This window comes from Antechinus flavipes, chromosome 3 (genome assembly GCF_016432865.1).
Source record: "Antechinus flavipes isolate AdamAnt ecotype Samford, QLD, Australia chromosome 3, AdamAnt_v2, whole genome shotgun sequence".
Lineage (NCBI taxonomy): Eukaryota > Metazoa > Chordata > Mammalia > Dasyuromorphia > Dasyuridae > Antechinus > Antechinus flavipes.
In genome coordinates this window covers 604,479,165-604,549,862 of record NC_067400.1, presented here as the reverse complement: position 1 = coordinate 604,549,862, position 70,698 = coordinate 604,479,165, and the positions used below count along the sequence as shown (strand labels likewise).

Here is a 70,698-nt window from a genome sequence, read left to right as displayed (position 1 = left end):
GCTACCTTCCCAGATTGAAGATAAAATCCATTGTTTTTGTTGTTTCACTTTTAAGCATTTAAATCTTTGACTTGGAATTTCTTCTTAAAGTCTGGGGATACGATTCTTCTCCTCCACCCCTTTAGGTTGTAAACTCCCTAAGGGCAGGATTTTAGTCCCAGTTGTGGCAGGATTAGGACTGTTTCTTTTTTCCATCATTGGATTTTAAAGCCCGTTTAAAGCAGAAACGATTTGTTTTCTTCTGTTCCTTTCTTCCTTCCCTTTCCTTTCTTCTTTCCTCCTTCCCTTTTCTTCGTCCTTCCCTTTTTCTTCCTCCTTCCCTTTTTCTTCCTCCTTCCCTTTTTTCCTTCCAGCCTACTTAGCTGACATTGTAGTTAGGAGGACACCACATGGATACAGATAAGCAAATGCAAAGAATATATCATGAAAACTCATGAAAACTGAAAAATCATTTGGAGGAGAGGGATGACTGGGAGGGGGCAACCAGACCGGGGAGAGACTTGAGTGTAGCCTCTAGAAGAGCCCGAGATTCTAGGAAACTGAGCTGAATCCCATCTGGCAGTGATCTCCCTTCTGTGAAGTCATCAACTGTTACCATGGAAGAAGAAAAAATTGGTTTTCTCACCCATTCCGTTTCCCATTGGAGAGCCATTGGGCATGGTGGGTGTGGCTCGACCCCCAAGTTGGCCATCCCAGTTAGGGAGACCATGGGCTCAGTCCCTGAAGAGGCTCATGAGCTGTTTATAATACCTCTGAGTCAAAGCTGAACTCCATGATATCTGGACTAGAAAGGATCATGAGAACCTGGGATAATATCCACATTTTGTTAAGGAGACAAAGGTCCCCCAGTTACTTAGTGTCAGAGCCCGGATTCTAATCCAGCTTCTAATTCTACTGTTAATGGATTTTAGCCTGCCTCACTAGCCTTAGTCTGATGGGTGTTGCTTGAGATTTGTTAAAATTCTTTAGCTTAATTTAGATTAAGATCTCCCACTGCATCCAGGGCTATCTTCTTTGGATCTGTATTTTGCCGCTGGACCCAGATGGCTCTGGAAGAGAAAGGGAGGCAGGTAACCTTGCATAGCCCTCCCTTAAATCCCATTCACTTGCATGTCAAGGCATCTCCTCCCTGTAGTCATGATTTTTGAAGGTCAAACAACAGCCTCCCAAAAAAGATAGATTTGCATAGAGAGGTTGGGAGACAGAATAATGATTGAGACCTAGGCCCCAGGCTGTATTTACCATGTATAGATTTATTAGTGTATAGATAGATGGGCTCTCCCATTAGAAGCTAACCGTCCAGAAAGGTCATTAAATTCAGAATAAGGGCATCTCATGTCAAATCCCACATCTTCCTCTTTCTACTTAATGATCTTTCTCTCTGGACCTGTTTCCTCCTGTGTAAAATGAGACTGAATTGGATGGCCTCTAAGGACCATCAGTGATCCTATCCATGGCCATTTCATTTTTGTCTTAATATCTCCCTCCCCTCACAGAATAATTGCCTGATTAAATGAAGCACATACATAATGTTTTCAGTGGCAACTTTTGTCCTTCAGTCATGTCCTACTCTTTGTGATCCCATTTGGGGTTTTCTTGGCAGAGATACTGGACTGGCTGGCCATTTCCTTCTAGAGCTCATTTTACAGGTGAGCAAACTGAGGCAAATCAGATTAAATGACTTGCCCAGAATCACAGGTGATTGAGACTGGCTCTAAATTCATTCTTCCCGACTTTAGTCCCAACACTAGATACTGCACCATCAAGCTACCCAACACTAGTCCAGGATTTATTTTTTAGCATATTGCAAAAGCCCTCAACTCTCATTGTCTATTCCCTTCATCCCCTCCACCTCCATCCCTCCAAATTCCAGTTTTTATAGAGTTTTTTTGAAGGAAGAAAGCCTATGGAAAAGAGAAAATCCCATCTCTGAAGTAAGACCCAAAAGGATTATGGGGATTACTTGAGAAATAGTCCCCCAGAATCAGGTGAGATTGGGGGTGGAGTAGGGGCAGGGATGTTTATTTCTACTGAAAAGTATTATCTTCTTACTCTTTATCTCCAAAGTCTTTTTAGTTATAGCTGAGATAAGGAAATGACCTTTGATTTCTGCCTGAAGAGGAAGCTCTTGCCTGGGTACTCAAGTGTGGTACCCTAGAAATCTCTGAGACTACCTTTGTCAGGATCAAATGAAATATTTATAAAGTGCGTAGCGCGGTGCCTGATGCACTTGGTTGTTCATTTATATCCAACTCTTCAGGACCTGTAAGGATGGTTTTTGGCAGAGATACTGGAGTGGTTTGCCATTTCCTTCTCCACTGGATTAAGGCAAACAGGTTGAGTAACTTACATAGGGTCACATAGCTAGAGAAGTGTCTGAGGATGAATTTAAATTCAGGTTTTACAGACTCCAGATCCAATGCACTATGGACCGAGGCATCTGGCTGCCTTTGTCCCCTGGCACATAGTAGGTGCTTTATAAATGCTAGTATTCTCTTCAGGGGGTTCATGAGAACAAAAGTATTTTTTAAAGTTTCTAAATATCAATATACTTAACTCACAAATGCTCCAAGGGAAGGAATTGTTTAGTTTTTTTCAAAGCATAAAGGAAAGTATTAAAACCAAAAAAAAATTTCCTGGAGGCCTGATAGATTAAGTGTATGTCAAAAGTAGGAATTCCCCAATAAATGTCTTCCTGCTTCAGGGGGCTCTCTCTACTATGTCAAGATTCATCTCTATAATAAAAAGGTTCTCTAAGTTTTACCAAGCAGTGAGTAGCAGTATCTTCCCTTATCCTGATTGTAGGTGCTGTTAGCCTAGTTAACGACTCTGCTGGATTAGTCCTGTTGTTATTATCTCTGTTTCACAAGATAAGGAAATGGGGCTTAGAGATCTAGTGAGATCTGCTTCAGGATTGGAACACTGGCTCTTGGGTTAAATTTATTTGATCCTCACAACTACTCTGGGAGGTAGGTGCTATTACTGACTCCATTTTGCAGATGAGGAAACTTGAGTCCAGAAGGGTTAGTAATGTAGCTGGTGAGTGATTGAGGCAGGATTGGAACTCAGTGTCTTGTTCTCCACAATACTGTGCTGCCTCTTTTGATAGATTTTCTCCTCTGTGCCCTGTGGGTCTGGGAAAAATAAATTTCAAGGTCTTATCCATAATCTCCTCCTGATATCAGTCAGTGATTTCCCAGGACACTTCACAGGACTGTAAGTATCTTTGCACTTCTGCCCCCAGAGATCTTCTCACTAATAATTCTTGTTCAACAATCAACATTTTCTTGACCGCTGGGTCCTAGACAAATTATTCCCCCAGGATCCTGGCTTGGACGCCAGCCCTTGGCATCCAAGTGGTTGTGGTGAAGGAGCCCATTGGGGATGAAAGTTGGGATTGCTTAATTCTGGTTCCTCCTCCGCGTTTGCTAACTGACCCCAGAAAGAACTCTGCTCAAGGCAGACCCTGAAACCAAGGCCATAGACAGAGATAAAGGCATGGCAGGTGTTTGGGAAGGAGATTAGAGCATTAGGCACGAGTATAAAGCATCAATTCTGTCTGTCTTTCTGTCTGGGAATCTGTCTCTCTCTGTCTGTCTCTCTGTTCTCTCTCTTTCTTCCTTCCCCCCTCCTTTTTCTCTTTCCTTTTTTTCTTCTTTTTTCTTCTTTCTTCCTTCCTTTCTCTTCTTTTATTCTTTTCTTTCTTCCTTTCTCTTCTTCCTTCCTTCCTTCCTTCCTTCCTTCCTTCCTTCCTTCCTGTCTCTGTTGTCTTCCTCTTCTCTCTCCATTTCCTTCCTTCCTTCTCTTCCCCCTCAGTCACTCATTCATTCCACAGCATTTTTGTCCACTGAGTATCTCACACTGAGGATTCAGGGGCACAGTGGCTAGAGTTCTGAACTTGGATTCAGAAGTAACCTGACCACTTCAGTCTCTAAACCTCAGTTTCCTCATTTGTGAAACAAAAATAATGGTGTCTCTTGTATCCATGTGATAGGATTATTTGGAGGCTTGTAAGGCAATAACTCTAGTAATGTTTCACTGACCTTACAAAATGTTCTACAAAAGTTATTTTGAGAAGGCAGCCTGGTGTTCTGAAACGACCAGTGGCCTTAAAGGGAAAGGAAGGGAATAAGAATTTGTATAGCACCTAATTCCGTGCCAGATACTGAAAGCTGAATAAGGCATTGTTTGATCCTTACAACAACCTTGTGAGATAGATGCTAGTATTCTCATTTTCAAGTCAAGTAAACTGAGGCAGAGGTTAATTGGCTTAGGCAGCCTAGTGGTCTGGACACTACATTACCTGCTGAGCTCTAGTCCAGAAAGCCGGATTTCCATTGCAGTGGCTGGGCGGGTGGCATGGATTTGCCCAGAGTCTCAGAGCCTGGCTCACAAGAGACCTGTACGCAGGTATTCCTGGATTCAAGGCTGACTTCTCCAGCAAGCTGCTTCTTCAAATTGCCTTGAGATGGAGAAAATGTCTTAAATCAAACAAGCAGCATTTATTAAGTACCTACTGTATCCTAGGTGCTAGGGTTTTAAATTACGACCAGGGGAGAAGACTGAAAAAGGTTGGAGCCAAATTGTGGATGGCCTTAATGGACAAAACCAGGATTTTATCCTTATCCCTAAAGCAATGGGAAGCCAGTGTTGGGCCAGGAGAAAATGGGCCATCTGGAATGGAGACTACCTGGGAGAGGGTACTGTTTGGGCTGTTAATGCCGAACACAGAAGGTGATAATGGATAGTGGAGAGAGCCAGGAGCTGGGACTGGAATCCCAGCCTTGTCCGTACTTGCCCTCTTGTCTCAGTTTCCCCCTCCGTTCAGTAGAACAAGATGATCTCTCCCAGCTAAGATATCCTAGGATTCTTTCAAACTCAAGACGTCTGATGTCACTTAAGCAGCCAAAGACAAATACTATATATAATGGCTGCCGAGGGCCCAGTTTGAGTTTTGCTGGAAGAACTTGCTAGAATCTAGGGTTAAATGGGCTGTCTAACCTTCTATGGGCTTTAAAATCTTCAAGTCGGGGTTGGACGATCATTTGCTGGCTAGGTGGGGGCCACAGAACAGTGCCCTCAGTTGTAGAGAGTCCGTGGTACCGTCAGCATCCCATTTTACCGGCGGAAACTTGCCCGAGGTGATACTGCTGTGATAGCCAGCATCAGAGGAAGGGAGTGCGAGTCCCTCTGGGTACCAGGTCCGGCACTCTTGCCCCACCCCCATGCCATGGAAGCTCTTTCTCCGACAGTTAGCTGACTAATTCTGATTTCTCCTGGCCCCGGTTTCCAATCTCGATTCCATCCCTTGGGACTCGGGAGAGTCATTTTCCCCGCCCAGTTCTCAGTGTCCTCATCTGTAAAGCCTCCTGCCCTTTTGTGGAGCTTTGACCTGAGGAGTCTCTGACCTTTTTTGCCTCCCCACACTAATGATCCGATCAGTCCTTCAAATCCCAATTCAAGGAAGCCTTGCAGATCCTCCAGGGAGCCTTCCTCAACTGCTGGGGCTCAGGGACCTCTGCCCCCTCTGAGCTCCGCCTGTGGGACCTCTATTGTTACTTAGGTCAGCCAGCCAAACAATGAGCATTTATTAAGCACCTACTATGTGCCAGGCACTGTGCTGAGCACCATTTCCCTACTCAGCCGCCTCCTAGAGGCAGGGGCTGTGTTGTGTCTTAGTATGGCCAGTGCCCGCACAGCCGTGTTTCATAACCTGATTCAGATCAGCAAATATCAGTTGAACACCCACTAGGAAAAGTGAGCCGTTAAGTATTGACCGATGGATTTTCTCTGCTGCCCTCGGGGATGTCATGGGGTGGGAAGAAGGGACTTTTGCCTTTAATGGGGGGGGGAGGGAATACTGTGGCTGAGCTCTGTCTGGGGTACCAGCCCGCGCTGGGCACCCCGTACCTTGGGTTATAATTCTGAGGGTGCTGGGCTCCGGCTTCCGTCTCTCCCAGGGGAGGCAGGCACAGGGGACTTATCGGGCAAGAATGTGCTTATCAGGGGTTGGCAGCAGCCTTGCCCCCTCCCGGGCCCTGGCAGCTCCCCCTGTGCGGGCTGACAATCTTCCACTTGTCAGAGATTAGCACCGGCTTCTCCTTGCCCTGATAAGTCAGCAGTGAACATGGGAATGCTCAAGGGGGGCCGGGGTGGGGAGAGGGGGGGAGAGCGTTGAGGGGAGAGCGTTCCCTCCAGAGGCCTTTGAGGTTTGCTCAAATACTCCCGAATAGCCTCCGTTTCATCCATGAACGCGTTCTTTCTATCCAGGCAGATCGCCACCCATCTAAGCTTGATCTTCCTGTGTGACTCCTGGCCCCAGCTTCAATACAAGGGGTCCGCATGCTGGGCGGCCATCTTTGGTTTCTTCATTGCATCCCTCATCTTTTTTACTTATACATTTCTTTTTTGAAGTCTTTATTTTTAATGTTTACTTTTAAATAAGGATGGGATGAATGGATGAAATCCATTCGTTGTGGAAGAAGAAAGGAAGGGAAAAGGAAAGGAAAAGGGAGGGAGCAAAGAAGGCCCTGACTGACCCTTAGAATCCACTTTAGATACAATTCCCTTGAAGACGAGGACTCAAATTTTGCTTTGGAATCCTCATGGCCGCCTTTCTGAGCTGGATTTTGATAAAGGCTTGATGAAAGCATCTATTAAGTTCTTAATATAGGACTTCACAGTGTTAGGAAGGAAATACATGTTACTTTCCAATTACTTTACAAACATTAATTCATTTGATCCCCGTAACAGTCCTGAGAGGTAGGTGCTATTTTTTATCCCTATTTAGGAGTTGAGGAAATATATAACTAGACGGAGCAGTGGACTGAGCAGCTGGAGCTCAAATGTGGCTTTCTACTAGATGTGGGATTCTGGGCAAGTCGCTTAACTGTCTCATCTGTAAAAATTGGACCGGGGGAGAAAATGGCAAATCACTCCTCCATTGGCCAAGAAAATTCCAAATGGGGTCACAGAGAGTCAGACATAAGTGAAGGGGCTCCCAGGGTCACACATCCAGGAAGTATCTGAGGCTGGATTGCAACTCGGTTCCTGACTCTAGGTCCCACTGCACTGTGATAGGTCTGGAAATACAAATGGAACAAAGGCGGTTTTAGCCTGGAAAGAACTTGCAGCCTAAGGACGGCAGAGAAAGGTTGGAAATAGCTGGGATGCGGCTCGGGCCTGGTCCTAGGCCCCAAGCCATTTGTAAGCTTGACTCTCAGTGGAGTGGCCTGAGGGTCAGGGTCCAAGTTGCCGTGAAAGGGGCTCAGGAGAGGGTGAGGATCATGGGCAAGAGGATACATTTATCTGGTCTAATGTCCTCTTGCTAGAAAGGAGTCACCGAGGCTTAGAAAAGTGAAGTAGCTTTTTCAAGGTCACACAGCTAGTAAGCAGCAAAGGCCGGCCTCGGCTCAGGGCATCCTCTTCTCTTTAATGAATTAGGAAAGGGCAGAGAACATTTGATAGTGAATCTGGCCAACAGTCCCAGAGTCTTGGTCCCTTTTAAGTCAATGCCCTGGCTCACTCACTAAATGGACACGGGATTTAGGTCTTCTGGTCGCGGCTAGAAAATAGGTGTGTAATAAATGAAGCACAAACAGCAACCTCCGTGAGTAGAACAGCTCTACTAGGGACCCAACGTGAACTGGTCAGTTGGGAAACCCTGCCTGCCTGCCTTTCCTCCTTCTTTCCTTCCCTCCCTAACTCTTTTTCACCCTCCCTCCCTCCCTCCCTTCCTTCCTTCTTTCTTCTTTCCTTCCCTCCCTTTCTCTTTCCTTCCCTCCCTTTCTCTTTCCTTCCTCCATCCTTTCTTCTCTTTCCTCCCCCTCCCTTACTTGTCCTTTTCTTCCTTTCTTCCCTCCTTCCTTCTCTCCTTCTCTCACTTCCTCCCTTTCTTTTTTCTCTTCCCTCCTTCCCTCACTTCCCTGCAGGTCCTCCTCTGTCCCCCCCCCCCCAATTTTTTTTTTGGATTGCTGAACCCTCCCAAGATATCTTGGGTTTTACTGGCCAGGTTCCTTGAGGAACATGCCTTGATTGGCCAACAATAGGTTATAGGTGCAGCCTCAGTTGGTCATTATTTGGTTACTCTCTTCCCCTCCTGGGTTTATTTATTTTTCTGTTTAGGTGAAAGGCCATTTCTTTGCCTCCCATGCTCCCCAGCCTTAATCACTGAGTGGGTGCAGCCTCAGTCACACGGAGAGCTGGTGAAGGCTTTGGCACTCCACTGTATCCAGGACCATCTCCAGTCGTCCTGATTTATAGCTGGCCATTGGACCCAAATAGTTCTGGAGGGGAAAGTGAGACAGGTGACCTTGGCCAGCCTATCCTCACTCAAATCTAATTCATCACCTCCCTGTGCTCAAAGTACTCTTCAAGAACAAAGGACAAATAACAATAATAGCATTTATGTAACTCCTACTGTGTGTGAGGCACCTGCTAATTGCTTTACAATTGTCTCATTTGTCCTCACAACTATCCTGGGAGGCAGATGCTATTATTATGGTTAGGAAACTGAGGGAGGCAGAGGTTAAATCACACTGTCATTAAGTGTCTGAGGCCAGATTTCTGACTTCCAATGTTACCTTGTCACCTGGATGCTTTATAATGAATGGAATAGGATCACTGATCATAAAATTTCAAAGGTGAAAGGATAAATTTAAGAGCAGAAAATGGCTTAATTAGTGATTCAGTGAGCATTTATGAAGAATCTTCTATGGGTCAGGTATTTTGTCGGGTGATAAGAATGAAACAAAATCTGTCCTTAAGGAAAATGTGATAAGAATGAAACAAAATCTGTCCTTAAGGAAAATAAATATGGATTAGCAGGAGGAGGTAAAAACAACAGAGAGCTCAGGAAAGGCTTCCTATAGGGTGTGATATTTGAACAAACTAATAAAAAGCTAGGATAGGACAAAGGATAGAACACAGGAGTTTACGTTTGGCCTTAGACACTAAGTTATATGACCTAATACTTGTCATGCAAGTTCTGTCTGCCCCAGTTTCCTCAATTGGGAGATATGGGGGTCATAATTCTACCCACCTCCCAGGTTTGTGTGAACATCAAATGAGATAAATCGTTGTAAAGTGTTCAGCACACAGTGCCTGGCACATAGTAGGTATTTTATAAATGGAAGCTATTATTGAATGAGATAATTAGAAAGTGCTTAGCAGGATGCTTGGCACATAGTAGGTATTATGTTTTTTAAAAAGCTTTTTGTTTTCAAAATAATGCAGATAGTTTTCAACATTCACCCTTGCAAAACCTTGTGTTCCAATTTTTTTTCTCCCTCCCTTGTAGATGGCAAGCAATCCAACATAGATTAAACGTGTGTAATTCTTGTGCAAACCAGATCAAAAAAACAAAAACAAAAACAAGAAAGAAAACAAAAAGCAAGCAAACAAATGAGATAAGCATAAAATGCTGGCGTAATATCTGGCACAAAAAGATGCTATATAAATGTTAGCTACTAAATGAGTTAATTGTAAAATACTGTGCAGAGTGTCTCGTACATAGTATATAGACACTATATGTTATCTATTAATAAGTGAGATAATGATAAAATGTTTGGCAGAATGCCTGGCACATAGTAGGTGCAGTATAAATATTAGCTTTTGTTAAATGAGATAATCATTGCCAAACGCTTAGCAGGGTATCTAGTACATAATATGTAGCCACCAAGTAAATGTTAGCTATTAATAGGTGGAATAATTGTAAAATGCTTAGCACCCAGAGCCTGTATACAGTAAGTGCCATATTAAAATGTTAGCTAATTAAGTAAAATAATTGTACAAGTGTTTAGCACACAGTGCTGGGTACATAGTAGGAGATTATTGCTGTTACTGTTTTTATTGTTAGTGTCTGAACATATTCCAAATTAGAGGGAAGAACTTGGGTGGGGGGGAGAGGGACACAGTAGGAATCCAGAAAGCTTGGCTGTGGGTCCCCCATTCTTTCATCCAGGTGCACGCCGGCTTCTTGGCCAGGGAGAGCAGTGTAGCCTCGTGGGGAGGGCTAAAGATCAGCTCTTCTGCTCAGTCAGGCCCCTGACCCCTCGCTGTCTGTTTGTCCATCTGGGAAATGGAGCCCCCTGCCTAGAAGGTTACGTAACCCCCTGACTGCTCCCTCTTCAAGCTCCCCCCCGCCTTGGAAGGATGGAAGCCCAGGAGAGTGCTGTCCAGTACAGCCGATGGAGCAACAGCCAGGATGAGGTCAGCATGAACGTGTCCGCCTCGGAGAGCTCGGGCTGTGAGCGGTAAGGGTCCCGGGACCCTGCTGGGTGGGCTGGGGGAAGGGGAAGCGTGGGGCCAGCTCCGCAGTGGATCCCACAGCTGGCCCGTGTCCATGGCTGCACCCCGTGGGCCAGGAACTGTGGCCAGCTTCTTTCAAGACTCGGCTCAGATTCCCCTTTTTACTGGAGACCTTCGGGCTCCCTGCTCCTAGAACCATTGCTCTGAGAAGTTCTTGTTTCTGATACACATTATTTACATGTCGGCCCTCTCATGTAAAGGAGGATGGGGACTTGAGCATTCATATGGATCTACTAAATGTCTGGAGCTGGACACACAAAGGCAAAAATACAGCATCCTTAGCCTTGGTGTGAGGAAGTTGGAGAGACGATAGGACTCTAGTCCAACCTCGTCCAACCTCGGTCTTATGATCTTCAGCAATTTGCCTACATTTTCTACATCTCAGTTTACTCATTTGTAAAATGGACTAGAGGTTTACACTCTCCTGAATCGAATCCACCTTACAAGTCAGCAGTTACTGAGTCAGTATTTGGGTTCCGAAGCCTCCGGCTTTGCCCCTTGGGAGCTGTCTAACATTGGGAAAGCTGGTTTTCCTTTCTAAACCTTGGTTTCTTCATCTGTAAAGTGGAAACAATCACTTGGAAGCCGCATTCATATTCTAGCTTTGCCACCTGGGCATGTCCCCAACCTCTCTGGGTCTTAGTTCCGTCATCTGTTAAACGACGGGCTTGAAACTTCAAAGATTACCTTTCATCTCTGGATCTAGGATCCCATGATCTTTTCTTCTTGCCTCATGGGGATGCACTGAGGGAATCCCTTTGCTAAGTGTAAAACATTCTAGAGATGTGAACAGGAACCGTAGGTCCCAGATTGCTTTGAGAAAAACCTTAAAGGGACCTGGTTCAGTCTGTCATTTGGCAGATCGGGAAACTGAGACTGAAAAATGAGACCTTCTCCTTATCTCTGGGTATGGCTGCTGCCATAAAAGATCCTAGAGATGTGAACAGGGACTGTAGATCCCAGATTGCTGCGAGAAGCCTTAAAGGTGATCTGGTTCAATCCCCGTTTGTTCCTGAGACTGAGAAATGAGACCTTCTCATTATCTCTGCGTATGGCTGCTGCCCCATTGAGAGAATTACTTAGCTAAGTATAAAAGATCCTAGAGATGTGAACAGGGACTGTAGATCCCAGATTGCTGCGAGAAGCCTTAAAGGGGATCTGGTTCAGTCTGTCATTTGGCAGCTGAGGACCCTGAGGCTTGGACATCCTTGTCCCTGTCTCCGGGTGTGGCTGCCCCAGAATCTGCAGGAGTGTGTGTCTCCCTAGGAAGGGTCTGGTCCCGGTAGCTCCGGTAAGCCGCGGTGGGGATGGTTTTCTGTCGGTGACTCTCTGACTTGGGGTGTGCGCGGGGCTTGTCTCCTTTTACCAGGATCTACACCAAGCTGTGCACCGGGAAGCTGGGCATTGCCCTGAAGTTGGTAGGCGGAATCATTCTGTTCTGGGTCATCTTCATCATCGGCTATGTCACCGGCTACTACGTCCACAAGTGCAAGTAGCCCTCGTCTGAGCTGCTGGACAACTTTGCAAGCCTCCGACCGCCCAGAGACCTCTTGCTTCCTGGCTCGGACCACCGGGACAGACTGGCCCCCGGGGGCACATCCACCTATAGATATAGACACCCACACCCACACATATACATACAGGGACAGATCTATGGACAAATACTGAGGCCCTTTTCAAAGAAAGAGAAACACATTCATTCCTAGTGTGGAAGGCACACACTGGACAGGGGAAGAGATGCACGGACACTAACACAGAGACCCCCACACACATCTCTCTTCCCCCCGGCCCAGGATAGAACTCCAGACCAAGCCATTTACATCCCGTCCTTGCCCTGCCGCATCCCACCCCGAGGGGGAGGCTCACATTAGTTACCAAAGCCCAGGACTGTATCCCCTACTCATCCCTTCCTCCTCGCCGACCAGATGACCGCTTCTTTCAGACCTGCGACTGCCCTGAACAGCCAGAGGTCTGAGAAAGATGGGAGGAGCCAGAACCCGGTTTTCTCCCTCAGAAACCCCTCTGCAATTCTGGTTTATGTTCAGAACAGGAGTCAGACCCAGGATTTCTCTCCATCCTTGGTAAGAGCAAGATCCTGACTGGAGGGAACCATTCAGTTAGGGAAAGCCACACAAGGAACCATTAACCAACCGGGGCTCAGAACCCAAAGCAAAACAACTCTTAAGGTTTAATTTTTGTCCAACCCTAGGTGTGGGGGGGGGGGGGGATGACAAAATCTGCCTCCCATTTTCTGGGACCCCTCCCTGCCCTGCCCCAGATCCCCACTCTATTTCTTGAGAAATTCAATCCACTTTGAGTCCGAGTTCTACATATATCTGTTGAGGAAGAGAAAGACAAGTGGCCCTTTTATCTCCAGCAAAAATTTTTAAAAAGGCAATATCAGGTATGAGGAAAGAGGTTCTTGCTTCAAAACCTGACTCTCTCCCTTTTATGTGTGAGGATGGAAGTTCCTTTTCATCTCTAAATACATGCAGTCCCAGCAAAGCCAAAAATTGCCCATGATCCCTGGGGATCAGCAGGGAAAGCCATAGCTTTACCCCCAGTGTCTGTTACAGCTCCTCCCCTAGGACCACAGGCCCCCAGCTATATCACTGGCCCTCTTATGTGTGTGGGGGATGCAATCATTCTGGAGCCATTGTAAGAGGTGTCCCCGCTAAAGTTCTTCCTTTGCCCCTCTCCCCTGGATTTGCCCTCAATTGCTGCACAAAGTCCCAGGGAATTCTATCCCCTGGCCTGCCCCGAAGGAAGAAAACCCCAGTGAATCCGAGTTGGGGGTCTGATCTCTCTGATGGCCCCTAGTCGCAGGTGCACAAAGATTTCTGGAGCCAGGAGAAAGCCGTCTCCATCCTGAGGAGCCTTCCCTCCTGATCCGTGACCTTACCCACAAGGCAGAGGCTGAGCCACGGAGGACTGGGGCGTTCCGGGGGTTGAGCCCCAACCTCTAACCCCCCTCCCCGCCACCTTCTCGTGCCTTTCCAGAGAGGCAGAATAATGAGGCCTTGGACTGGAAGGATTCTTTCTTAATAAACACCACTTGTGTGACCTCAAGCCCAGGGCTCTCGCCAAGTCTTTATTCCTCTTCGGGTGGTTCCTACAGCAGGAACAGAACGACTGATCCCGACTCGGGGCTTGTGTGGTGGTGATGTGGGGTCAGAGTTGCCGGCTGCCAATGGGATGCTCCACGTCTGAGCTACCGAGGCAGGAGGAGGGACTTCTGGGACAAGCCTGGGCTGGGCTCGGGAAGGGGATGCTGCTGCTGGTATCCCCTTAAGGAAGGGCCCCCTACTCTGTGTCACAGTTCTGAGGTCTCTTAGTTTGGACAAGTCTAGCACAAACCCCCAGTCCTGTAGCCACAGCTTTGTTCCTTTCCCTCTCTCTTTATCCCCACTGGTCCCTTGTTTGATCTGGGGTTACCAGAAGTAGCATAAGGAGCTTTACTGCACAGGACTGAGAACCTGACAATTCGAACCAGACTCTGTCACTAATTTAACCTTGGACACATCTTAGTTTTTTTTGAGACTTAAAAGGTCACTACGGTCAATTATTAAGTGCTGGTTGGGCAGCTATGTGACACAGTGGATAATAGAGCACCAGCTCTGGAATTGGGAGGACCTAAGTTCAAATCCAACATTTATTAGATTGTTCACCCCATTTGCCTCAGTTTTCTCATCTGTAAAATGAGCTGGAGAAAGAAATGGCAAACTACTCCAGAGTCTTTGCCTAAAAAAAAACTCCAAATGGAATCTTTCAGAATCAGACAGGACTTGGAAAAACTAAGAGCTAGTCAGAGGAGGATACGTGCTCCTTTTCTGGGATTTCTAGAAGGCAGCACGGTGCCATGGAAAGAGCTCTGGATCTTGCAGGAGATGTGAATTTGAATGCTTCTCTACCACTGCCTGGCATTGGACTAGATCCATTCAAGAAGCATTTATTAAAGATCTTATTGTTTGCCTGGGAGAAAAGTGAATTTTCCTACCCTCAAGGGACTTATTAGAAAGTTTCCCAGTTACATGTAAAGACAAATTTTAACCTTTTTTTTAAATTGGCGTTCCAAATTTTCTCCCTCCCTGAGATGCAGTAATCAGTTTGTGGGATGATTGTAAAGGCCTTTGATTCTGAGGAGCCCTGCCCTTAGCCCACTTTGGAACATAACCTTTGACAAGCTGCCCCCAAGTTCAAGGCAACTCTCACTTTCTCCAGTCTCTCCGTTGTGAGGTCCACGATGGATTCTTCAAAACCCAGGTTGTGGAAGGGGGACAGAAGGAGTGATACCTCTAGCAGGGGTCTTCAAACTACGGCCCGCGGGCCAGATGCAGCAGCTGAGGACGATTAGCCCCCTCACCCAGGGCTATGAAGTTTATTTAAAGGCCCACAAAACAGAGTTTTTGTTGAGGGACAGTGAACTGGCCCCTATTTAAAAAGTTTGAGGACCCCTGCTCTAAGGTATGGTAGGTAAGGGATCAGCTCCCCAATTTGAGTTCAGGGATCTCTTGTGTCCTGGTGCTAGGCAGCCCTTTGGGGCTAAATCAAACTGGCCTTAGCTTGGGCCCAGTGGCTGGAGCCAGACGCCTGGAGGTGAGATTCTGCTGAGGGGGCTTTGTGTCTGGCTGACATCTCGGGGACCTTACCCCCCCCCTCCAAGTTTGACTCGGATCTCTCACGTTTCTCTGCTCTTTGGCAGGGGAAGGGGCGGGGGACAGTAAGACTCATCCACAAGCGTTCATTATTACTTGATACAAAAATCTTCAAACAGCTTACGTTCCATGGGGGAGAAGGTAAAGGCGGCTGATGAAGAGCCAGTGGGGGGGAATTCCCGTTCCACTCTTAGGATCTGTGGCTCCCTTCTCTGCCCAGTTTCCTCATCTGTAAATCTTGAAGGGGATGGATTAAATGATCTCTAAGGGCTCTTCTGGCTTTTAAACCTGTGAACTCCTCCCCTCTGGCTCAGTTCCCCAGGAATGTGCCTCCTGTCCACCCCCATCCCCAAGAGGGCTCAGAAACAAAACAAGCGACTTCCAGCGGCCAGCGGCCTGGGCGTGACTGGGCCGAGAGCCCAGGACACGGAGGCCTTTGTGGTTAGACCAACTTCTCGGTAGGGAGAGAAGGGCCTGGGGTCTGGCCTGAGTGGCCACTCGATCGGGATGCTGGCAGTCGGCCCCTCCTGGCCCCTTCGCCTCCTGCGATCTCTCCCCCAGCAGACTCAAGTCTTAGGTTTTGGAGGCTTGGAGCAGTCTGGCTGGGGGGAGATCCCAGCTGGGACTTGGAGGGAAACTGTTCCATGACGCAGGACCTGCCCCATCCCATAACTGGAGTCACTTAATTCAGCAGGAAGCCAGCTGTTAAACTCCAGACCAAAGCCAGAGTCCCAGGGGAAGGAGGAGAGCCTGTGGAAGAAAGTGAAGGCTCCAGCTGAGCCAACTTGCAGGTTTCAACCCAGACCTAACGGGAAGGGACATGAGAGGGATTCAAATCTTGGAGTGACCAAGAATTTCACTGTTGTCCAATCTCTTGAAGGCCTTCTGGGATGGAGAGTTCACTGTCTTGGGAAGCAGCCCATTCCAACTTTAGACACCTCTAATTATTAATATGGGCAGCTGGGCAGCACAGCGGATAGAGCTGGGGTCAAGAAAACTTTGAGTTCAGATCTGACCACTAGCTAGGTAACCCCCAGGCAAGTTATTTCACACTTTGCCTCAGTTTCCTCATCTGTAAAATGAGCTGGAGAAGGAAATGGACAACCACCCCAGTATCTTTTCCAAGAGAACCTCATATGGGACCCCAGAGAGTCGGCAAGATTGAACAGACTAAACAACCATCGTTAGGAATATTTTTCCCAGTATTCTGTCCATACCTTCCTCTTGACCTTCCACCCCACAGATCCCAGTTCTGCTCTTTGGGGCTAAACAGATCACATGACAGCTCTTCAGTGTATTTGAATATAATGTTCTAACCCCCCAGGTCTTCTTCCTCAGGTTAAACAGCCCCAGTTTCAACTGCCCTTGGATGACATAACCTCCAATTCCTTCAATTGACGGTCCTTCCTAAAATGTGCCTTGAGTCAAATCCACCTTATTTACATAGCAAAGCACTATACATATATTATCTCATTTCCCTTCACATCAATCCTATGTGGTTAGCTATATCTATTTTACAGATAAGGAAACTGAGGCAAACAAGTGACTTGATACACAGCTAGTAAGTGATGGAGGCTGGATTTGAATTTATGATTTCCTGATTCCAAGGTCAATGGATTGTACTGCCCCCAAAACTTTCTGGCTAGAAAACAGGGGACGCGTCAGAGTGAAATGGTTTCAGTATCTTGATCAGTAACAACTACACAGGAAGAAATACACCTTATCTCCAAACAGAGAAGCCCACCCAAAGCAACCCCCCATCATCACGCACCTGAGGAATATCCCCCATCACACACACAATTCTTTTATCCAACTGAATTTGTTCATACTAAAGTTGGGTGTGTGATAAAATCTGAGCAGTGTGGTGCAATGGAAAAAGACCAGGGCAGAATATCCGAGTTTGAATTTGTAATTTTGCTCTGCGGTCATCTTGGTTAAATGTGCCCCAGTATGGGCTTGGTTTGTAAAAAAAGGTTTGGACAGGATGATCTTAAGTTTTTTTTTTTTTTTTTTTAAAGAACATCGAGTTCTTTAAATTCAGCTTTTTTTTGTTTTTAATTTTTATGCTTTTAAAAAACATCAATAATCTTGTTTTTTGCATCATAATTTCCAAGTACATCCCTTTCCTGGCCCCTGTTCTGAGGAAGTCCAAGACATCTCTTATAATAGAAAGGGGAGGAGGGGAAACCTAAAGACCCCACTTCTTCAAAGAAAGGTAAGCCCCTAAAAGCCACATGTAGCAGCCGATTTGATTTAAGTTTCACAGCACCTGAAGGTCAGAGACAAGGTAAAATTCAAGAAAGACGAGAAAGAATAATTTTTATTTTACTCCGGTTGATATCCCTGGAGAAATGGCATAGTACAGCACGCTGAGCATTGGATGCTCTGGATGAGTATAGGATGGCTCTGGAGTTGGAGGTCTTGGGTTCAAGTACTGCCTCTGACCTTTGGTGACTACCTTTGTCTGTCTGGACCACAGAAATAGTCCCTGGAGTCCCCTTATGGTTCTAGAGTTATGATCCTGTGAACATTGGACAAGGAATCCCTTAGAGGCAGCGTAAATGGCCAAGCCTGGTGAAAAAATAAGCTAATTTGGAAGTGACTTAAAGGTACAAGGATTTCCTCTTCTTGGCTAGAGCTTTCCCCCTTCCCCTTGGGGATTGTGGTCTCCCTTGAGGGTCATGGAGTGGGTACTTGATCATAATTCTTCAGCAAAGCTCACCTTTGAGAGTTACCCTCAAGATGCAAGAGACAGAGCCAAAACAAGGTATTATTACTCTCCCCAGCTTTTGCTTCCTTCCTTTATTCCTTTTCCTTCTTTCAAATGCATACAAGGAACCTCTTCTCTTTCCCCCAAATCATTAGTCAGGGTTAGGAGTTAGAGAGTTAGATTAGGGAGCTTTGCATACTGTACCAGGTTTGGAGAGTCAGAAGAGCTATGTTCAAATTCAGTTTGAGACACTTATTAGCTGTGTGATCTTGGGTAAGTCACTTAACTTTGTAATCAGGTCAAAATCAGGATCATAACAGTACCTATCAGATGATGTTCAGGAGGATCAAATAAGATAATTGTAAAGTGCTTAGCACCGTGCCTGATAACACAGTCACCTAAATGTTAGCTGTTATTTCCTTATTCCTTCCTTTTTCTCCATAAAATCTGCATGCTGGAGAAGCCTCTGCAGATGTCAAGGAAATGGGACCTAGACTCATTCTGAGTTCGTATCTGATTTCATCTCACACAGAAGTACTATCTTAAGCCTCTGGTCCCCTCTAGATGGGCAGCAGAAAGTGCTGCAGTGGATAGTTCGGGGCTTGAAGTCAGGAAGACTCATCTTCCCGAGTCCAAATGCAGCCTCACTCACACTCACTACTAGCTATATGACTCTGGGCAAGGAACCTTCATCTTGTTTGCCTCAGTTTCCTCATCTGTAAAATGAGCTGGAGAAGAAATGACAAAGCATTCCAGCATTTTTGCCAAGAAAACCCCAAAGGGGCCATGAATAAAACACTTGAACAATAACAACAAAACCCATCTAGTTATTATTCTCTGGTCCTATATCTGATGAAATTATGGAGATTTTCTGCCCCCCCCCATGAAATTTACTACTAGAAAATGTGTCCCCCACCCTAAACAGACCAAATCTTAGGCAATATGACCTCAGACTTAAAACCTTCTCCTTTCCCAAGCCCTGACCAGCTTTCCTATTCCATCTCACAAATAAGGAAAAGGTGGTTCTTGCCATCTGCCCCAAGGCCATGTCAAATCCTGCCGGATAATTTCCTGGCAGCTAGCAATCAGCTCATAATACCATTTTAATCTTCTAGCTTTGCTTCTTGGTTTATTGATCTCCATTCAAAAGGATGTTGGCAAGAATAATTACTCTTTAGGAGGCTCTTAGGATTTCTGGGCTGAGAAATTCCCCAACAACCCCCACTGCAAAACAAGGCAGGTTCCCTACCCACTCCCCGTCACCCAAGATTAGTCCACAAGCTTCTGGCTCTTCCTGGTGCCTTCCATTTTGCTGAGCGGAGGTTTGAGATCTTAGAAGCCCAGGGAGGGAGGGGGGCTTCTCAAACGCAGTTCCCCAGAGGGTAGAATTCTGTGTGTGCTGGCAGTGAGCCTCTGGGGTCTGACAGTCCAGAGTCATGGGTGTTACAAGTACAGACTTCCAGAGCTAGGAGACCCCGAAACTTTCCTGAGGGTTACCTAGCAATGGTGGTCGCCAGGAGGCGGGCAGGTAAGAAACATTACTGGGGGTGGGGGTGGGGGAAGTGAGAGCTCTCAGATTGTGGCTAACAGTTGACTCCACTCACTGCCCAAATTTAGGAGATCTCGCCCTTGGGGAGTCTGGAGAAGAGACAGGTCAGTATGAGGGCTTCAGGGATCCGCAGAGGAGGAATCAGTCCTATCCCGGGTCTTTAGATATCAATAATTTCTGTGGAGCGGGAGGGAGGGAGAAGGCGAGGTGCTCGATGGGATCCAAGCTCCTCCACCTCCCAGGCAGAACGCCATCCTGGGGTCTGCTGTAGGTACTCCAGCCTTTGTTCAGAAGAGGGTTGGGGAAGTCTCAGGTAACAAGAACTCGGCTTCTGCGACCATTGAACTCCAAGGTAACAGGGCCCCCCCACAGACTGGCATTCTGCTTCCCCAGGGATTAAGGCTGGGTCCCTGAGGGCCTCTTTCCGGGCCCAGGGAGATGGAGGAATCCGCAGCCTCGGGTACAACTAGAAGGGCTTGGAGCATCCTAGCGGGCCAGAGAAGGGCTGCTTTGCTGGCAGAGCCTCCCTTAGCGGAAGTAAAAGATGGGATACAAAGTTGGAGTGGGCTTTAAAGAGCTGGTTTGGGGACAGCCTTTGCTGTGGGATCATGGGACAAGTTCCCACCCAAGCAAACCCCAACCCAGAAGCAAAGGAAGGCCCTGGATTTCTCTGGCTCCGCAGGAACTGCTAGCCCCCTCCCAGTGTCTCCCGAAAGCCCTGCCCCCTTCCAGCAGTAAAGAGAAAGCAGGAATTTGTGGTAGAATCCCTCGGCCCTGCTTCCTGACCTGTTAGAACTCCCTTTGCAAGAAGAAAGGGTCATCGAGTGTTCCGTACCCTGGGATGAAGGAGGGGCCAAGTTAGATGGGAAATAGAAGGATCCGTGGCTTGTGTCCCGAATGCCACCAAGGAGCTGGGTGAGCTTGGTCTTCCTCTGGGCCTCAGTTTCCCCTTCTGTCAAACGAGGGGGTCGCGCTCCTCCCCTTCTGGCTCAGACATTCTCGGATCCCGGTACTGGGCAGTGGGAGGCTCCCGGTGTCCTCGCGCGCCATTCCGATGGACTTGTCCTGTACGGGAGGGTCCAGGATCCCCGAGGGAGCGAAGAGGCTGCGGTTCACCTGATTGATCCACTCCGAGATGCGCTTCTCGCTGTAGTAGCCGGCCCCTGATGTCCCCTCTCGGAGGCTGTTGGCCAAGGGCCCCACCAAGGCAGGCTGAGCGGCGGGGGATGGTCGCAGCAGCAGCAGTGACAGCTTGGCTCGCGGAGCGGCGGCCCCTCGGGCCTGCTTGGCCTGAGGGCTGCGGGGCGGCGGGGCGCGGCGGGGCGACGCTCGGGAGTCCGAGCGCTGCAGCAGCCGGGCAGCTCCCAGCTCCCAGACGTGCGCCGCCGACGGGGTAGTGGCCGAAGCCGGGGAGCCCGCCAGGGTAGGCAGAAAGGGGTCCTGGGCTGGCGGCGGGAGGCGGAGACGAGCCGGGGGCGCCATCGAGGCGGCCAGAGAGAGCGGGCCGGGGAGGGGGCTGCGCTCTAGGGCTCGGGCGCCCCGGCCGGGCACCTCCTCCGCAGGGCCGCCGGGCCGCCGGCGATCGCCTCCAGCGCGCCGTCCGGGCTGCAGGCCGCCGCCCAGGGCCATGGCTCTGCCCCCCCGGCGCCTAGACCCCAGCTCTGGCCGCCTCCAGGGCCAACCGACTCGGCAGTGGGGGGCTCGTGCCGCGAAACTCCCGTCCGCTGTCTCCTCGGCTGCCTCACTCCATGGAGGGGGTGGGTGCGTCCCGGCCCCACCTGCCTGGAAAGGCTCGGGTAACAGGAAGGAGAGCTGAGGGTTTCAAAGCCGGGAGCCGGGAAGGGGGAGAAAAAGCGGGGAAGGGAACGGAGAGGAGAGAGGGCGGGGGGAGCGGGCGGCCGGGCTGGGAGGGCCTTCCTTCGCAGGCCGTCTGCCCTTCCCGAGGCACCCACTGCGCCCTAATTTCTGCCTGGCTGGCCGGTGGGCGAGCGCGATGCTGCTGCGGGCCCCGGGGAGCCCCCCGGAAGGCTCGGCCCCCCGCATGGTGGCAGGACGGTACTAGCCGCCGAGTCCGGGGGACGCCCTCCCATCGGGGCGCCCGCTGGGAAAGCGGCAAAGGAGGCTCCCGCGAAACTAGCTTCGCCTCGTTAAGAGCAGGAAGGGGCCTTGGACACGACCCAGCCCAGCCTCGTTTCCCAGACGGAGGCTGTTTTTGGAGGGGAAGGTCTTAAAACTTTTTGGTGGAGGGAAGCGAGTATTTCTCTCTCCTCTTAAAAAAAAAGACCCTAGTAACAAACACGCTTCGTCAAGTAAAACCAACGCCCACGCTGGCGCCGTCCCCGCAAAGAAGATATCCCGCGGCGCCGCAGCATCGCGCGATTTGCCCCTGGCCCGAGGTCCCGTAGTGGCGTTTTGGCTGGTCCTCCCTCCCCCAGCCCCCCAGCCCTTTCTGCGGCGGTAATATCGCCTCATACTAAGGTGGACTGCTGGCTGACGTCCGTGAAGTCCCCACCCCCGCTTTAGCGGGGCAAACTGAAGCTCAGGCAAGCGCGTCTGGCCAAGCTGTTGCCTCCTAGTCTGCCGTCAGGTGAAGAAAGGGAACTTTGTCTGGGAGCCCAAGGTGGCAGCTTCTACGAGAGGGAACCCACGTACTTTGATTCATGGGCAATGCCAGACACCGTGCTTAGCGTCGAGTTAAATCGAGACCTTCAAAGCCCCCAACCCCTGGAGTAATCCTTTTGCATTAAAAAAAAACAAAACAAAAAAAAGGCTAAATCTGAGTTAATGATCATTGCCATGGGGAAAGTTTGTATTCCAAAAAGCCACCCCCATGAGGCAGTTGGCACAATGATCTGCTCTATTTAGAGCTGGGTCAAAGCCAGCTTCTGACACATGGGTGGGACCCTGAGTCATTCTGACCCACCTTACCCCATTTCCTCATCTGTGAAACGAGGGTTGGAGTCTGTGAGCTCTTAGGTTCCCCCCTTTCAGCTCTCAATCTCTAATCCTGCGACCTAAAATCCAGGAGCTACAGCAGAGTTGACTCTCCAGGAGACATTCTGGCCCCTGCGGCGGCTCTACCAGGAAGAACAGCAGATCCTTGGCAACACTGACCTTCGAGACCGCTGCCAACGCAAGCTGGCACTTCAAGCTCGGCCCAGTTCTTCCCAAACTCTATGTTCTAGTCAAACTAAGACTAATTGTTCCTCACACTTGACATTCCACCCCAATTCTGGACTCCCCCTCACTGAACACCCTTCTCTCTTCCTCCTGTCCTCTCCAAATCCTTTTTCTGAAGTTTGGCTCAGAGTTCTAACTGTTAGGACTTTCATCATCCTGCCTTCACATTCTAAGCCCTAGAGGGCTTATTCATCTTACTATCCCAGGCCAACAGCAGGCCTGGCACACAGTAGGTACTTAGGGAATGACTTGGGCTTCTAGCCCAGGACCAAAGGAGCATGCTAAAAAAGAAAAGATCCAGTTTATTAAGGGTTTTTATTGAATCCTTTTGATACAGAGAAGCCAAGTAGAGCCCTTCTTTCCCTCCCCTCAGATCATGTGTACAGACTCCCAGAACATGGTGACTTTGGCCAATCGCTTGGACAACGCAGTGATACAGTATCGGATAGGCTGGGAACCCCTGCACATGAAATAACAAGAAAAGTAGCTGGGGGTTCCCAAGTGGTTTTTGCCTCTTACTGTCCATTTGGCAGATCTCGAATCCTAAAATACTTCAAGAGTAGACAGAACTCATTAGCAGCCTTTGTTTCTCACACTAAGTCAAACAGTGACATCAGGGGTTAAACCATTCTTTCTGTCAACAAAATTTGAAGCAAAAACAGAATATGGGAGGGAGAAACTGGATTAGCATGAATTAAAGTTCAGCAACTTTGAATCTTCTTTTCTCAACCTTTTACCAAGAGCCCAATTCTAGGAGAAAGAATGTGATCATGAACCGTTTCCACTTATAGTAGAAATAACAGTAGGTGACCAGGGAGCCCAGCCAACAGTTAATATTAGGCCAAGGACAGGCAAAGAAGGGTCTCTTGTTAGAAAATGTTATGTGGTACTGCTCCCGTCACCAAGTTTGTCAACAGATCCTGGATTTTGGATACTGGGTTCACTGATGATCTGTGGCACAAATAATCGTAACTTCCCACAATTTCAAAGGAGCCTTACTGATGGCTATCTGTTTTTTATTGAAGACAGCCAGTTGCTAAATGACACTAATTTTAAGGCAGCAATCTTGATTTCCTTTGACACGTCCTGTTCTGGAACAATTTCGAATCTCCAGTTACAGCAGAATTTACAGCAATTGGGGTATTCATAGACATATTCTCTGATGGCAGCATGAATGTGACCAGGGCCAGCTAAGCACGAGCACTTGGAGGTCTGACAGCAAGCGGGGCAAGCGTTCCCTGCTGGGCCAATGACAGCTTGTGTGTCGGCTCCCGAGGCTCGGCCTTGCTGCTCATTGCAAGGCTGCCCACACTGAGTCGTGGGGACTCTGTGGATGCTGCGACCTGCATCGGTGCCAGTCCCGAAGAGGGCAGACCCACACCAATGATCAGGCCCTTCTGGATGAAGGCCACACGCACAGCTAACTAAGGTGGAAAATAGCTAAAATAAGAAGAGCTGCTTCCTTTGGCATTGATGATTTCTGTTTAAGAAGAGAATGCTTTCATCACCACCTAGGGGAGATACTTATTTAGCCGCTGTCTTTAAAGAGAAGAGAATGCAGCACCGTTCTGAGTGTGTAAAAAGAAACAAAGGGATGTAGTCAGTTCTGATTACATTTCAACATTAAAATCTTCCTATGGTTCCCTCCAATAGGCCCCAAAGGGCTCCTCAGAGAGCCCTGTGTGCACTGGTTCCCTGCCATTAGAGAGCACCTGCAGCTCAAACACCACTAACAGGATGACGGACACCCTTTTTAAACGGGGAGGCACCAGCCCTGTGTCAAACAGCCATGCCTGGGGACCGGCCCCAAGTCCCAAGTTAGGACCCGTGTCACTTGGTGGCTGGCCAGGGGCTCTGCTCATTCCCAACCCTCAGGTCCCAGGCTGCATACTTCTGCAGTCACAGAAAGAGCACCTTCATATGTCAGTGCTTTGAGGCTAACTACACTGCATGGCTATAGTTTTCATAATTTAATAGAGCAAAAGGCATTCCTAACAGCAATATTAGTTAAAGGAATTAGATCACACATAACTCGGTCTTCCTTATTTTTTCCTTATAAAAATTAGGATTTATTTCAAGGCATTGTCATAGTAAAAATTAAAATTTAACTCAGTAGTTTTAAGCTATACCAGTCCTAAAGTCAGACTTTTTAACAAAGATGATCTCTAAAAGAATAATTCTATACTTTCAAAAACTTCCCAATTTTGAACCAAGTGTTCCTGTCCAACTCAATTCCCTCTCACCACCCCCACCCTCCCCCTTTTAAAAATTACATTCTCTTGGGCTGTAAAGTCATGATACCAGAACACAGATCTTGTTTCCATTCCAAAATCCATTTACATTTCAGGAAAAGGATAAATGAAATCAGCTCTTTGGTGCTGTAAAATTAAAACAACCATAACACTGAGTTTTACAAGCATATAATTAGACTAGATGGCCTCTGAGATTCTGTGATTTTTTTCACTTTTGGCATCAAGAAAAGACAGCTTCACTGTCACAAAAGGAGGAATTGGACAGACATAGCTTTGGAAACTGAACTGATATTACATATTTTCTTTAAAAAAAAATTCAGGGGTGGAAAATGTAGTGAATAATTTAAATTATACCATATACAAATGCCTGCAAAATATGCCAAAATGACAACAATATATTTTACAAACAGCCTGCAGAAAGCTGTGGTCATTTCCATCAACGGATGATTGTTATATGGGAAGCAGTTATGTCCAGATCTGTTTTAGAAGGATACAAAACTTTTAAGCTCCCTTCCATGTCTACGACCCGAACTTGCTCCACGATTAATGGAGAGTTGCCATCTTTTTCAGCATTCTGATCAGATTTGAGATTGAAGGGGCTTGAAACACCATCAGCTTCTGTATCAGAGAGGGACTGTTCCTCTTTATTTTCTGAAGTGAATTTGTTGAGTTCAGCCATTTTCTGCAAAAGAAGTACTATTTTAATTGAAAGAATGAGATGACCTCTAGAGTCCATTCCAGCTTTATAATCCCAAGGGCTTGAGGCAGTTAACATTTCTCTATAAACCAACGTAGGAAGCAAACACATGCAATGAAAAGAGCAAGAAAACTAGAGGACAAACCTCCTAACACTTCTAAAAATATTTGTAATTGTTACTGATAGATGGGATTTGCTAAACTTCTTACCAAAATGAGAGTGTCCATGATATCTTTGCAGATTTGCAGACTGGTAGCACTTGTCACTTCCAGAAATAAATCAGAGGTTGTTGTTTTAATCTAAATAAGTTGCAAAAGACGTAAGACAAATGAGAGTTGAAAAACATGTCGACATTTGCCATTTCTACCCTACAAGAATGTACAGAATACGATTCTAGACATCAAAAAATTTCCATCTGTCCTAAAGGAAAACACTCAAGTGAAATAACACATTGCAGATTTTTCTGTTATTACTGATAGCTTCTTAACACAGGACAAAGCTCTCCTGGGCCTCAGTTTACTATTAAATACAATTATGCTAAGTTTCATTTGTATTAATAACTGTTGAGTCCAAGCGTTCACCTATCCATAACACAAGACATTTATAATATAATATGTATAATATGACGTCACACGTACCTTTGTCTTCTCACTGTTTGTTATTGGTGGGAAAGAAATAACCACATTATCTGCATCTACTAGACAAGGGTAGAATTCTTTTCCATCTAATAAATGAAGATATCTGCCAAAGAAGGAAAAAAAATAGGGGTGTGATTGGAAAATATGGCTAGTTATTTAAACACCTGGACCTCAATTATTTATATGTAGCAATGAGTTGAAGTTTGTAAGACCAAACTCTAAATCTATGATCCTAGAATCTACTAAAAAAAATCCACTGAACAAATCAACAGCATGAGAACAAGGAAGCTCTCAATCACTGTAGAGAATAGATAGTTTAGATACCTGTACTTGGATTCTAGAGAGGTAGTGTGGCCTTGTGGATGGGGAACAGGCCTCAAAATCAGGAAGAGGTGGATTCAAGTCCAGTTTCTGACACATAATGGCTTCAGAATCTTGGCAACTCTGCCAAGCAATTACTCTAAGCTGCAGAGAAGTTGCTGACTTTTACTGGTGGAGTTTTCCATGCCAATGAAATACAAGGTGCAGTCACTATCCCTATTTACAGATAAATAAGGTGCTAATTATAAACTATACATCTTATTCCTTACAGCAGGTTTAAGGACCTTGATCTGGTTAAGACATCCTGACTAAAATAAAGGACCAGGCTGCCCTGCCAGCGCTGTGGTACCTGGCTCGGTCTGCCAGTATTCACAAGTTCTAGAGTTCTGAGTTTTTGTTTGAATGTTTGAAAAAGTATAAAATTATTATTTTTTAAAATTAGAGATCACGAATGCTTCTAATTCCTGTCAAGAACCACATTTTCTAATCATTTGGGAGATATCAGTTGAAAGAAAACATTTTCTTTTCTCTTACTTCCAAAATGATTATTGCTCATTTTAAAAAAACCAACCCCCAAATCAAGAAACATCCCCTAACAATTTCTGACTGAGATGAAGCTCTTAAGATACTCTGAAGTGGGTATGTGAAAACCAACATCTACTATAACAGTACCTTCAGATATTTACTTTCTGACTTGCAAGCCAGTTGTTTTCAGTTCATAAACTAAAAGCCTAGTCTAGAAATAGTTTGGTTTTGAAGCAAGGAAGATCTGGGTTTCTAAGCCTGCCTCTTAACTTTTTTTTTTTTTTAAGCGTGGGTAACAGGTATAATTGTTATTATACTGCTTGCCTTCTCAATGAGTACAGGAGGGAAGGAGAACATTTGGAATTCAAAATTTTTAAAAAGAACGCTCAAAATAAATTACAGAATGAATTGCCATGTTAAAAAAAATTATGAAAAATGTTGTTCACCTCCTACTTTAGGTGAGGGATGTAAAGGTCTCAGAGGGCAAAATGAGACAGACAGACAGACATGAATCTCTATATTTCCCTTTTGGAGATGACTAATGTGAAAATGTCATTTGCTTGACCATTCACACTTGTAACAGGAGTTTTGTTTTTTCTTTGTTATTGATTGGGGTGGGAGAGGAAAATGAGAGAAGGAAAATTTTTGCTGATCAAGAAAATAAAACTAAACTTAAAAGGCAGCATTGGTCCTTTATTCTTAGAATATGTGCAATTTATAAACAAAAAACACTCTTGAAGCTCAGCTTTATCCCCTGTGTTGTGTTTCTTTCATTCACTTCCCTCTACCTCCTTCCCTTTTCTCTTCTCTATCCTTCTCTCCCACTTTCTCCTTCCCTCTCTCCCCCACTCCTTTATCTCCCCTCATCCCAATGATGATTGTGTGTGTGTGTGTTTAACAGGAACTGACCTGTGCAAACCTGAGACATTTTGCCTTTTCTTTTGCTTTCTTTGCTCCTCAGCTTCCAGTTGTAATTGTCGGACAAGGTCCTTTGCTTTGATCTCCTTCCGTCCTAAGGGGACAATCTGCCAAATGGGAAAGAAACACAATGACCGAGAGTCGATACTCCAATTGGAAAGCAGCTGATCTGATCTACAATGCCACAAAAACATATCTCCCCATCTCTCTCCTCTCCCACACCTTACTCAGTTTTCCAAGCTGACAGTCACTAAAAGGCTTAGAGATATCACGTGGTGGAATGGAGAGGGCATTGGAAATGGAATCTGAAGACTCGAATTCAGATCCAACTCCTTCCTTAACCCCATGTGACCCAGAGCAAACCATTTAACTTCTGTGCCTCAGTTTTTTCATATGTCCAATGATTCTATGACTTAAGGGTCTAACTTAATATCATAATCATCCAATGTTACAGATATTCCATATCTCTACAAATATTAAGATATTCCTGAGGCTTTGTTCCCCAACTCTCTAATACCAGATAGTTTTCTGTTAGCTTGTAGCTCAAAAAATCATATTCACTTTTAGAACCAGGTTTCCAAAGAAAACCAAGTGCTACAAAAGCTATTTTTAAAAAATGTTCTAAATGGGGCAATTTAATCAAAGCCTGATTATTATAAAACAGAATATACCACTTGCAAAGTTGGAATCACAGGAAACCCATGAATGCCTAAGGGAAAAAACCCAAGGCCTATCTCTTAGAAATCATTAATGACCAGGTGCAGTAAAAGAATGGGAAGAAAATATTGTGCCTGCAACCAGACCTTGGTCACAGCAGGCCCTCCCAGCTATCTTCGAAACAATTAGCAGGCAGGCACCTCCAATTTTCCAGTCACTCTTTCTGGAGAGTCTCAATTTCCAAATACTGTGACTAATGTACAAGAAAGAGGTTGAGTGGATATGGATACCTTTCAAATCAACCTTAACTTGGAGGTGAGCATATTAATGAATTCCCCAAGGTTATCAGATCTAAAGAAGTAGGATCATAGGAAAGAAGGAACAGCTGGTCAAATTAGGTGAAATATGTCCAGGAGAAACAGTTTCCCTGCCAAAGCCTGAAGTATCCTCAGGTGACCCTGATGATACATCAGGAAAGAATTTAGATGAGCAAGGGGCAGGTTATGAGAAAACCACTTAACAGAGATGTGGAATATACCAAATTTGAGGGCTGCGAACTTAAGAACAAACACCTAGAAGTTCTTGTTTCAAAATGAGCAAAAGTGTGTAAGATAAAAACAGGGAAAATCTTACTATGATTATTTTATTTGGAATTAAACAATTGATTTCAAAGTCATCTCTAAACATAGCCTGGTGGGGTTTGGGGACAGAAGAAACAAAGAGAAAGGAGTGAGTTTTAAGCCGTCGTGTGTGTATTCATGTACCTACTTGTACACAAACACACATCCTCCTATCCTTATGGTGGTAGGATGCATAGATGAAAATATTTAGGTTTCTTGAAGAATATGTGAAGGACAGGAAACAGAGGGAATAGAGTAATGTCTGAAATCGAGCCTCAGGCTACTTTACTAATTTATGTGCTAGACAAGCTGCAATCTGCATCTGCATGTAGGAGGGAATCTCCATACCAACAAAACCATGTTCTTGACATTCAGGCTTATACTGTCATCCAACTCTAACCCACACAAACACCATAGGCCAAAAGGAGAAGCAGTAAATGAAATTCAGTACCTTTAGTTCTTGGGGAGACTGTGCTCCATACAGCAGAGGACCTTTGATCAGCTTAAGGTCATGGGTTGCTATCGTCGCTGCCGTTCTTTTCTCACAGATGTCTTCGTGGAGCTTGGTCTACAACACAAGTTCAAGAGGATCATCAAGACATCAAGGTTTCTCTAAAAATAAAATGAATGGCAAAAAGACTTTAAACCCAAAGGGTCCAAACCAAGAATTCAGTGACTGCACAATGGTAAGCAAAGTTTCCAATACCCTCCTTTAGGACAGCCCTTCTCTACAGCCAATGAATAGCTTGTCTTACTGAGAAAAAAATTTAATGGAATTATCAAAATTAAGTTAACATTAACAGAAAAAGGTCTTCTTGGTTCACATTCATCGGCATCACTATCAATTAATTTTAAAAGACAGCATCTGAATTCTCAAGCCAACACTGGAATTCTAATGGTTGGACTAAACCAAAATAGGCTTAGGGGAATAGTTAGAAAGCAGCTCCCTCCCTAAATATTCATAACCTCAAAAGCAGTTTCTGACATGTTTTGTCATCATTATCAATTCAACTAAGGAAAAAAACACATGGTAATTGTACAGATTTACAACTTATTTTGTAAAATTATTCTGACCACCTAGATGACTAGGCAAAAACATGTTAAGATTATGGTCGGAAAAACTTAGTAGATTCCTTTAAAAGCCACATTTCTTGTGTTCAAAGATGTAGCTTTAAATTCTAGGGGAGGAGAGGTAAAAAGAAACAAGAAATCAGACAAATTGAAGTTCTGCCAATTGAATGATTTACAATTAAAACTGCAGCTTGGAGCATCAAGTAAGAAAAATCCACAAGAGCCCAGGATATGTTTAATTTCATTAAATTCACCTTCCAGTTTAAGCAACAGGTTGTTTGTTTGTTTAGGGCCTGCAAAGGAGGCAATTTTACTTACAAAAGGGGCCTTCTCAATTTTTGAGGGACACTAACACTTCTCAACCACTGGATTCCAGGGGAAATTTGAGACCCACTGTTCCCATGATATCATTTCCCTAAGTGCATTTTCACTTGCATTTAGCTCCCAGACCTAACACACTTTAGAATAATGGGATAACTCCCAGGGCACAACCTGCATTGAGAGGAATCGCTTCAGAGCATTTCCTGGTCTCAAGTTCATTCCTTTGACTACAGCGCACACTATGTAGGGCCGGACATCTTTCACCACTGGGTTTACTTTTACAGTCAGAGAAGTGGGATTTTCAGAAACGTGCAGAATTCTGATGAGAAGCTTGTTCACTTCCTCTACTTCTTCCTCTTCGCCCTCGCAGGTCTCCTTTTTCTGCTTTCGCTCCCTTTTTTTCCTCCTGCTTTCTTCTTTTTCAGAGCCGTCAGTCTTGCCCCTTCCTTTGCCTCGTCCCCCAACTCGTAGATACTCCAGGATGGATTTGGGTTGGCAACCATTCACCATTTTCTCCAGGCGTTTATCTTTCAGTTTGTTCCCTTTGAAATTGATCTCCTTGAGCTTTGGACAGTCAGCAAGTTCCCCAGGAATTTCACTTAACTGATTGTTAGCCAGATCCAAAGTCTGAGGAAGTAAAATAAGCGAGATTAGTAAGAGATCAAAGATCTAAGCTTATGGGATCATGATCTAGAGTTGCAGGGGAATCCAGGGGTCACCTAATGCCACTTCTCTCTCACTTGGCCTCCATCCTGGCACAGGCCCATATCACCTCATAGCTAGTGCTGTGGGAATCTGTCTCAAGTCTCTCCTCACTGCAGTCCCACCCTCCAACCGGCCAACAAAAGTATTTCCCTAAAAGCAAAAATCTGACCCTGTCCTTCTAACTCAACCAACCCCACTGGCTTCCTAAAAACCCCTGGAGCTCCACTTGGTATTCAAAGCCCTTCATGGTCAGATATTCTCCACGAACATCTTTCCAGTCTTCAAACTCACTCCCTGACCCATTCTCTTCAGTCCAGAAACACTGGCATCCTGGCCATTTCTTAAACTAGGGCCTACATCACTGCTTTGCTTGGGTATTCTCCCCAGCAGACCCTGCAATGCTCTCCCTCCTCAATACTCTTGTCTGGCTTCTTTTAAGTCCCAATTTAAATTCCATTCAACAGGAAGCCCCTCCTAATCTCCACAACTCTTGGGCCTCCTCCTTGCTGATTATCGTCAATTTATTCTGTCCATATCTTGTTTATACATAGCTGCTTGCATATTGGCTTCCCCAATAGACTTCGAGCTTGGAAGGGTAGGATTGTATTTGCCTTTTTAAATTCCCCAGTTCTTATGACAAACACTTGACATATAATAGTTACTTAATAAATGCTCACTAATCCAATCTCCCTCATATTGCAGGTGAAGAAAGTGGGATACAAGGCTAGTTAATAAACATTTATTAAGTATCTACCATGTATCAGGTGAGTTGCTAATGACTGGCAGTATAAAAAAAGGGAAACAGTCACATGGGCAACAAGTTCCAAGGGCAGGATTTGAACTCGGGTGCTTAGGCATAAATCAGCAATAGCTGTGGAGACAATCACCTAATTTATCTTTTCACCAACTGGCTCTATCCTTCATTTACGCAATTCACTGTGCTGAGGCTAAGCCAGCAATAGATTACACAGGGGTAAGCCAATTCAACACTGATGGGCAAGAATCTGGAGCTGAAAGAGACCTTGGGTTTCACAGTCCAAACCTCCCCTCATTTTATAGATTAAGAAACTGAGGTATAAGGAAGTGAAAATGACTTAATCAAGCCAATGTGGTAGGGTTACGATCAGAGCACACACACAGCTGATCCCACTGCTTATTTACATTTGTCTCTAAACCCTTTGGATAGAGAAGGGGTCCTCAAACTTTAAAATAGGGGGCCAGTTCACTGCCCCTCAGACTGTTGGAGGCCGGACTATAGTAAAAACAAAATCTTTGTTTTGTGGGCCTTTAAATAAAGAAACTTCATAGCCCTGGGTGAGGGGGATAAACATTCTCAGCTGTTGCATCTGGTCTGCAGGCCGTAGTTTGAGGATCCCTGGGATAGAGGGCCAGCTGGGAGTCAGGAGGACCTGACTCAGATACTCAGCTAGCACTGTCCCATAACTGTTTGCCTGTTTTCTCCTCTGTAAAATGAGCTAAAGAAGGAAATAGCAAACCACCCCAGTATATCTGCCAAGAAAACCCCAAAGGGTCAGACAAAATTGAAACAATTCAAGAACAATCAAATTCTTGATTTTTTAAATCAAATTTTGCTTTTTCATTTCTGGCAGACTTGCTGAGGGAAAGTCATAAAAAGGTGGTCTGAAAAAAGGCACTATGGAAAGCCAGCTTAAAGAAAGAAACAATGGTCAGAATAAAGGGTACTGGTCTGGATAGAAAAGCATAGACAGTGGTAGGAACTCAGAATTCATGAAGTCCCAGCCTTTAGGAGAAGCTCAGAGGTGCCAGGTGCTGGTTTAGGTCTCTGAGTGACCTTGTCAGGGGAGGGCTGATTCTTTGGACTCCATGGGGTACCTCCTGACACAGGATGAAAGGAAATAAAGCATTTATTCAGTGTCAGGCTCTGTGCTAAGTACCTTATAAATGACAAACAACTCTGCTGCTATTGTCCCCACTTTTATAGATAAGGAGGTTCAATGACTTTCCCAAGCCAGGTCACACTTCTAACTCAGTATCTGAGGCCAGATCTGAACACCAGGCTTGCTGACTTTGGGCTCAGACTCTATCCACTAAGCCATCAGCTTCTTCTAGCAATTTGGAGGAAAGCACCAGATACTTTTATGCTCAGTCATTTTCCCCTCTAGGATTGTATGCAGGTCAAAGGATGAATCTGAAAGTTCTTTTTGGCCCTCAGTGTGCCAAAACTATGAACTAGCATTAGAAGCTCTTTGGTGTCCTCCTTTCCTGGCTGCTACTTTGAATCGACTGCTCCTCCAGAATGCAGGAATGTTAAGAATTGGGAGGAACCTCAAAGTCCATCAAGTCTAAATGGACAGACTTTTGACAAGATGCCCCACAAGTGGTCATTATGCTATCTAGCTTTTGCTTGTGTTGAGGGATCCCCCACAGCAGTACCCTGAACTTCTGGATATCTATCAAGACCCTCTTCTGCTGACAACAATCCTGTGACTCTCTGTTGTCTCTAGGATAAAATTAAAAATTGTGTGCTTAGATTTTTCAAGTCTTTTACAACTTGATTCAAACCATTTTTCCAAGCCTCACTGGGCCTTATACTCTTCAATTCACTATAAAAGGGATTCCTCACAGGTAATGCTCCATCTCCCATCTCCACGCTTTTCCCATCTGGCTGGAATACTCTCCTTTCACCTCTGCCTCAGTAAGTCCTTTTCCTTCAAAACAGATCCAAGCACCACATAAGGTGACTTCTCCCTCCTCACCTCAAACTCAGCAGGTAGGACATGCTTTTATCCAAATCACTGATTAAAATATTCAATGGTACATGAACAACCTCCTTCAAAGATGACTCAGAACCATCAACAACTACTCCTTCAGCTGGGATTTACAATACATAAATTCATTAATGACATCCAATTCTAATACATCTCTTTCCACTTTATGCAAAAATAAAGATCTTATGAAATACTTTGCTAAAATCTAGGTAAGCTAAATCTTTCACTGGAGCAGTCAAGAAAAAAAAGGCAATGAAAGGGGTCCAGCACAACCTGTTCCTGAAGCTATGCTAGTTTTAGATTATCATCACTTGCTTTTCTAAATGTTTACCAAGAAGAAATCTCTATGGTCTGCCAAATTGGTTTGACTAGATGGGTTCCCACACTAATTTTTTTTTTTTTTTGCTGAGGCAATTAGAGTTAAGTGACTTGCCCAAAGTCACACAGCCAGGAAGTGCTAAGTGCCTGAGGCCAGATTTGAACTCGGGTCCTGACTTCAGGGTTGGTGCTCTATCCAGTACACCAATTAGCTGCCCCTCCCCAACTATTTAAAAAAAAATCTGTTATAAGGGATAACTTATTGGATGGAGGAGAAGGGAGAAAAAAATATTCTGAAAGTACAAAAGCCAAAAGGTCTCAATAAAAATAAGAAAATAAGTTTAAATTTTTCTGGCATTTTCACTTTCATTTCATCGACAATTTCTCTACATCTTTAAATTCTACACTTGATGTCTCACCGTGCTTGAGGTAACTGTGACTCCTACCTGCCATAGGGCAGACTCTGGAAGGCTCAACTCCTACCCCATTTTTTTAGATTGGGGGGTGGGGGATAAAGCAGAGGGAACATGACATGGACAGAAGGCAGCTGAGCTAGGATTCTGATTTTAGCTCAATGATTCTTTCTACTTAGCCCAAAATGCCTGCATCATGATTATCTATACTCCTAACTAGAAAATAAGTCAGTATAAACAGCTACCAAGGACCTCAGATTGGGCACTAGGCCCTTTTGCCCCTTTTAGGTGGGCTAGAAGACAGAACAAGTGAGAGAATTTGCAGAAGTAGATTTAAACTCCAAGTCTGAGAAAATTTACGAATATGAACTGTATGAATATGAATATCAACAAGCTCCTCAGAGACTGGAGGTTTCCTTCCCCTTCGGTTGAGGGAAGGAATATTGTCCATAATACAGTGAGGGGATTCTCATGCCAGAATGGGTAGGACTAAAATTCTTTGTGAGATCTCTTCCAACTCTGAAATGTTGTCACTGGGAGTGCTGTGAAAAACACTGATTTTAGAACCAAAGACTGCATTTATCAGATCTGTAGCCAAAAGAAAACCTTATCCCTCCATGACTCTCAATCAGCCCATTATACAACTGGCATTCTGAGGTGATCAATGAAGCACCTTTGAGCAAAACTCTATGCCAGACACACAAAGACAAAAAGTCTGTCTATCAAGAAGCTTACTTTATAAAGGGGTAACAACACGTGCATCTAGAAAGATATTTAAAAGATCTGTCATGCGGATGGAAGGTAATTTCGGTGGAGAAATGCACCAGCAGGCTGGCAAGGAGAGCAGTCAGATTCTTTCAGAGGCAAAAAGGAGGGGGGAGAGAATTCCAGAAAGGAGAAGAAACTGAAGTAGACAGAAGTTATGACATACAGAGTCACACAGCTAATCTTGAGGCTAGATTTGAACTCAGGACTTCCTGACTCCAGCCCTTTATTCCCTGTACCAACAACTGCCAAGAGATTTCTTGTCATGGGGAAAGAGAGGGAGCTTGTGGCAAATAATCTCCCTTTACTGGTATAATGAAGACTCCAGAAAAGAGGACAGAGCGACAGGTCTGAATGGTATGAAAGATCTGAAAAGTTAAAGGAAAAAGGGGTAGAAACTAAGAAAAGAATCAAAGGGTTGCCTAGATGAATCAAGGGGCCACGAATCTAGGAGGCCCATCTGGAGAGGACCCAGCCCTGAGGGTCTGTGGATGGCAGGTGGGCAATGAGGAAAGCCCGAGCACAGGTTACCAGTGGCCCCAAGAGTGGGAGCTGAGTGGAGGGCCAGGAACTCAGGGAGGCCTCCCCTGGTTCGGACACCAGAGCCTCTCATGTAAGGAGGGCTAAAAAAACCCTAACCAGCTGCTCTCACCAGGCTTGGCTTGGACCAAAGTCTCTCTCTTTTCCTTTTTGCTCACGGCAAAACATTCTCTGCAGAAAGAATGGCAGGATTTCAGATTTAAAAATGGTAGGGACATGAAAGATTCTTTGGCCCAGGAAACCAGACTCTACATCTCTTCGTGTTTTGATAGCTGTATTTCAATAGAACTACTTTAGTAAGCTTGTGGATTTTATTTTACATTCACAGCCATTAGTTTGACAGCGCTTCCAGAGGCCCCTCAGTCGCTGCCAAAGGAAGTTCCTGACAAAAAATGGTTAAGAACCGAGTCCAACTTGATGCTGCGGAAAAGGAGAATGTGGCCTTGTTGGGCAGCAGGCCCTACCCCCGTGGGCACCCCCTGGCACAGAGCTGAATAAAGGCGGGGGGGGGGGGATAGGGGCGGCCCTCCCGGTGATGCCTTACCAGCGAGCCCCACCCGCCCCCTCCAAAGTCAATTACACTTAAGTAGGCCCGGGCTAAAGAGAGGTGGGGGAGGGAACTCAGAACCCCCACAACCCGCAAGTTCCGGACGCGCCCCTGCCGTCACCCGCTCACTGAGTCTTCGTTTATAAGTGGGGCTGAGGGTACTTTAGCTCCCCGGGACGGACTCGGGGCGCCTCGCTTTTCCTGGAAGCCTCCTCCCCGCGCCCCCCCCCCCCCCCCCGTCTCCATCTCCCCGGGGAGGGGGGGGGCGCGAGCACCTTGAGCGCCGGCAGCCCCGCCACGGCCGGGCTGAGCTCCTGTAGCTCGTTGTCGGCAGCCGCCAGCTCGCTGAGCAGCTGCAGCGCGAAGAGCTCGGCCGGGAGCGCGCTCAGGCGGTTCCGCGCCACGTTGAGACTCTGCAGCCGCGGCGCGCAGCGCGCCAGCTCGGCCGGGAGCGCGCGCAGCCGGTTGGCGCTCAGGTTGAGGCTCTGCAGCTGCGGCAAAGCCGGGGGCTCGGCGGGGCCCAGGCCGCTGCCTGGCGGCAGCTCCTCCAGCGCGTTCCCGGATAGGTCGAGCACGCGCAGCGCGGGCAGCGGGCCCAGCTCTGGGTTGAGCGCGGGCCCCAGCGCGTTGCCGCGCAGCACGAGGCTACGCAGGCGCGGGAGACCGCGCGCCAGTCCCGGGCCCGGCTCGCGCAGGCTCGCGCAGCCGCACACCTCGAGGGAGTGCAGTAGCGACAGCGAGAATACGCGCGGCGGCAGCCGCCCTCCCGCCGCCCGCACGCGGTCTTCCAGCGCCGGACCCGTCAGCAACAGCTCCCGACGTTGCTCGCGCTCCACCAGGTCCACCTCCGGCCACGGCTCCGGCGCTTCGGCCACCGCCGCCGCCATGACGCCTGTCCGCCTCAACCGCACTGCTACTGGCACTTCCGGGGCGCTGCTCCCGCCCCTCGTTTACGTCACTTCCGTGGGAAAAGCTAGTGAGAAATATGGGAGGCTAGAGAGACATATTGTGTTCCATGAAGAAAAGCCAGAGCGCCACCACGGGGAGGCGAGGGCTCCGGAGGTTGGACCATCGGCCCATAAATAAACAATAGAGTTCCAAAGTGTTGAGTTGCATCACCATGGAGCGTGCAATAGGTGGCTAGAGTCCACGGATAGCTTGGGGGCGGGGTGGGGGTGAAAGGGAGAGAGCGTTCCAATTATCGGTGCTAAGACAGCTCCGTGAGACTTAACACAGAGACAGAGTCAGGAGGCTAGAGAGGCTCCTTCATATAATAGGGACACCATAGAAAGACTTATGGGAGGAGAAGAAGTGGTTTTTTTTTTTTCCCCTAGAAACTCCACCATAGAGAGAGAGCTTGAAGGCTAGACGGGAACACCACCCACCGGAAGCTATGATCCCATCAAAAGGAAAAAAAAAAAAAAGCGATCGCCATGGAGAGCTCCATGAAGGCAGCAAGCTTTGGTATCGCTGTGTGGCTAGAGAGTCAGACCAGGAACGAGTGAGGAAGCAGCGCTTCTATTGAGAACCGTGGAAGGGGTATGACCATAGAGAATTCCAAGAGAGGCTAGAGCGTCACACTTTAAATAAAGAGTTGGAGTTTACCATAGAGAGCGAGGAGAAGGCTAGAGTCATTCCATTAACCCCATGAAAACTGCGGATGCTTTTACCATAGAGACCTCCAAGACAAGCTAGAGAGTCACACTGCTTTTATCATGGAGACCTTCAAGAGAGGCTAGAGAATCGCACCGCTACACTCAGTCCCGCCTCCCAAGGGAGGGGTCGTAACCATGGAGAGCTCCCGGGGAAACTAAGAGTTTGGTTCGGTTGGGTTGCCGGAAGGGCGGCACCCCGGGATTTGTGGCTATTGCCATCCAACTACAAAAAAATGTAATAACAATAATAGGATCTCATCTCTGTAGCCCTTTGAGTTTTCACTGAGCGCTTTCCATCCAGCAACCCCTCGAGATCGGTGTTAACTGTGCCATTTTACATGTGGGGAAACTGAGGCCCCCAAGGGAAAGTTCTTTTCAGTAGTCACACAGCAAAAGAGTAGTGGATTCATAGAGAAATCATTCCATCGCACTAGACGCCTGCCTTCTGTGGAAGATGGATTTTCGAGAGTGTTTAACCAACCCCACTTCGTGCTGTATTTGCCGTTTTTATGTACATGTTCTGAGTGTCTCCTTCCATAGTTCCCTTCCTCCAATGACATTACAGTTACCAAAACCCCTCAACTCCCGGGACTTTGAATAGTACCCAAACAAGCTGGTTTATTTTTATTCCATTTAATAAGTCTGAAAGTAGGAGGTTAACAAATATTCATTAGCTGTATTATTGATAAAGAAGATACAGTTTCCTTTGGTGTGATGTAAATGGATATGCCTTTGTGATAGTGTATATATCCTTTTTCTTTGACTAAAATGTATCTTTTTCTGTCTGTGCATCCTCCCTGATCTTATTCCAAACTGCTTTCTAGGTAAGCTTATCTACATGACTTGGTCTTATCCAAACTGTATACAGGTCACATACCTGGATTATTCATGCAGTGGCTAGCAAAGACCCTGGAAATCCTTGCAACACTTTTCTCAGCGATGTACATTTTTGTTGGACTTTTAGTTTTAGACAATGTTCCTGAATGCATTCCTTATTCTGACATTATCTTTGAGAAGAGGGGAATGTATCACCTTTCCTGTTTTGCATAAAGAAAGATTTGAGGCATCCAGAAAGTAAGTGATTTACCCAGAATCTCACAGTCAGAGAAACAGATTTCTTGGCTATAAGTCTTGTATTCTTTCATGAAATCTCACAGATATTCTCCAAGACATTCCCATCCTGGCCCTTCTCCTTTTGTGGAAAGTAACTTTTGGGCTTGGCAATTGTCTTTCATGATTGGGATCTGGAATTCAATCTCCCCACCACCACAGAACTCTTCCACAGAACCGGAAAAAACCTCATATTTACAAGATGATTCAAGGCATTCCATTAAGACAGCTCTGTTTTGGGGAGGGGCATAACAATTCTTCACGGACTTTACTGTAGGGCTTCCCTATGCCTTCTCCTAGGAAACTGGTCCCTAAACTTTTTTGTTGAGTGGTTTTGTCAGTTAAAAAATTCTATAACAAATCTCTGCCAGATAATTAGAAATGCATAATCATGTGGTCATAACTATAAATCAAGAAAGAAGCTCATAATTCTTCATCCTCATACTACAAATAGAAATCCCAAAACACTTTTAAGAATTCAACAAACTGTGCTGGAATGGGGCACTGCCTTAGATAAAACAAATAGCCCAGACTTAAATTGACCAACAAGAATTTAAAAAGAACTTCTAAAATAGACTTTTACCATAGTGAATATTAGTAATCTCAAAACAATGCAGAATGCTTTTGAAATATGGAAATATAACAGAAAACAACAAAACTACATGAAAATGGAAAGAAATACATATGAAATCAGTTGCATTATCTACTATTAGAATTGTCCCAAAGATGCTTTCAGTGAATCTATAAGAGTCTACATTCTTAGAGAAATCATTATTTTACATTATGTTAATAACCAATTATTACATTAGTATCTAGGCTTTTCTCATTTATTTACTCATTTAAGGCCTAGCCTCTGTGAAATGTCAGTCCCTGAAGGACTTGGTTGATTGATAAGATGTTTCAACCTCATGAAAATATACACATCAGTCTTGGCTGGGACCACATCCAACTCGGAGATCTAATTTTGTATTACCAGTGCTTAGTACATAGTAAGCATTAAGTGAATGTTTTTGTAATGTATATATTAATGATTTTCACAAGTCCATAAAGTAGATATTATTGGTCTCATTAGTTTCATTTTCAGGTAAGACAACAGGGCTAACAGAAGTTATTATGCAATTAGCTCTCAGAGACAAAGTCAGGATGAGGATCCAGAGTTTTTTCCATGACATCAAGCTACCTTCTCAAGGACATGGATGTCTGGGAACAGAGGTATCCTGTTTATGTAGAGAGATTCAAACATGAAAAGATAGGCAATGAAACTTTTGTCCATGATAGCTAGAGGGCAGCATAGTGCATAGGGCTTGTAATTTTTGTTCAAATCCAGTTTCAAACACTTATTAGTTGTGTGATCCTAAGCAAGTCACTTCATCCTATTTGCTTGAGTTTCCCCATCTGCATAATAAGCTGGAGAATGAAATGACAAACTGCCTCCAGTGTCTTTGCTACAAAAGTTCCAATGGGGTCATGAAGAGTCAGACATGACTGAACAAAAAACGATGTAAATGTAATAGGAGCATGGCACGTATACAGAGGACATCAGATTGCTAAAATGTCCTTATCCACATGGAAGACACCAGGAACCTGCTTCTGGGAGAATGGAGGATTGGAGGTATATTATGTTGGCGTAACTCGGGTCTGGGAGTAGCTTTAATCCAACTGTTAGGATCTTTAAAGTAGCCTGACTAGGTGCCAGCAGTAGTTTTTGGAGCATTTGATTCTCAGAGACTCAGTAAACGAAGGGGCCTTAGAGTCTCCTAATCTACCAGGTCTGATTCTTTGACATATCCCTTTGTTCTTTTCCATTCTAGGTTAAGGGAGAGGAATCTTTCATATGTTATGAACCACAAGGACCTGGCAGTCCAAGAATCCAGGCCGGATGTTATAGTCAGTCTACCAATAAAGTCCTGAGGAATAAGTAAGGACTCTAGCCTAATAGAAGCCAGTACTGCCGGCCGTATACCTGAACTTGGTAGGACCAGTGCTATAGAAGAATAAAGCTAAATTGTGAGTCAATCCTAATCTCCTCTATCTCCTTCCCCAAGGAAGGGGGAATCATGCTCCTGATGGTATTGGAGAAAATGTTTATATATTTGTAATCATCATGTCTGTGAAGTAAATATCCCTCTGTAAAAAGCTATTCTGAGTTTAAGTGCTAGACTTTGATCCCTTAAAAGGAGATTAGGAGGTTCACAGCCAGTTGAAATTCAAGCTGATGGCAGGTAAGAGACTCCTCCAATCCCTCAAGACTATTTGAGATTGTTGCAAGTGTTCTCAAATATAATAAGCCTGAAGTGAAACCAGAGGCAACAACTGGGCTTCACTGCTGCTGGACTGGGCCAAGCAGTCCTTGGAAGATAGCTCCTGGATGGGGCTGGGCTAGCCTCTTGGCTTGATTGGACCATAGTTCCTTGGCCACCTGTTAAGGGGCAGGTCAGTTCTTCCAGATCCTCCACAGTTGTGAAGGAGTTGTAGGGCAGTCTTTGCTGACCCAGGTGTTGCAGACTGGGAATGAAATAAATTGGAGACAGAGGGAAGAGGAAAGAAGTCAGACAATGCAATGGTCTCTCAGTCAGAGAGCAGCAACTGCCTCTCAGTCTCTTTGTATCATCCTTTCACTGTCAGGTGGCTCCTGTGTATTCCAACAGCCACTGGGCTTTTCTTAGGGTGCACCATTTCTTCGGGATACATCGATTCACCAGTCTTACTTTTTGACAGGAAACCCCTTTTCCACCTTAAGCCATTAGATAGAGTAGTACAAAGGAATAATAATACTGAGATCTCTTTTACTGGAGCATTATTTCAATTAAGGCAGTAATTCAACTTTAGGTAAACCCTTAGTTTAGGATTAAGAGGGACTTCTCTCATTTCTACTTCCTCAGAACTTTTGTGAGATTGCCACCAATGGGGGGAGATGGGACAAGGCTTGCCTTTCCTAGAGACAAATTCTGCCTGGTTTCCCTTTATAAGCTTATCCATGTTGCCTATAATTATTTTCTCTTACTATATTCCTTAGGGGATGTTGTGTATCTGAGTGCCTATGGACAAAGGTGAGAGTGCAATAAATTCCTGGAGCACAGTTTGCTGTCTTTAACAGCATTAACATTAAAGTTCTGTTTTCAAGATGGCAGCTTTTCCCCTTAATGTTCATATTTCCGCTTTTTAGCGTTTGCAGATTTCCAATTTTTGCTGAAGTCTTCCCTCTCCCCACCTCCCACTGAAATATAATTTTCCCTCTCGTTACTGACAGATTTAATGAATGTCAGATTGATTCAATCTGACAAAGGAAAGTATCATTTGAGTCTTTGTTTCCTGCTCCTGTTAGAATCCAACTGACTGAAATTCATTATAGGGCACATGTATGGTATGAGGGACAGATTTTTTTATTATAGCTTTTTATTTACAAGATATATGCATGGGTAATTTTTCAGCATTGACAATTGCAAAACCTTTTGTTCCAATTTTTTCCCTCCTTCCCCCCATCCCCTCCCCAAGATGGCAGGTTGACCAATACATGTTAAATATGTTAAAGTATAAATTAAATACAACATATGTATACATGTCCAAACAGTTATTTTGCTGTACAAAAAAAATTGGACTTTGAAATAGTGTACAATTAACCTGTGAAGGAAATAAAAAATGCAGGCGGACAAAAATAGAGGGATTGGGAATTCTATGTAATGGTTTTTAGTCATTTCCCAGAGTTCTTTTGCTGGGTGTAGCTGGTTCAGTTCATTACTGCTCTATTGGAACTGATTTGGTTCATCTCATTGCTGAGGATGGCCAGGCCCATCAGAATTGATCATCATATAGTATTGTTGTTGAGGTATATAATGATCTCCTGGTCCTGCTCATTTCACTCAGCATCAGTTCATGTAAATCTCTCCAGGCCTTTCTGAAATCTTCCTGCTGGTCATTTCTTACCAAACAATAATATTCCATAATATTTATATACCACAATTCATTCAGCCATTCTCCAATTGATGGGCATCTACTCAATTTCCAGTTTCTGGCCACTACAAAAAGATCTGCCACAAACATTCTTTATATACGGGTCCCTTTCTCTTTTTTAAGATCTCTTTGGGATATAAACCCGGTAGAAACACTGCTGGATCAAAGGGTATACAGTTTGATAACTTTTTGAGCATAGTTGAGGAACAGATTTTTAAAAAATCTTGAGCAAATCTCTATTTGCTCTGAAACATTTCAGATTTTGCTGGCTATATTTATACATAATAAATACACAAATGTAGCTAGGTAGAGAAAAGTCCATGTCCCTGTGGGTGTGTTTCGGTGCTCTTCCACTCCTCCCCCCACTCCCCCAATAAGAATAAGTATAAGGAGTTTTAAAATTGAGAAACTTGAACCTCAGAGAACTTGATAGTTTGAGGGGAAGACTTGTTTTTCAGTATTTAACTCTTCTTGATGTTTTCTTGGCATAGATACTGGAGGGGTTTGCCATTCCCTTCTTCAGATCATTTTACAGATTAGGAAACTGAGTCAAACAAGGGGAAATGACTTGTTCGGAGTTTCACAGTAGTCAGTGTCTGAGGCTGGATTTGAAATCAAATGAGTTTTCTGTCTCCAGACCGGGCATGCTATGCACAATGGTGCCCCCTAGTAGCCACTGAGGCAAAGCACTGGAGACAAAAAGGAAGGGTTCAGAAATGGCCATTCTGAGCCAGGAAAGAGGTTCCTGACAATGGCCCGAGCCCTCCACCAGCGGTTTAGATCAAAGACAGATTTAAGCTAGCCAGAGCCATTTCTGCTCTGTGACTTCAAGGGCTTGGCCTCTGGATCAGGGATTCTGCTGCAGGAGATGAAAGCTTGCTCTAGTCAGATCTTTTTGAAAAGAACAGACTGTTCTTCCAGGAAAAAAAGCAAAACACAAAAACAACCAGTTTTTTTTTTTTTCCTCTCCTCCATTTCCTACATTTCCAAACTTTACTTTTCTCTGGACTAGGGCTCCTATTTCTCTAAAATAATTGTAAATTTCTTCATGCTTTTAAGTTAAAAGACTGTGGGAAAGCTAACTCTCTTAATGAGGAAAATACGGAAAAGGATTTCAGCTGAACTCAGAAGCTGGAAGCAGAGAGACTCTCCATCCTCTTGTGTCTGCTGGAGCCAGGCCTGGCAGAGGGCAACAGGAGCTGGGCATCTAGTGAGCGACTTTATTCATTCATCTATCCAGTGGAGTCAGCAGGAGATTATGCCTTCAGAGGAACAATGTCCAGCAGACTAGCATCGGATGGAGATAGTACATCCAGGAGAGACTTGTTATAGACTACTGGGGAGCTGTTATTGTTGTTCGTCCTTCATTTGTTTTCTAAAAAGGACTAATGATACCATCAGGATGAAGTCTTGAGTTACATGTGAATTAGATTTGAAAGAGGCAAAGCTGTATAAGCCTGGGGCAGTAATCAAAATGTTATAAATCAAGGCTTGATTTATTGTACTGTTGATTATTTAGACACATGGTATAAAATTCAAATAAAAATGGGGGCCACTGATCCTTACAAAAAGGATGAGAGTATATGGATTTAATTTTAAAATGTAATGTTATCTATGTTTTATTGCATTTCTTATTTATTTTGTTATATATTTCCCAGTTATATTTTAATCTGGTCAGTGATTAGAATGGTCCAGCAGAGAGATCCTTAAAGAGTTTGAATCCATCCTCAGACATTTACTAGCTGTGTGTGAACCTGGACAAGTTACTTTACCCTGTTTACAATTTCCTCATCTATAAAATGAGCTGGAGAAGGAAATAACAAACTAATATCTCTGTCAAGAAAATCCCAAATTTTAGGTATGTGACATCTCTGGCCTAGACTTAAGAAAGTGATGGAAAATTTTAATGCAAATTAAACTTAAAACTGTATCCTGCCCTTTCAGCAAGTTCAATGTTTATTAGTACAGTCCTGCATACTGGCTATATCACCAGAAAATATGACTAGGAGACATCAGAAGCCCAGTAGAGTCTGAGACTACTGGATAATGTTCCCTTGGCAAATATGTTCTCTTTGTATGGCCTGTATATATAAATTCCTTACAGGCATCCATTCTTTGCAATGATGATATACCCATTTATGGGGAGAATGTGTCCCATGTTTATGAGACTAGTGTGTTGTGGTACCTTTCTTACCATGTTATTTCATTAAATCCTTTTGCTTTGAACTAATTTTGTCCTTTGGCTGACTGTTATAGATAAACATGACTTCAGACCCAGGACCGATTCATTGTTCTACCCAAGTATCAGCATCTTCATTTTACATATGAGAAAACTGGGTATCAGAGAGATTATAGTATAATATATATTATATATTCATCTGAATAGTGAGGAATAAGTTTGGTTGTTGTCTTTAGTTCTTGAAGAGGACCAAAATGACATCACTATGTTATAATTGAGTCACCATGTGTCCAACTGTGGCTGATCAGACCAATAGGAGCTTGGAATGCTCTGCCACAGATTTGGGGTGATTTTCTTTGAACATCTCACATTTCTTCTGAGCTGATTCAATTCTGCTTTGCTCATAAAGCCCATCGCCTTCTCTGATAAGGGCACGCCATGCTGGGTGGTCCTGTGCCAGTGTCTCCCATGTAGCACAATCAAGTCTAAAGTTCTTAAAAGATACCTTGAGAGTGTCCTTGTATTGCTTTTTTCTGACCATCTACTGAGTGTTTTGCCTAAAGACAAACTAGTCTTTAGGGAAGTGTACATTTGTCATTCAAACAATATGGCCAACCCATCAGAGTTCTCTGCAGTGGAGTTGAAATGCTTGGTAGTTTAGTTCAAGAAAGGAGCTCAATGTCTGGTATCTCATCCTGCCAGGTGTTCTTCAGAATCTTCCTAAGACAATTCAAATGGAAGCGATCCCATTTCTAGGCATGGTGAGGAGTAGAGTAGACTGAAATCTTGAACCCAAGACTCCTGACTCTCTTTCCATAGCATCCTAGCCTGGACAGATAAAAGGCAGCATGTGGTTAAGCAAGCCAAACCACTGTTTCCTCTCAGACCCAGGAGAACAACCCCTCTAGAGACTCTACTGAACAGCTGCTTTTACAGGTGCTTTAGTCCCTGGAGTCCTCAGCATCCATACTTAGAATTATCAAGGACCATGTATTTGCTTTCTTTGTATCATCAGGGCTTAATTCAGTGCCTGGAGTAGAATAGGGTATAGATGGGGGTAATACCAGGCTGGACTTGCTCTGGGACATGTGAGGTTGAGTATGTCTCATTAATGTGGTTTCCTGATTTCTTGTTTTTCTATTTTAAGTCAGTTGTCTATTTTGCCACTGAGAGATAGTGTGACATGGTGATAGAAATGAGATATCCTAGGTTCAAGTCCTTCCTCTGACACATACACCAACTTTTCTCTGCCTCAGGTAACTCTGCAGAAGACTTGTTGACTTGCTTTCACTTTAACAATAAAAAAGCATTTATTAAGCACCTCATGCTGAGTACTTAGGCTACAAATACAAAGTAAAACAAGCCCTATTCTCTTTTAAATTATTTGCTTAGTATTTTATTTTTCCTCAATTACATGCAAAAACAATTTTCATCATTTTTAAAATCTCCAGCTCAAACTTCTCTCCTTCTCTTCCCACCCACCTCATTGAGAAGGCCAGTAACTTGATATAAGTGTAGTTATGCAAAATATGTTTCCACATTACTCATCTTGTTAAAAAAAAGGAGAAAAAATTAAAAAAAGAAAAAGTATGCTTCTTATACTGTTTTCACTTTTTTCTCATTTTCCCTTTTATTCCCTCATATTCCCTTTTATTTTTTATTCCCTTGTATTTATTCCCTTTTTATTCCCATTTATTATTTTATTTATATTCCATTTTTCACAGCATGACTGATGTTATTTGATTAATATGATTGTGCACATATAACCTATATCAGCTTGCTTGTTATCTTGGGGAAGGGGAGGGAGAAAATTTGGAGCTTAAAATCTTACAAAGATAAATGTTCCACATTTAATTGGAAAAATACTATTAAGCTTAAAAATACTATTAAATCTGCATTTAGACTCCATTAATTATTCCTTTATGGATGGATAGCATTTTCCATCTTAAGTCTTTTAGAATTATCTTGGCTCATTGTATTGCTGAGAACAGCTAAGTCATTCACAATTGATCATCTTACAATATTGCTGTTGCTATGTACAACATTTTCCTGATTCCACTAATTACATTTTGCATCAGTTCATGTAAGTCTTTCTAGAGTTTTCTGAGAACATCTTGCTCATCATTTTCTATAGCACAATAATACTCCATTAGAATCACTTCACATTGGTAGAGGGAACATCCTCAGAGACTCCTATTCCAAAGAAATCACAAGACTAGATAGAACAGCCACAAAATTCTTTTCACTTTATCAAGTGATGTCAAATAAACAATAGTTAAATGACCTGGTCTTTTGAGGAAGAAAGAGACTGGGGGCATCTATGAATTAATTTGAATAGGTTGAACGGAGTTTAAAACCTTGCCAATAAATAGAGGTCCCTATACCTCAAAACTTTTTTTCTTGATGAAATCAAGAAGCTGGATCATATGGAATTAGCATTTTAAGGTCACTAGCTGAACTCAAAGACAAGATCGTTTATGTTCATGTTTCTGTAATAAACTGTTTGATATTATATTTAAATTCACCTTCCTTACTAATTTTTTCTTGAAATACCCCACTTTCCAGATGAGGGAATTGAGATCCAGGGATGAGGTCAGAGAACTAATTAGTGATAGAGAGAAGACTAGAATCCAGCTCTCCTGGCCCCCTATTCTTGTACCAACATCATGAACCTTATCTATTTTTTAAAGCAGATCCCTAAATCAATGCTTCACTTTCCCAATGAGAGTTAGTCCATATGCTTGAATGTTTTATAACTACATTTCTCTAAGAAATATCTTTGAATTCAAGTAGAACTTCCCCTTGAATTAGTCCAGTAGAGAAGTATTCTAGGATAGTATATTAAACTGTTAAAAGTCTCCCCCAGGGAAAGAGAAACTGACATTTCTCTCTGCACAACAAATTCTATTTTCTCCCTCTTCTGTCTCTCTGGGGATTATGACTCAGATGGCATAGGTGAGGTTGCACTGAGGCAGCTGGTATTGTAAATGCTGCCAGAATCATTAAAATAAAGTGATAGCCGAGGTTATCCGGAAATGAAAACAGATCTTTTCTCCCTCACCTCCCACCCAAGAAATAAATAAAAAACAAAACCCTGGTTACAAATATATAGAGTCAACATTAAAAACCAAAATAAAACATGAGTCTGTTATCTCTCTGTCACGAGTTAAGTAGTGTGTTTCATCCTGAGTCTCATGGAATCATGGTAGTTTAATGCTCTAATCAATTTCTTTCAAAATTGTTTGCCTTTACAATGACATTATTATATTCCCTAAAGTCTCCGGCTGATGGGGAAAGAACGCCCTTTCAGATGAGAAACAGAAGGACGGAGCAGGGGAATGGTGCCTTGGACAGAGTGCTGAACACAAGAATCTTATGAGAAAGACAGCGTAGGGATTATCTCCATTTTATAGATGATGACATTGAGGTTTAGAGAATGAAAGGGAGGGAGAGTAAGAGCCAAGATTTTAATTCAGGTTCTCCTCTTCCTGATTTGGAACTTTGTCTAACACCCTGGAGATGAGAATTTAAATTTAGGCTGGAAAAGGGATGTTGAGACAGTCTCTCACTTGAGGGGTGGAGTTAGTTGTTAGCAGAGTCAAGTCATTTGACTTCTCCACTCAACCATACTTCCCACCATGTGACTCAATTTTTATATAACTACTGCTAGCTCACCAGTTGTGAAACAGATACTATTTCAGTCTATGACCATTCATTCACTGGCAGTTCCAATTTAATATGACTATGTACAGTGAAACTATTGTCCTCCTTGGCCTCAGAGCCTATTTTTCTTTTAATGCAGCCCAAGGTTGTGTTAGTTCTCTTGGCTCTCCTATCACAACATTGGCTTGAACTTGTAGTGATCTAGAACCCCTAAATATTTTTCAGAAGAACTATGAACTACCTATAACCCCCACATATTCAGTCAAACAACCAACCAATAAATATTAATTAAATGCCTATTATGTGCCAGCTACTGTGTAAGGTCTGGGAGTACAAAAAGAAGCAAAAGATAATCACTATCAAAGAGCATGTGGAGAGAGTAAATAATATAAGAAAATTGGAAAGGTAGGAGGGGGCTAGGTCACAAATGTAGTTTTATATTTGCTCTTGAAGGCAATTGGGAGTCACTGAAGTTTTTTGAGTAGCAGGGTGACATGGTCAGATCTGTGCTTTGGAAATATCACTTTAGTGGAGGATGAGAAGAGATATGAGATAGCAAACCCACCATGAGCCTCTACAATTGTCAAGATGTGAGGAGAAGCCTGCACTAGAGCACTGGCAGTGTCAAAGGAGAGAAGAAGGCATATTGAAAAGATATTAAAGATGAAATCAACAGATCCTGGCAAAAAAAAATGATAAGGGGAGAGGTGAGAGATACTGAGGAGTACGAAATGATTCCTAGATTTTGAGCCCAAGGGATTGAGAGGTTGGTGTTATTCTGTATAGTAACAGGGAAGGTAGGATAGAGAGAAGGTTTGGAGGAAAGATAATGAAATTCCATTTTGGAAATATTGAGTTTAACATGTCTACTGGACATCCAGTTAAAAATGTTTGAGAGGTCAGCAGAGAAGTTGGAGCAAGAGAGATTTGAGCATTGTCAGCACAGAGATGGTAATTAAATCCTTTGGAGCTGGTGAGATCACCAAGTGAGGTCTTATAGAAGGAGAAGAGAAAGGGGACTAGAACAGAATCTTGATGATCACCTATGATTAGTTAGCATAATCTGGAGAGGATAGGGAAAGAGAGTTTGACAAGGGAAAAAAGAACCAGGAGAGAGAGAGGTGTTCTGAAAACCTAGAGATAGAGAATATTATGGGAAGGAGAGAGTGAGGATTGAGAAAAGGCCATTGGATTTGGCCACTAACTTTGGAAAGCATGGTTTTGATGGAACAATTAGGTGTGAGGTTGGGTTGTAAGGGTTTAAGAAGAGAGTGAGAGGAGAAAAAAATGGAGACACTTATAGAAAACCTCCTAGAAGAAATTAGTTACAAAGGACAGAAGAAGTATAGAATGGTAGTGGGGATAGAAGGATCAGGTGAAGGCTCCTGAGTATGGGGGATATAAGGCCATATTTGTAGGCATTAGATAATGAACCAATGAAGAGGGGGAGATTGACATAAGTGATAAGATGGAAATGACAGAAGGAACGGTTTGCTGGAAGAGACAGGAAGGAATGGGATTTCTTAGAAGAGATAGGGATTAGTCTTGCTAAGAAGTAGAGCCGCCTCATCATATGAGACCACAGTGAAGAAGGAGATAATGGCACCAGATTTATAGAAGATGAAGAAGAAGAGGAAAGTGAGAACACAAAGTAACCATGATTTCTTTTTTCCCTGTAAAACATTAGGCAAAAATCCTCAGCTGAGAGGGTGTAGGAAGTGTAATATGTGTGATATTTAAGGAGGGACGAAAAAATTTGGCAGAGCTGTTGAAGAAGGAGTTAGTGAGTTGATGTATCCAGAGCTATCTCCAGTTAACCTGATCTATATCTGGCCACTGGGCCCAGATAGCCTGGAAGAGAAAGTGAGGCAGGTGACTTTGCACAGCCCTCCCTCACTTCAAGTCCATTTCACTTGCATGTCATGGAATCACCTCCCTGAAGTCATGGTCATCTTTGAGAACAAAGGACAAATAACAAGTGAGTTGATAAAGAAGGCATAAAAGGATTGGTAGTAGAGGTGAAGACCCAGTTAAAGTGGTATAAAATAAATTTATAGCGGACCCAATTAGGATGGTTTCTGATTTTTCTACCTTTATTCGGCAACATGTTTGTGGCAGAGAAAATGGGGGAGGTTGAGAGTGATTCATAGGGCATAATCAGTGAAATGATAATGGGCTAGGGATTCAAGAGAGGATAGTGTAGAACTGCACTGGTTCAACAAAGAGTCAGGATAGGGAAAAGAAGAAAGTGTCCAGTGCCAGAGTAATTACCTAGAAGAGAATCAAAAAGTTGGAAAGTAGGATTTTTATAGGGGAAGGCAGAGGCAGAGGCCAGTAATTATGGTCAGATATGGGTATTTCAGAATTTTTGAACATGGAGTTTGTACATTCATGGGTAATTGCAAGATCAAGGGTATGACTATTTTTGTGTGTGGCTGAGATAGAGTGAAAGATAAGGCCATGGGAAATGAGTAGGTTGAAAAACTGAGTGGTTAGGGTGTTTGAGACATAGTTAATATGTGCACTGAAATCCCCTGGTATGAAGGCAGGAGTTGGGAAGTAGATAAAAATCGTGAACCATGTATTGAACTCAATGAGGAAAGAAAGGGAGTAACATGGATTGGAGATGTCTGTGTACAACAGGTTCCAAGACTCTGATACATATGAGTATATGAATTTAGAGATTTATATGAATAGCAAGAAAGTTAAAAGAAAGGTTACTGAGTGATGGAGGTGGGGGAGAACTTAAATATGGCAATGGAGCCAAGGAATATCCCATTGCCCCCATCTCAACATTATTCTAAGAAAAATGAATTTTGTGCTCATGCACCCAGGTATGTGCATCCACCATACCTATGCATGTATGTATATACATGTATGTAATGAGTTATATCTATATTGTGCTTATGGAAATTATTTTTCAACTCAATAAGATTTTCCACTTCGTTTCTGTTGAATTTCATCTAATTAGTGTAGTGGCCCCCAATAACTCTTTCCTTAGAGCATGATCAGTCAACATCGCAGTCAAACTTATGGAAATTCAGAATATGACTGTTTCCAGGAATAAAAGGTGAACAGTTCCTTCCCTACTCCACATCCTCACCTCAATTCAGAGCAGGTGTAGACATTTTCTAGCTGGGTCTTATTAACCATGATGACTCAGGGACTCATGCTGAGTGGTGACAAAAACTCTCTTATAAAATTTTAATTACTTTTTCCAGTGAATAAAAACTTATTTTCTTTTCTTTCCATACCATGCAACTGTGGGAAAAGGAAACTAAAACCCCTTATAGTCAAATATATATTCATAGTCAAGTCAAAAAAATTCTCTTTTTGACTACGTCCAAAAAAAATGTTTTCTTTTACACCTTGAATCTATCAATTCCCTGAAAAGCAGATGCATCTCTAATTCTAAACTCCTTGGAAAGAGCACTCATTGGCTTGAGACAAATGATCTGGGCTTGAATATTATCTTCATCACTTACGCTAATGATGAAAGCTAATATTTATAAGACATATTACCTATATGATCACATTTGATCCTCATAACGATTCTTTAATTTGGTGCTTATTTTTCCCCACTTTACAGATGAGGAAACTGAGGCTAAGAAAGTTTAAATGACTCATTGAGTGTCACAAAGCAAATAAATGATGCAGAATTCAAACACAAATTTGTCCTGACTTCAAATCCAATGTCCTATCTGCTATACTACCTAGTTGCCTTAATACTTAGTGACTTTGGACAAGTCCTTTAACCTGTTCAGACCTTGATTTCCTCATCTGTGAAGTGAGCAGTTGGACTACATAGTCTCTGAGATTCCTTTTAGCTCTGGATCTATGAGTCCATGATCCAAGTCATCATATTGCCTCATATATAAGTTTAGAACAAATAAAATAATGGACTGCTTTACCCCACTGGTAGTAAAATTGTGGAATTCATGATCCACCAGCTCCACACCTCCAGTTGTTTTAACTGAAAACATTCATTTTGAAAAGTTCATTCAAGTTCTTGGATGGTTCAGAATGAATTATGAAGAAAAATTAGAATGTTTTGTTAATATTATTATTACATCTTGAAAAACTTTGAGGATGCTCTGTTCTCATTGGAGACAAAGTCCTGAACTAGGACAGATCATGGATCTGATATGGTCTGAAATTTCTTACATTTTTATCATCCAATGATACTTTCCATTGCTCTTAAGAGCTCTAGGTGAGTTCTGTAAGCGTATTTGAAAGCATATGGAAGACACTCAATGGTGAAATGATTCATAAAGGGCCTCTGCAATATAAACTCTCTCTCCATCATCACTAATCTAGCCACATATCAAAACTCTAAATCAGATTCATGAAATCAGTCTGTTTTAGAAATCACACATGAGGCAGGGAGCTACCCCCAATTATGGATCTACTACCCTTTTTTTTGGAAGCTACATTCTGTAAAATTCTGTATGAGTTTACATCAGGGTATGACATTGCACGGGCGGCTGCATGGGAGGCTGAAGTTAGAAGCATGTGGTTGGAGAAGAAGGAAGATAAAGAACAAAAATGAAATGGCCACAGAGCCAGATTTCCTAAATGCCAACCCTCATTCTACTGTGGTTTCTAGAAACTGAGGCTGTTCTCCTCCCCTACTGTGATGCTAGGTTTTGGACCTTGAGGTATCTGAACTCTGGCAGCCCAGGGAGAATTTGCCTTTTTAGTGCTGGGAAGATTTGATCTAGGTTTTGCCAAGGAGAATCACTAATTCATGGACCAGTGAGGGAGGGAGGTGTGAGGGTGTGAGATGGGGGGAGAAGTGTGTGTGTGTGTGTGTGTGTGTGTGTGTGTGTGTGTGTGTGAGAGAGAGAGAGAGAGAGAGACAGACAGACAGACAGACAGACAGAGACAGAGAGAGACAGAGAGAGAAGAGGAGAGGAGAGGAGAGGAGAGGAGAGGAGAAAAAAGGAGAGGAGACGAGAGGAGAGGAGAGGAGAGAGAGAGAGGGAGGAAAGGAGAAAAGAGGGAGACAAGAGATAGAGACAGAGACAGACAGAGAGAGAGAAATTGGGGAGGAACTGGAAGTAAAGAGTTGGCACTGACATCCTGTTGATTCAGTTGCTGTGCAAAGGGAAACAACAAAGCTTCTAAAAGGCTCCCTGATTCCCACTGACAGACGTAGTCATGGTGCCTTTAGTCTCAGCAGCCCTTTGCTGAGACCATTGCTCCCCAACATTCCTTCCTGTAAGATGGGATGCTTTGGAAAGTAGATATTGGAAGTGTTTTCTAACTAATGCAGTCTTCATATTCCATATTGCTTTTAAAAATCTTAAATCAATTGTTCTTTTTCATCATAGATAGGAAGTCCTATGAATACAACTGGCTGGTCTAAAGGGAAGGAGATTCAGAGAGAGAGATATGGGGAAATTAGCACTAATTTTAGTTGATTTTAGTTCATTTTAGTAAATGCCAGATAGGATGTGAGAACTTGGATGTAGTGCTAAGCTGATACACAAGTCTGTGGAATGGATTACCCTGACCTTAGGAGATCTGGAAATTATTTGAGTCCCCCCTACAAACCAGATTCTGAGGAGGTATTAGCAGCATTCAAACATTGGCAACCTTTGAAATACTTTTATGAGTTTGGCCAAAACAGGAAGGAAATACTGATGAGGCTACACACCAGTCTCCAGGCAGACAAGATTAGTCAATTTTGTGAAAACGCACCCTGGGAATCTGCTTGTTACAAGACTTTTTTTTTGCCCAGTCAGTAAGATTGAACAAAGGGGATTTCTTTTAGAAAGAGGTTTTCTCTTTATCATCCCTGAGATCTAGACCGTCTACTGGAGAGATGGGATCTGGGCAACTAGGCTGGAAGATTTCACTTTCAAACAGCTGAATAACCACAGTGAGTTCTAGTGAAATACAAAATGTCTCTAGATTCAGAGAATGTGAGTTCAAATTCTACCTCTGTGATGTGTGTGATCGTAGGTAAGTCACCACTTCTGGGCCTTAGTTTTCTCATCTATAAAATGAAGGGGTCAGATTCTATAGCCTTGGGGGAGTTCCCTTCCAGCTCTGAACGTGTGAATTTGAGTCACGGGGCATGCTGAGGAAGCCACACATAGTTGCAAGACTCTAATCTATCAAGATTAGCAACATTTGTGAAGATCTTTACTGAGAACTACTTGGGAATAGGTTCATTTTCAGGCTGCCCAGTGGGCAAAGTTAAGAAATAAAGGAAACCTTTAACATGAAGGCTAACACACAAACACACACACACACACACACACAAGACAACACACACACAACACACAAGCGGGATAAACTGCTCTACCCAGCTTCTCCACCATCTTCCTTCTTCCTTCTCTTCCACATACACAGAAAAGGCATCAAATTCAAAGACATGGACTTACTTTCTTTGAAGAATAAAATTAAAATGTAAGGGGGAAGAAATGAACATTTCTAGACTCCATCCATATCTTGGAAGGAAATTTCAGCATTCGCTGAAATCCCATTCTCTGTCCTCCACCAGATGCATCTCCCGCACAGTCTGCCTATGGAACTTTGATCGTGGAGGGCTTTGCTGTGGTACCTACAGCAGCTGCTCCTTAGGATGTCTATTTTCCAGGATTCACATACTCTTTCCTTCTGAATGATTTCTGGGTTTCTCCTTCCCATAATTTGATTCAATCTAATAGATTTTATTAAATGTCTACTAAGTGACAGTCACTGTGCTATGTGCTGGGGACACAAATTAAGGAAAAAGAGACAGTTCCTTCTCTGGGAGGGGGAAGACATACATTCAAGGAAGCTTGAAAGCTAGGGTTAGGGGAAGAATGGAGAGGGAAAGACCAAGCACAGGGTATCTAGTTTCTTGACGTTCAAACAAGCAGAGATGTAGAAGAGAAGTGGAAAAGACAGGGAAGGCTGGTCTGGTAGTCAAAGTCAGGTCCCACCAGTCCCAAGGTCAGAGCAATCAGTCAGTCACATCCAAGGCCACCTCCAGTCATCCTGATCTATATTTGGCCACTGGTTCTGGAGGAAAGAATGAGGCTGGTGACTTTGCACAGCCCTCCCTCCCTTAAATCCAATTCACTTCCATGTCAGGGCACCATCTCCCAGATGTCAGGGTCTTCTTAGAGAACAAAGGACAAACAACAACAAAAACAATATAATTAATAATTAATGTATTTATATTACCTATAACTATATATTCTATCTAGATACATATGTTACTAGAGCTCAGGTGGTGACCAAAATATTTTCTCACATATGTGAGTAAAGAGAGACTTGATTAGGGGAGACCTTGATCAATTTGATGAACTCCCCAATAAACATGGAGAACAACTTACATAATAACAATATTATTGAGAGAAATATCTCCGAGACACTTTAGAATTCTGCTTAGTGCCAAGACAAACCAAGATTCCAGCAATCTGAAAAAAAAGTAAGCCCAAATGTTAGGTGTTGGGCTTAAAAGTGCAAAATGAAGACAGTTGTTTTTGGAGGTGAGCAATGAGAGACTTTGCTTTGCTTGACTGTGCCTGTTTATTGCAAGTTTTTGGTTTTCTTTGTCTTGTTTGTTATTCACAAGATGAGGGAAACACGGAGAGGAAAATAATTTTTAATTGAAACAATAATTAATTTTTAAAAAAGAAATAAACAAGGAGTTAGGGGTCTAGGAAAAGGGAGGGGATAGTCCTGTTGTATTTTGACCTAGTCAGAACTCATTTGGGGATAATGTTATCACACCATATTATTGAGGATAAAAGGGAAAGCATCATAAACTGGGGGAGCATGAGCAGGATGTGCCCCGATGGAGCTCTGGCTATTTGAGGGTTAGTTGACTCCTGGGGAGGTATGGTCCATAAAGAAAAGGCTCAAAGGGTTCACTGCAGTTTATGGTGAAGTGGAAAGAATGTTGGAATTCCAAGTCAGCTGCTTCCTACCTGTGTCATCTTGAGTATGTCACATTATTTCTAGCCTCAGTTTCTCCATCTGGAAAAATGACAGGTTTGGACTAGATGGTCTCTGAAGTTCCAATTCATTTTAGAGTTATAACCCCAGGATGCTAGAAGTCTTTGCGATTCTTTTTCATCTTTAAATCTGTGATTTTACTGTAATTCACACTCATTTTCCTCATGGTCTTGGGAGGAGAGAGAGGCTAGCAAAGTAGTTTCTGATGATCGTGGAATATGGACGAGTCTGATTGGCCTTCCTCTCTTGGGGAGTGCATCCTTGTGAGTGACAGTAAGATTAATGATAGGAGAGAGGAGTACAGGATCTGTATGCTAACCCCTGACTCTTCCTCCTTTTATTGCCCTTCAGATAGAGACATCTTGATCACCCTGCTGGCCTGGGCCTGCGTGTGAATAACAGCAGATACTGCACTGTGACTTTAGGATTTCCATGGGGTAAAGTGGGACTGTAGCAGCCCCTTCTGATGTGGCTGCTGCTACCCAAAGCTCTCTTGGATGAAGACTGAGGCTTCCAGAAACCAAGTGTGAAAGAGAACATTTTGAATTGGAGCAGGAAAAGGAGAGATTCTATAGCAATAGGAGATGCCAAATGCCAATTTTGAGAATCTAGTTGAGCTGATGAACTTAGAACGGGAGATGGATTTCCAATGTTCTCGCCCCATCTCTCCCTTGTCACATTTCCCCCTTGTTAAAGTCTGTGATCCATAATTGGGATCCTGGACTACTCTATGATTCTATGCCATGCCATACCATACTGTACGATACTACTCTCCCCTACTCCCTGTTTTTTTCTCCTTGACCGTGGGTAGTTTGGGTATTTCCCCTACAGCTCAGAAGATCTGAGTGAGCAAGTGAAAATGGTTTATGAGATAGCTACAGGTGGTTAGCTGCATGTGGGAGTGCCTCATGTCTTTGCTTTCATGATTTCATTTCCTTCAGTAAACCATGTGATCATAGTGTAAAGGTGGGACTAGTTGATTTATTCAATCTCTTTCCATTTAATCTAAGTGATAAGATATGAAGTCAGTCTCACTCATTGACCTTGGATTAAATATGAAAAGTCATTATGGAATGATATTGCACAAAACTAGTTTTCTAATGGGCTGGAGAAACTTGACCACTTCCCAGGGGTTGCCTATATATGAATCAACTCAGGGGCACAATGGAAATAGTGTTAGACTTAAGGTCAGGAAAACATGAGTGATGTCCTTGAACTGCCCATTTTTAAACAAGAAGAGTCAAATTTGCCCTCTGATAACAAGAATTCAAACTGAAAGCTGAAGTGACTATTATTCGATCAGATGAAGAAAATTAACCTGAAACTTATAACATCATGACATTACTTATACTTATATAAAATATAAATATATACTTATATATGAATTATATATCATACTATATTATAAATTATACTATATAAATTATTATACTCATAAAATTATATAATCATACTATATTATATTATAAATTATACTATATAAATATAATATTTATCACAGATAGATAGATAGAGGAATGTGCTTTGTACTGCTACCTTTTCTTTAGGAAAGCTCCTTGATGAAATACATATCTCAATTGAAGACAGTCATGAAATCCAAATGCTGGAAATCTGGAGAACTTCCAGAAATCAGTGGCAAGTCAATGACAAGTATATTTCTAGTGGTATTCCATGACAGGTGGCTATAGTACACTGTCAGAAGCTTGAGGGCTGGAGATGGAACAGGCAACAGATAGAATCCTTGATATAGATATTTTGATATCCATAGGAATAATTGACCCTAATGCAAATCCAATACAACTGAATACTGTGGGGTTCCTTTGGAACCCTGCAAAGAGGACATCCCTGTTTATTCAAGGATGTTATATTCACTATGAAAACACAGTGGGGAAAAGGATATACCATTCACAGTACAGACTGACATCTTTAAGGAGAATGAGAATGGAGAATACAGGGAACACTTGCATTCAGTCAGTTGTCAAATCAAAGTTTTTAAGCAGACAGGAAGCAAAAAAAAAAAAAATGGACACAGAGAAAATAGAGAGGCAAATAGGAAAAATACCAATTTCCTGAGACAACAATACCCAGAGTATTCTCTAACGGCCTGAGATCACATATGTTAATAATTCTCCAAAATCTGGCTTTAACAGTTCCCATAGCAGTTTTTCAGTTGGAGAAGGGAATGGTTTACCAAACCACTAGCCAGAACCACTTCCTCCAATTGTAGATAAACCTGCCAACTACTACCCCTCAGGAAGATCAACAGTAGTTACATTTTAACTGACTCTTCATCTTAGATTTTTTACAAACTTGTCAGGTGGAGAGTTGTTGAAGTTAAGCAGAAATGACATTATCCAAAATTTGTGGCCCTCCTGATGGTATTCAATTCTTTAATACCTTAAAAGGGTGGATGGTGAGGTCCAGGCTGATGATTTACACTTGTCAGACATCTTTGAAATTGAGGAAGAAACAGCAATAGCAGCAGTAAAAGCAGCAGCAGCAGCACCTTCAATGATGCTTTCTTTGTGTACCATGCCATCTATTTAGAAGGATGAACAGTTATTGAGCTGATAGAGAAAATTACTCAGTTTTTCAGTTTTATTATTTCTCCTTGCCAGATCAGTCAGATCTACAAACAGGGGCCAACAGGAACCATGTGCTCATCAGTGATGAGATGATTCAGAACTTTCACGAGGAAGCTTTTTTGTTCTGAACACAGTGAAAATTGAAATCAATGATAGCTTTTACATCATAATGAAATAGAAGTGAGAGTATCCCTTGTTGAGTAACTGCTGCTTCTTTCACCCCTTGGACACACCCCTTTTTGCAAATGAATATGGATAGAGAGTTGGAAGTCTGCAGGAGCCTGACTGATGGAGAATGGGAGGTGGGGTGGTACTATGCTCTGAAGGTGCAGTCCCAGCCCTTTTGCCACACACAGATTCCTGTCTGGCATTCAGTTCGGCATCTATTTCTTAGTTACAATTTCTGGACTGGGTTGTTGAATATTCATAGAAACTTGTTGCATCATTTAGGTTTTATGTAGGGTTTAATGATTATGAGAACTATGTGATATTTAATTGAAGGATGTTAAATTTTATGATAATCTGGAGCCATGTAATTTTTTTCTAATACGTAAATAAAAATGAATCTCTGTATTCTTTGGATTGGCCAACTCCTCCATGACATTACTGCAGTCTCTGCTTTCACTGCAGTATATTTCTTTCTGGAAAGCAGAATGATGGGCAAAATGTTTTTCCCCTATGCACAATGTAGCCTACCATTGCCTTCTCACTCCCTTCCCACCCTCACCCCCCCAGGTCCCGAGTCCATTAGTTTGTTTTAAATCTTCACATGGACAGCATTTTTCTTTGTGAGTCTTTTTTACTTGTCCTGTATTATTTGTGTTGCTGAGAAGAACTGAGTCATTTATAGTTGATCATCACAGAGTGTTGCTGATCTTGTGTGTAATATTTTCTTGGTTTTGCTCATTTTACTTTTCATCAGTTCATACAAGTCTTTCCATGTTTTTTTCCTGAAATCTGCTAGTTCATCATTTCTTATTGAACAATAGTATTCCATTATGTTCATATATGATAGCTTATTCATCCATTCCCCAACAGATGGGTATCCCTTCAATTTCCAATATTTTACTACCATGAACAGGGCTGCTGTACATATATCTATCTGGACATGTTGTAGGTCCTTTCCCCCTTTTATTATCTCTTTGGCGTTGCTCTCTTGGCATCACATGGGGATCCTGCATTGTGAAACATGAGTTTTATATGGATGACAGAAGAAATTGCTAAAAAAACCCAACCCATTAATAGTCTTTGAGATATGAAAAACAAAATATAAGTGTTTACTTGCAGGATTTGAGCATTGATTACTTCCAAAAGTTATTTTTTTCCTAGTGAAGTTCTCAGATTTCTTTTAATATATAGGATCCTTTCCCCTCATTCTATCCTATATCCTCATTTCTAGTCTCATAGGTACTTTTGTTTAGGTAGAGTTCTTGAGTACTTTTTAAAAGTCTTTCCCATTGAGTAGAAGGAGCCCTAGAATAGGAAACAAGACCTGGGTTCTAGGCTCTACATTAGTTCACTCTGTGATCCTGGGCAACTTAATCCTTTTGATTTCCTTAAAATTTGCTTTAAACCAAAAGGAATTAGACCATATTGCAGGGTAGCTTTAATAAATAAAAGTGTCCTTTGTATAAAAACCAAACAAGCTTTATCAAATGCTTTTAAAAAATCCAAACCCACACAGAATCTTTAAACTTTGTATTCTTCAACCCTAACCTAATCTATAAAGGAAATTCTTGACAATCTGTATAAAAATTTAAAAAAGGAATAGCCATAATCACAGAAACAATCATTTTTTAAAAATAGAACAAAAACATAAGGGAAGGGTATGAATATAAATAGGATCATAGAATTCTAGATTTTAGAGCTAAAAAAAGACCTGGGAGATCACCTTATTCACAAATCTCACTCTCTCAAATATACATATATATACCAAATCAGTTGTCACTAGGTGTTTGCTTGACAGCTTCCAGTAAAATGAAATCCTAGGCCCTTCTTTGCACTCCCAGCACTTGCTTTGATATGATACTTCAGTGGCAAATTTTTTGCCCAACTAAAGATCATAATTTTAGTTCCATTCTCTTTAATTCAGCTTGACAGTATAGATTTAATATTTAATTAAATAATTATTTAATAATAATTAATGATTAATAAAATCGTTCCCTAAGATAAAATTCAGCTAGTTTGAACATATAGATGTTCAAGGTTAGGAGGAGTTAAGGTAGATGTTAAGGTAGGAGTAAGGATTAGCCTTTTAGAAAGACTATCCTGTGCACAACTGAAAAGGTTCTGAAGCCATCTCTGGGTTGCTGGCTCAAGTAGAGGATCGTGGTGGACAATCGAAATATAGCACTCCATTGCTGGCTAATTATGCTGCCTTTCTACAGATTTAAGGCAAATAGTAGTTCGATCGATTTTTGACTGCATATAAGGTCCTCAGTATAATAAGTGTCATACTATGATTCTAACTATTTGAAGGATTAATTGCTCCATTGGAAAATGGGTTAGGCTAGTTCTGTTTGAACCCAGAAGGTAGAACTAGGAGAAATAGATGGAACTTGCAGAGAAGTTGACAGTAAAGAAAATGTATCTCATAATTAGAACTACCCAAATGGGTTGTTTTGAGAGGCATTGGGTTCCCCCTTATTGAAACCTTCAAGCAAAGCTAGATGACCACTTTGGGAAATATTGTATTGGGGATTCTTGTTCAGGGAGGGTGGAGGTGATGGTTTTTGAGTTCCTTGCAAGTCAGAGATTCTCTGAATTAGGATGTATTTCCAGCAGAGGAAGTAGTAATCTAATTTGATTACTGGTAGCATAGAACTATAGATTTAGAATCTAAAGGAACTTATGAGTCCAACTCCTAATGTTACAGAATTTACAGGACAAAGAAACTGAAACTAGGAGAAGTTAAGTAATTTATTCACGATCCATTGATTTTCTGCAGTGCTGAGAAATTTGGTATTGAGAAAAACACCTGCAAGAGGTACCTTAGATTAATAGATCAACAGATCTTTGCTTAGTATCTATCATTTATCATTTAGATACTTAGTATCTAAATCAGTGCTGGGTTCCTTACAAGACATTTAGACTATAAATTTCTGAAAAAGAGGAATTGTCTTATTTATTGTTATATCCTGATAAACTCTTCACCCAGAGCCTTATAATTCAGAAGCTAGTCAATAAATGTTTTGTTCAATAAATGAATGGGTTCCTGGATTACTGGGGGACAGATGGACCTGTTTCCTCTTCTGTAGAAAAAAGGGTTGTACTATATACCTCCATGGTCCCTGCCAGCTCTAAAGGTTACGAATCTATTAAATTTTGTATAGAGAACAACTCTAAGGCAGTTGGGGAGAATAGACAATCTTAGAGTTAGGCTAGTTAATTTACACTTGGTGTTGTAGTATTGAGAAGGAGGACCCTGTGGAGAGTGGGGTAGAGATGAGGCATCTAGGTGGCTGGGAATAAGAGCACAGGCTTTGGAGTCTGGAAGAACTGACTTCAAATGTGACTTCAGACATTTACTAGCTGTGTAACCTTGGGCAAGTAACTTAACCTGTTCTCTTCCCTCCCACTCCCCCCACCAAAAAAAAAAAAAAGAGTGAGTTAAAGGGGCAGCAAATTATAGTGAAAACAGTGTGCAAAGCATTCAAATTTGGAATCAAGAGATCGGGTTTGAATACTTGCTAGACTCTTCTACCTATTGCAGTGTGACCATGGGTCATAGCAATTCCAAACTGGAGATCATCCATCTCACCCAAATTTCTCATTTTACAGATGAGGAAACTGAGGCAGAGAGGTGACTGACCCAAGACTATTTTACCATTCTACGCTAAGCTATTGTGAGAAAAGCACACTGGAAATGAAATGTCACTCTATTATTATGAATGAATTACAATCATTATTAAAAATTATGGAGAGGCAGTGAGTCAGAATGCAACTTCAGAGTCTGCTTCTGGCACATCCTTATTGGCTGTGTTCCTCTGGCCAAGTTTTTTCAACCTTTCTCTACCTCAGGCTTCTCTAGAGACTGAAAATTGCAGAGAGGATACTGATCTGCTTTTGGCTGAGACATGTAAATCTCACGTCCAGTACAGAAATATCAGAAAGGCAGAAGGAAGGAAGGAAGGCGTCCAGGTCACTTAGCCAATAGCAGAAGTGAGACTAGCACCTTAGGCTCCTGACTCAAAGCTAGACGTCCGTCCTGCAGTTATTTATACTCTTTAACCTTTAGTTCTTTTCTGCTGCTCCTCTCCCGAGGACTTGTGGGCATCTGACCCTGCAAGTGCAGACCCAGCGTAATTCTTTTAAAGTCCACTTTCGGCCAAGGGAGAGGCGTGTTTTGGTTCCTAGATGCTTCCTCGGAAGCGCTAATACAGCCCCGACGCACTGACATCAGCCAGGGACTTCCCGGACCGCCCCCTCCTGTAGGTGAAGGAGCTCTATTCCGATGAGAGGAGATCGATAGAAAGTCTCGCACGGGCCGGGAGAACTGGGCTAGCAGCCCCGGCTCTGAGATGCTCCCTGCTTCGTTACGACGGAGCCCCGAGGGCTGCCTGGGACGCGAGGCCAATTGAGGCAAGTAGGGCCGCCTGGTCTCCAGGCTTTCGGAAGTTACTGGAACTCCCCGCTCTGGGCCACTTCTCCCTTTCTCCAGCCTTAGCCCCGAGACCGTGGACCTCGCTGACACAAAGGTGGGGGCGGGCCGCCCCTTGATTAGGCTCTCCCCCGAGATAACACGCGCTGTCCTGCGGGAAGGACTCCTTATCTCTCCGGTGCCTGGAGACAGCTTCTCGCGAAGCGAGGGAGCAGCGCATACAGCGCTCCTCTCAGCCTTGGCCAGAGGCGGGCTGGCGCTGACCGTGGCCGAACCAAAGGGGCACCCTAACCAATAGAACTCAGTGCCATGTCACTTTATCGAGCACTGTGGTGGCCGGCGCCCAGCCGCCCGGGTAGGAGGCGGTGCGCGCTGGGGGCAGCGCTCTTAGTGCTCTTAGCCCTGCTGTGGCTGGGTGTAGTGCGGCCGGAGCTCGCTCGCCTGCCCTTGGGACCCTCCCGGCCTGCTGGTACCAACGCATCCGCGCGCCTCGACCCGGAGGCTGGCGACGGCGGAGACTCCAACAGAACGGTGTGGTGCGTCTCCATACAGCCCCGGGTCCCCCCTCAGCAGCCCAAAGAACCCCACTTTCGCGCCTTCCTCCGCCACAGCCACTGTCGCTATTTCCCCCTGCGCACGGACCACCCGGACAAGTGTGGAGGTCGGGTGCGGCTACTGCTGGCTGTCAAGTCGGCGCCCGAGCACGGCGAGCGGCGAGAGGCTGTGCGGCGCACGTGGGGCCGAGAGCTGCCGGGACCCGGCTCGGGCTCGGGCTCGGACGCCGCCGCCGCCGTGCGCACCGTGTTCTTGCTGGGGAAGGGAGCGGCCGAAGAGGGGCCCAGCGGGGAGGAGCTTCGCCGGCGCCTGGAGCAAGAGGACCGAGCGCACGGGGACCTGCTGCGCTGGGACTTCGCCGACACCTTCTACAACCTCACCCTCAAAGCTGTCAACTTCCTGCGCTGGTTCCAGCGTCGCTGCCCCAGTGTGGAATTCGTGTTCCAGGTGAGCGGAGCAAGGGAGGGCACCTGCCGCCTGCTTCGGGCTGCCCGCAAGCCAGCCCTCTGCCGGGCTGAGACCCAGGAGGGAGGGCCTGGGATCGGATGGGAGCAGCCGAGGACTGGGGAAGTGGGATAGGGGGGAATAACGGGCGGATAGGGAACTAAAAATTAGAGTGCAAGAAAGGAACTTGGCGGGAGGGGGCGGGGGGCATCTCGTCCGACCTCCTCGTTTTACAGAGGGGAAAGCTGAAGAGTGGACGGACTTGTTCAGTCCTACGTTAAGTTAGTGGCAGAGCCAGTACTAGGACTCAGGTGGGTGCAGAGTGGGGTGGAAGGCGTGGGAGGGAGGATCCAAGAGCTGAGAAGGGAATCAGGATTTGGGAAGGTGTGAGTCTGAGAGGAGTGAGAGGGATAGGGTAGATTCAGGGCAAGACATTGGGGAAAGGTGTCATCACTTAGAGAATACTTTGTGGATAATATCAGGACATAATAGAGAGGGATTGGGTGGTGAGAGAGTACTGCACTTGGGGCCATGAAGGAGAATTCAAATCCTGCCCCAGACACTTTTTAGTTCTGTGAACCTGGGAATGTCCCTTAATATCTCTCATGCTCAGTTTCCTTATCTGTAAAATCTGCTAATAATAATAGCACCCAGTTTCCGAGATCGTTGGATCAATGAGAAATTGTTTGTTTGATGCTCTGCCAACTTAAGTAATTGTGGTTGTTAGAAAACTTAAATAATTGTGAATATCAAGGTTTGGATGCCGGACTGCTTTGCCTTACTTTTGTGAACTTCAACAAGTCACTCGCTTCTCTATGAACTTCTGGAGTTTGGATTGTGATCAATTTACTTGTCCCCTCTCAGCTTCAATTTCCTTTGCTTTATTGGAATAACAATAGTTCCCTATTTCATAAAGATTTTGTGAGAATCAGGGAGATATATACACAGGTCACTCAGCCAAATAAGCATATATTAGGCAACTATTGTGTGCCAGCCACTGTGCTAAGTCCTGAGTTACAATGGCAAATCCAGAAACCTGCAGACTAATAGAGGAAACATGCAAATAGCTAAGTGTCTGCAAGATCTGCAGGGCAAGTGCCAGGGAATTTTAGAAAGAAGGTGTTCACTGCTGGAGACCAGGAAAGATCTCTTGTGTAAGGGAGGATTTGTAAGGTGAGACTTGAAGGAAGCTAGATTATTCTTATCATTTGCTGTTTTTATTATCACCTCATGTGATGCTCACAGCCACCCTTTGGTTGTCAGAGCTGGAAGGAACCTTAGAAATCCTCTAGAATAATCTGCTCATTTTTTAAAAGTGAAGTTGAAGCACAGATCTAGAAAAGTGAAATTACTTGTTCTTGGTCTCCTGACTTATGACAGATATTGGTATTCCTATTTGATTCATAAGAGGCTCCAAGCAACTCAACTAAACTGACAGCAGCTAGAATGGTAGAATTGGGACTTTAATTTGGGTTTCTGATCCCCAGTCCAACATTTCCCCCTTCTCCCTCTATATCATACTGCAGGCACCACTGCTTCAGAGGAAGAGGGTGGAATACAATAATAATAATAATAATAATTGTAAAACACTTTAAGATTTGTAAAATGTTTTACATTTATTTTCCCAACTTATAAAGATCAATTCTGTTTTGTAGGATACAGAGACTGCATAGTGTCTGGCACATTTCATATTGGTGTTTGTTTTTTTTGGTGACCCTATTTTTTTTCTTCATCCTTTTTTTTTTTTTAAATTTTATTAAAGCTTTTGACTTACAAAACATATGCATGGGTAATTTGTGACCCTATTTTTTTTTGGCAAAGATACTAGAATGCTTTGCCATTTCTTTAGCTCATTTTGTTTTTGTTTTCGTTTTTGCTGAGGCAATTGGAGTTAAGTGACTTGCCCAGGATCACAACAGCTAAGAAGTGTTTAGTGTCACATTTGAAGTCAGGTCCTACTGACTTCAGGGCTGGCGCTCTATCCACTATACCCTCTAAGCTCCTCTAGCTCATTTTACAGATGAGGAAACTGAGAAAAATAGGGATGAACTGCCTTGCTCAGGGTCACACAGAACTGTACAAGGCCAGGTTTGGACTCATGAAGATGTCTTCCTGATTCCAAGACCAGTGCTCTCTGCGCTGTTCCACATGTATCTGGTGCATAGTATATGTATAATTGCTCAAATAATTAATTGCTGATTAGGGCTTTATAATATAGCATATATATTATATATAATATATATTATAATATATAATAGATATATAACATACTATAAATATGGGGTATTTTAAAATAGAATATATTATTATATTCAATATACCATAAATATAGGATATTTTAAAATAAAATATATTATTATATATAATGTACTATATAGTATATAAATATATAGTGTATATAACTATATATAACATATATAGTTATATATAACTACATAGTATAATTATATATATATACTACACATAGTATACATATACATATATGTGTATGTACACAAGCATACCTATACATACATTATATATATTACACACACACACACACACACACATATAGTATATAAGAACGCGAATGATTGCTTTGTAGTGGCGGGGAGGCAGGGGAAGCAAGTATCATCCTTCAGTCGGTGTTGAGACGAGCTGGGTCTATCCCCAGGGTGACGATGATGTGTTTGTAAACCCCGCCAATTTGCTGGACTTCCTACGCTCCCGACAGGGCGACCCCAGGCTGCCTCAGCTCTTTGTCGGGGACGTGATCGGCCGGGCTTGGCCCATTCGGAACCCTCACAGCAAGTATTACATCCCGCCCGAACTCTTCAACCAGCCTTACCCGCCGTACGCGGGCGGCGGGGGCATCCTCATGGCGGCCCCGCTGGCGCGGCGCCTGCTGCCGGCCTCCGAGTATCTCCCCCTGTTCCCCATAGACGACGTCTTCCTGGGCATGTGCCTGAAGCGGCTCGGGGTGGCCCCTCAGGCTCACCCGGGCTTCCGGACTTTCGGCATCCACCGGGCCCGCGCCAACCCCATGAACCGGGACCCCTGCTTCTACCGGGAACTGCTCATGGTGCACCAGCTGGGGCCCCTCGCCCTGCTTGACATGTGGGAGGCTGTGCACAGCAAAGACCTACTGTGTGCTAAGAGTGCCAGCTTCCTCTGAGTCCCCTGCCGCTCAAGGGGAGTCCCTCAGCTGCTTTGTCTCTACCTCAGGTACGGTAGTGGGACGGCCGGTGGAATCCCGGACTTAGGTGGTAAAGGAGCCGGGAGCCCCAGCCCTTAAATCCCCGAGGTTAGGAGAGCGCTTTGTGCTGTGGGAGAGGAGGGGAATGTTTGTAAACCTGGAAAAGAGCTCCACAGACCCTTACATTTGGGAGGCAGCATTTGGAGGATTCGGTTTCCCCTTCTGGCTTGAAACTTTGGGAAAGTCTCTTCTTTCTGAACCTCAGTTTCCTAGCCAGTAAATGGGATAGCAATATTTACCCTGCCTATCTTGGGGGAATTGGGAGGTAACTGAATGAAAAATGCCTTATAATGGGAGACACACAGAATGGATGATAGCGGCTTTTTTAGACCCATGACAAAAGGACAGCGGCTGAGATGTTCAAAACATCTTGAGAGCCTTCTACAAAAGGAGGAGACAGCTTCTAAGTCAGCTCAGTTTCCTTCTCCTCTAACTACAGAAATGCTCTTTATCTCTGGGTTTCCGTGGACAGATAAAAAGTAGGCGGTTTTTCAGCCACAAAAGAGCTGTTCCATTGGAAGAAAAATGCTTATGGGCACATTTGATGAAGCTATTTTCCTAGAAGGGGAGGGAGTTTGAATTCACTAAGACACTTTGGTGATGCCGTCCTGAAACGGAGAAAGTTGACTCTTGGACCAGGATATCAAGGGTTAATTCTTCTCCTCCCTCTTAACTGAAAAATCTAAACCGCAGTCAGTTAGAAATTCAAATCTAATCAGTAAGACCTAGGGTAAATCAGGTTCTAGTCACTGATTTTATTTGTAGACATCCCTGTCACCATGGTGGCAGGGCATCCTGTGGTTGCACACACACCCACCCACCTCTGGTAGAAGCTGAGCTCCGGTGGCTATACCACTGGTTTGAAGAGAAAGCAAAAATATACAAGAATGAATTAAAATTTCCAAAGTCCTCAGCGTCCTGCTATTGTGTTTTGATGCCTTAGTTGATTGTTTTTCAAATGTTTTGTTTTTAGGATACCCATATTTCTCAATATATTTCTTCCTTATTTCTTTCCTAGGGATCTGTCCCTTATAGCAAAAGTAAAAAGGAATAGTTCACCAAAATACACCGGCACACCAATCGAGTCTTTTGTTGAATGCACTCTTCTATATTTAAAATCCTCCATCTTTACAAACCATTTGAATGGGATTTGCCATAAAATTGTTGTTGTCTCAGAACTCGGATAGCGGTTAAAGCTCATGCGTTGACAGACTCAGAGAAGAACCTTAGAGATCATTTGGTTTAATCTCCTAGATTAATCCTTCTGTTGCTGCCCCTTTGCTTGAGTAAATGTGGCCTTTCCCTTAAAGTGGAGTCTTCCTGTTAGTGGTGGAGGCAAGGAATGGCTTTATGGTCTTGAAGGAGGATATTTAATTCACTTTTTTTGTTTTGTCCTCTCTTCTCTTTAGACCTGAACTTCCCCTTCTGAAAACCAGGGCGGGGAGGGAGAGGGATTAAATAGTGTCTGAGGTTTCTTTTAATTTTAGATTTATGATGCTGTGATCTCTGTCTAGTAATCACTGGTTATGGGCACCTCTGATTCTGAGTTCCCTTTTCTCTAAAATAAGGAAGTTAGCTTTGATGACCTAGAATCTCTTCCAGGTTCAAGTCGAGGATCCTATGAGTAACTTCATCATTCATGTGATTTTAATTCTCTAAGTGGGATGGAGTAGTTGGATGGTTCTTGCCTAGCTCTTCCATAGGACTGCCCAGATTGGGGCAGGTAGATGGTGCAGTAGATAAGAGCACTGACTCCAAATTTTCAAATTTGGCTCAGACATTTAAAATAAGTTTGAATTTATGATCAAGCAAGTTATAATCCCACTTGCCTTTTTGCAAAAGGAAAAAAAAAGATAAAAAAGGATTGCTTATCTCTATTGGGATGGATTTTAGGACTGTATGAAGGACTGCAGCCCCTAGGCAAGGAGCAGATGCATACCCCCAGGGGATGATTTCTGGCCCACTTTTTTTTTTTTAAAGGTAGAACAGTCTGGATTTTGTTTATTACTTTCATGTAATAAAGAACTTTTTTCTTGCCTTTTTCTTTTTTCTTTTGTCTTTTTATTTCCTTCCTTCCTTCCTTCCTTCCTTCCTTCCTTCCTTCCTTCCTTCCTTCCTTCCTTCCTTCCTTCCTTCCTTCCTTCCTTCCTTCCTTCCTTCCTTCCTTCCTTCCTTCCTTCCTTCCTTTCTTCCCTCCTTCCTTCCCTCCTTCCTTCTGTGTGGTACATACCAACTCAATAAATTTCAGAGCTCTCTTGAGGTGCAAAGGAAAAGGTTTTTAAGTTTCTCATGAGAACGGGTGTCA

At 43.7% G+C, this 70,698-nt stretch overlaps 3 protein-coding genes, 1 long non-coding RNA gene and 1 pseudogene across 8 annotated transcripts in view; 3 read left to right on the top strand and 2 right to left on the bottom strand.

Moving 5' to 3' along the window:
* The window catches only part of SMIM1 (small integral membrane protein 1 (Vel blood group)), an 18,833-nt gene extending 5,456 nt beyond the window's left edge, over window positions 1–13,377 (top strand). The window contains exons 1-4 of one of the 4 annotated variants that reach the window (XR_007952314.1): window positions 5,622–5,757; window positions 10,133–10,253; window positions 11,678–12,389; window positions 13,129–13,377. Coding sequence is in view for 3 of the 4 variants with exons in the window: in XM_051988729.1 (XP_051844689.1) it covers window positions 10,153–10,253; window positions 11,678–11,804 (228 nt within the window). In the remaining variant the exon portion in view is untranslated. Of the gene's footprint in view, window positions 1–5,621; window positions 5,765–10,132; window positions 10,254–11,677 lie in introns of those variants that run through there. The other 3 variants (XM_051988728.1, XM_051988730.1, XM_051988729.1) reach the window with 3 other exon arrangements.
* LOC127555957 (uncharacterized) lies at window positions 333–5,498 on the bottom strand. Its single transcript, XR_007952315.1, has 3 exons — window positions 5,002–5,498; window positions 4,304–4,462; window positions 333–588 (listed from the first exon to the last, which is right to left on the bottom strand). It is a non-coding gene; the product is annotated as an uncharacterized LOC127555957 (long non-coding RNA).
* Window positions 13,378–22,698: 9,321 nt separating the features above from the next.
* On the bottom strand, window positions 22,699–37,536 carry LRRC47 (leucine rich repeat containing 47). The gene is made up of 7 exons (XM_051988727.1): window positions 36,736–37,536; window positions 30,594–31,049; window positions 29,482–29,598; window positions 27,745–27,860; window positions 25,990–26,092; window positions 25,561–25,650; window positions 22,699–25,336 (listed from the first exon to the last, which is right to left on the bottom strand). Exons 1-7 carry the CDS (start codon window positions 37,345–37,347, stop codon window positions 25,091–25,093), a joined length of 1,740 nt encoding a protein of 579 aa, XP_051844687.1. The 5' UTR covers window positions 37,348–37,536; the 3' UTR covers window positions 22,699–25,090.
* A 20,602-nt stretch (window positions 37,537–58,138) lies between these two features.
* Window positions 58,139–60,319, top strand: LOC127557541 (alpha-globin transcription factor CP2-like; annotated as a pseudogene).
* A 4,138-nt stretch (window positions 60,320–64,457) lies between these two features.
* On the top strand, window positions 64,458–70,430 carry LOC127555952 (UDP-GlcNAc:betaGal beta-1,3-N-acetylglucosaminyltransferase 7-like). 2 transcript variants are annotated; one of them, XM_051988726.1, is made up of 2 exons: window positions 64,458–65,161; window positions 67,872–70,430. In XM_051988726.1, the coding sequence occupies exons 1-2, from the start codon at window positions 64,469–64,471 to the stop codon at window positions 68,310–68,312; spliced, it is 1,134 nt and encodes a 377-aa protein (XP_051844686.1). In that variant the 5' UTR covers window positions 64,458–64,468; the 3' UTR covers window positions 68,313–70,430. The 2 variants fall into 2 exon arrangements, with proteins under 2 accessions (XP_051844686.1, XP_051844685.1); XM_051988725.1 differs by having other exon boundaries at window positions 67,812–70,430.
* Window positions 70,431–70,698: the final 268 nt, after the last annotated feature.

What these genes read in the sequence shown, in the direction of transcription:
- LRRC47 (XM_051988727.1), bottom strand. Translation starts at nt 37,347, where the DNA reads ATGGCGGCGGCGGTGGCCGAAGCGCCGGAGCCGTGGCCGGAGGTGGAC. An exon ending in CGGGGCTGCCGGCGCTCAAG is followed by an intron (nt 31,050 to 36,735) that starts GTGCTCGCGCCC and finishes TTACTTCCTCAG; the next exon opens with ACTTTGGATCTGGCTAACAA. An exon ending in TCATGGACACTCTCATTTTG is followed by an intron (nt 25,337 to 25,560) that starts GTAAGAAGTTTA and finishes CTTCTTTTGCAG; the next exon opens with AAAATGGCTGAACTCAACAA.
- LOC127555952 (XM_051988725.1), top strand. Translation starts at nt 64,469, where the DNA reads ATGTCACTTTATCGAGCACTGTGGTGGCCGGCGCCCAGCCGCCCGGGT. An exon ending in GTGTGGAATTCGTGTTCCAG is followed by an intron (nt 65,162 to 67,811) that starts GTGAGCGGAGCA and finishes GTCTATCCCCAG; the next exon opens with GGTGACGATGATGTGTTTGT.